General features: G+C 30.0%; 5 protein-coding genes and 1 non-coding gene across 8 annotated transcripts; 4 read left to right on the top strand and 2 right to left on the bottom strand.

Annotated features, from left to right (window-relative positions):
• Positions 1 to 10254: 10254 nt before the first annotated feature.
• On the top strand, positions 10255 to 23675 carry LOC130672762 (aminopeptidase N-like). The gene is made up of 9 exons (XM_057477479.1): positions 10255 to 10698; positions 11967 to 12422; positions 12501 to 12693; positions 17866 to 18110; positions 18183 to 18544; positions 20042 to 20507; positions 21058 to 21372; positions 23162 to 23249; positions 23344 to 23675. Exons 1-9 carry the CDS (start codon positions 10553 to 10555, stop codon positions 23512 to 23514), a joined length of 2442 nt encoding a protein of 813 aa, XP_057333462.1. The 5' UTR covers positions 10255 to 10552; the 3' UTR covers positions 23515 to 23675.
• Positions 23676 to 27333: 3658 nt separating this feature from the next.
• LOC130673308 (uncharacterized) lies at positions 27334 to 29884 on the top strand. The gene is made up of 4 exons (XM_057478283.1): positions 27334 to 27492; positions 27538 to 28401; positions 29589 to 29675; positions 29801 to 29884. The coding sequence occupies exons 1-4, from the start codon at positions 27334 to 27336 to the stop codon at positions 29882 to 29884; spliced, it is 1194 nt and encodes a 397-aa protein (XP_057334266.1).
• Positions 29885 to 30341: 457 nt separating this feature from the next.
• Positions 30342 to 30413, bottom strand: Trnae-uuc (transfer RNA glutamic acid (anticodon UUC)). The gene has a single exon. It is a non-coding gene; the product is annotated as a tRNA-Glu (tRNA).
• A 3404-nt stretch (positions 30414 to 33817) lies between these two features.
• LOC130672759 (receptor-type guanylate cyclase gcy-18-like) lies at positions 33818 to 47909 on the top strand. 3 transcript variants are annotated; one of them, XM_057477475.1, is made up of 9 exons: positions 33818 to 34515; positions 36641 to 36740; positions 36822 to 37047; positions 38818 to 40243; positions 41493 to 41606; positions 42502 to 43757; positions 44736 to 44848; positions 44989 to 45196; positions 45549 to 47909. In XM_057477475.1, exons 2-9 carry the CDS (start codon positions 36653 to 36655, stop codon positions 46132 to 46134), a joined length of 4017 nt encoding a protein of 1338 aa, XP_057333458.1. In that variant the 5' UTR covers positions 33818 to 34515; positions 36641 to 36652; the 3' UTR covers positions 46135 to 47909. The 3 variants fall into 3 exon arrangements, with proteins under 3 accessions (XP_057333458.1, XP_057333456.1, XP_057333459.1); XM_057477473.1 differs by having other exon boundaries at positions 33819 to 34527; XM_057477476.1 differs by lacking the exon at positions 36641 to 36740 and having other exon boundaries at positions 33820 to 34527.
• A 59-nt stretch (positions 47910 to 47968) lies between these two features.
• LOC130672761 (uncharacterized) lies at positions 47969 to 50659 on the bottom strand. The gene has a single exon (XM_057477478.1). It carries the CDS (start codon positions 50252 to 50254, stop codon positions 49190 to 49192), a length of 1065 nt encoding a protein of 354 aa, XP_057333461.1. The 5' UTR covers positions 50255 to 50659; the 3' UTR covers positions 47969 to 49189.
• Positions 50660 to 52040: 1381 nt separating this feature from the next.
• Positions 52041 to 56762, top strand: LOC130672760 (uncharacterized). Its single transcript, XM_057477477.1, has 4 exons — positions 52041 to 53128; positions 55220 to 55291; positions 55384 to 55470; positions 56509 to 56762. The coding sequence occupies exons 1-4, from the start codon at positions 52118 to 52120 to the stop codon at positions 56536 to 56538; spliced, it is 1200 nt and encodes a 399-aa protein (XP_057333460.1). The 5' UTR covers positions 52041 to 52117; the 3' UTR covers positions 56539 to 56762.
• Positions 56763 to 66051: the final 9289 nt, after the last annotated feature.

The raw sequence follows: 66051 nt of genomic DNA, 5'->3' as shown, positions 1-66051 counted from the left end.
TTGCGGGCTCGCCTCAAAATTTTCCCCTGTTTTCGAGCTCACAGAGGTTAATTAGTTCAAAAGATAAAAATTTTACACACACACACACACACATACAAACACTTAAACATCTTTTTGAAACTGGTCAAAATGATCTCCTAGGACCTCAAAACGTCGACATCTAATGAAAATCCGATTTTCGAAAATCAGGATTCGAAAATCAGGATTTCTTGGCTAAAAAAAGTTGAAACTTAAGTAATCGCCCTAAAAAAAAATTTTACTTGTCCCAAGAAATTTTTCCCATCATAAATTTAAAACAAAAAATTTTCTTGAAGCAAGAAAAAATTTTTCAGTATGAGAAAAAATTTATTGTGCCAAGAAATCTTTTTTTTCTATATACTATAAACTGAGGACTGTCTAAAGTACGAATGGAAAAAAATTTTGAAACGAGATAAGTCATAGGAATTTATAAATTTTTCAAATAGTTTATCGTGTCCCAGGAAATTCTCGCTTAACTTTCCCTCGGTTATTATAGCGACTGCTATTACCCGGAGTCACGAGTTGAAGTAAATTGCAAATCAACGAGTACACGGTGGCGTGAATCGATTAAACATGTGCTTGTGTGACACCTCACACGTTGCAGGCGGACAACCGTTGAATTGTTCTACACGCAGGTTGAAAAACCAACAATATAAATGCATTTCACTTGAACAAAAAAAGTAATCATATGTTTGTACAAATGAATATGTTAAAACAATAAAAATAATAATAATGTTTTCTTTTTAATTTTAATTCAGCATATTTAATTATCTACTGTCATAAATGTATGCGTTAATAAATTCAAAGTGCAGTGTACTTAAATAATCCATTTGTATGAGTTCATATATATTCGGATGTGGATCTATGCAAATAATAGTAAGTGGGCGGGTTGAATAAAAACCCTTGCGCCACGCTGATCATACATGTATGAGTGAATGAATTCTCGCCTCACCAATCACCATTTTAATTTTTTATTAGTGGTGTAGGTATACCGGAAGTCTTCCGATTTAAAAAATATAAATAATATTTATATTAAAAATTATTATCAACTGACAAATTTGATGTAATTTTTATATAATCGATTTTTTCGTGTGTGCAATTGTATGTGTATGTGTGTAATGTTCAGTGTGTGTAATTTTTTAACATAAATTTGAATAGAATTTTCATAAATTTCCAAAAGATTTTGAAAAAAATATGATGATTTCAAACAATTTAGAAAATAAATACGAATTTCCCGAAAAAATCATTCAGATCTGTGTTGGCCTAAAGTAGGTCGACGGCGATCTGATTTAAAAAAAAAGTAGATCTACATCACCTAGCAGGTCTACGAAAATCAAAAGAGATCTCATAGCTGCCAGAGCTTTTTTCAAGAAATTTATGAAGATTTACACACTGAGAGAAAAAAGTGTATATTTCCAAGTAAAATTTCTTGATTTAAGTATTATTTTACTTAAATAGTGCCAAGTAAATATTTTCTTAATTTTAGTAAATATTTTCTTAATTTTAGTAAAAATGCATTGTCTGTAGAAATTTATGAGTAGATTCAAACAATTGTTATAAAGATAAGAAATATTATACTTCGATGTAGTAAATTTTTTCTTGTTTTCAGTATTATGAGTTAAGTAAACATGATTACTTGAATTTAATTTTTTTTTCTCTCAGTGCAGGAATGGACGGAAATCGTCGAGGATCGACGAGCTCCGTAGCATTAATAAGAAATATTGATGTTTGTAATTTGTCAATCTGCGTAGATCTCCATAAGTACAAGTAGATCTCCATTGATATCATTTTGAAATCTCGAAAAATCTAGGGAGATCAGTAGAGATTCTGAGATCACCATAAATCTAAAATCATCGGAGGTTCGAGATCATTGGAGATCTATAGTGATCGCCATCGAAATAAAGTCATTGAAGATCTGATGGAATCATCGAAGACCTTCAAAGATCTATGCCAAATACTGGATCTTCGTAGATCTATTGTATATCTAAATTGATCTCCATCGATATTATTGTGAAATCTTAAAAGATCTTTTGAGATCATCATAGGTCTAAAATTATTGACGATCTACCGGAATCATCAGAGATCTGAGATCTATTCTAAATTTCAGATCTATGTAGATCCCCATAGATCTAATTTATTTTTTTTCGGGATAAATTTTTTTTATCAAAATTTCGAACTGTTCGTATCATTTTGGTATGCAACTCACTCCATATTTTTTCTAGAGACTGTAAATAAACATTTACAGAAAATAATATTTTTTTTTTTGTCGTTTCTCATTTTGCCCCACTCTCTATAAATAGCCGAGGTTATGTGACTTTGTCTATTAACTAACTTTAAATCCTACATGCGGCCGCACCTGTTACCGTCTGAGCAGAGGGCAGACAGTGAGTTGCAAAATTACAATTGTATCACTATGACTCGTCATGTTTTCACTCTGATACTAATCCCAGACAAATTTAATTAGTTATCGTTTCAACAATCTCAAAAAAAAAAATCTAAAGTGTGTGCTTATTACACATGAAAAAAAAAAAGTTGTTCTGATGGAAATCCGTTAAGTAAATTAGTAGTGACTTACATTAGAGCAGAAGTAAAATAATAGAGTAACTTGAGTGAGTAAATAATTTAAAAGTTTAAAAGCTACTATAGTGCGTACGACGTTAGTTGCGCCTTTAGGCGCGCATTAGTCAAACAATTAAGAGTTGGTAATGGAACGTCACATAAATAATATCAACTGCAACAGTATTCATATGTATTGTATATACTAAAAGGTTGTGTTACGTCCACTTGTGGTTACTACTACGTGGGTCATATAATAAAATTATCCCGTCAGTCGTTCACAATTTCGTATATTGTGCAGGTTCAAGTACAGAGTCCTCACTATTATTTTATTATTATTAATATATATTTTTCATAATTATTTTATACATTTGTGATGTCAACGTGGGCGATGTAATTTTCTTCAAGTCTGACAGACTTTGCTGCCTAATTGAAACAACTACTTTTACCTCATATAATTATCACTCTATATACCTCTATTATTATTTTTTAATTTACTTGTAAATTTATTTTAAATTGTTGTAGTTCATTTTTTTAGTATATTGTATCACTAGTAGCTAAAGGTGTCTGAATAATTCGAACTTAGAAATGATTTATTTCAAATCTTATAATTTGAATAGTTCGTGAGTTTTTGCAGGACTCGAAAAACATAAATTTTTTTTAAACTAGTCAAAAAAAGTTATTGAAATCAATCACGAGTCTTAGAAAAATTTTGATATTAGAAGTTCAAACCGAAATTTCAATCGGATAATCCAAAAATTTAGCAATAATTCGAAAATCGAAGAATTACGGAAATATACAAATAATGAAAATTCTTTAAATTATTTGAAAATTCGAATACTATTCGCATATCCCTATCCATTGTTTAAAAAATTCCGTTTGCTAAACTCCATTATTACGCGGGAAAAATTATATTTAGATCTGCGTTGATATAGTAGGGCTACGAAGATCTGATTTTTAAAGAAATTTGATCACTACCTCTCGCAGATCTACGGAGATCAAGAAAATCTCATTATAGCCAGAGCTTTTTTTCAAGACATCTCGAAAAATTTGTGGAAATTGTCGAAGATCTCTGCGAGCTCTGTAGCCCTAAGAAGAAAAGTTGAACCCTATAACTTATCAATCTGCGTACATCGTTATAGATCTCTATAGATATTATTGTGAAATCTTTAAAGATCTGGTGAGATCATCGAAGATCCCAAATCATCGAGGATTCGAGCCTTCGAGATCTATAGAGATCACCGTAGATCTAAAATCATTGACAATTTGCCGAAATCATCAGAGATCTTGTGCCCGGGTCGAAAAATTTGATCTGATTTTAGTGTGATTGGACTATTTGATCTGTTTTTGATCTTTTATAAAAATTTCAAGCTGTTTTTGATCTGTTGTTTTAAAAAACAATTGCGTTACGAACATAGACCAATAACTACAATAAAAAAGTCTGTTTTTAGTCTAAACCCGATTTAAAATAGACGAAATATCATACGAAAATAAGTCTGATATTGGCCTGGATAAGGATTAGTACAGGCAAAAACAGATTAAGTTCTTATATAAAATGAATATGACTTATAAACTTAAATTAACGAAAACATATTTGAATTCATCACTTATCAAACAGATCTAATTTGTTGACCCGGGTGAGATATTTCCCAAATTTTAAATCTTAAAAAATCTAAATCACATATTTTTTCCCAGGTTACAAAAAATTCACCTCCCTGCGTTGTAGTTATAAGTGAAAAAACCATAACACATTAGCAGTTTGCTAATAATTATAATGCGCTCTCTCAATAGATCATAAAGAAACGAATTGAAGAAAAAAAAAACATTTATGTCACACACATTAGATATGTACTTTAATCTTACGAAGGATAATTAGCCGTTAAAATGACTGCGTGCATGCGTGACAATACACTATAGATCACACATTTAGACTTACTGGTACTCTATTCTACCTCAAAGTGGTTAGACCGCATTGGAAACAGATACAGACTGGTTAACATTTCGATAAACGCTGTTTACTTTATGAGTAAATATAACAATCAATACTCACTACCGAGACACTTTGTTACTTGTCCAATGATATTAACAATACCATTGATTTATCATTATTTTTTAATATAATTATTCCTGTCTAAAACCAAAACCACTCGAATTTTTTTTTTATTAATTTTTCCAACGGATTTTATTATTTTATCTTGCAGTCTATTGTGAAATAAACTCAAACTATATGTCTGTCTGTAAAAATATTTTTTACACTAGTTATTATTATTGTCGTTGTTGTTGTTGTTGTTGGCCAACAATAAGTAGATTGGCGTGAAAAGTTAATGCAGTAGCGACAGCGAAGCTGAATATAGTATGAGGGCAGCATCAGTTGTTGACGAAGAATGAAAAATAATATACATATATATGTATATATATGTATGTGGAAGAAGGAAGCTTATACATTAGCTAAGCTAAGCTGGATTCTGCGTGTTCCATACGCCAACTATGAATGAATGTGGCGCCAAGAGAATGGAGTACGTCTGATCCTTATGCCCACGCACATCTTGAGCAACTGTAGAAAATACGCACTCTCAGTATATAGATATACATGTATATATTTTTTTAATTTTTCAAAGATAAAAATTTTTTATAATGTCTGAGATAATATGAGTAATGTCTGGACTGCAGCGGTAAGTGAGAGGTAACAATAATTGAGTAATTGTAATTAATGTGACGAAGGTATGTCAACAGGTGGCATTAGGATCATGACAAAGGTCACACAATCAACAGGTCAATGATAATCTTTGTGTCCGGGTGCTAAAGGTTATCTGTGTCGTGTATCAAATGACCGAGAAGCATAACGTGCATAGCGGAATAAGTCACCGAGTTGTTATGGATTTAATTATTACTGTTAACTTCCCGCTGTGAAAATTTAAAATTTTCAAAAAAACTCTAGTCAAAAATGAAACTTGATTTTGATTTGGATTACCGTCGAAATTTAGAGGCGTTTTTCACAAGACAAATTTGACTTTTTGTACGGGGATATGAAATACGTTGAGTTTTCGCTTTGACTTAGACTTAACTAGCTTACTTAGTCACGATTTAAGACGAAAAAGTCGGAATCGAGTTGAAATTGACTTGGTTTAGGTTTTTTCGGCTTAAATTATAAGGCGAAAAAGTCAAAACTAAGGTGATATACGCGAAAAACAAATTTCGCACTAAAAAATACTACTTGCTTTTGACTTAGATGAGCAATTCTGAAGTAAGGTGAATTAATAACTTCTTTTCGACTTGGTGTGGGAAATCAATAGTAAGGTGAATCTCGAAAAAGTCAAGATCATGTTGGAAAATCGTCGGCAAATTGATAACGAAAAGAAAATAAAGTGAAGCGAGTGAATTAAAATTTATTTTTGACCCGGGAAAGGAAGTTATTGATTTCGGTCCGATTTTTGAAAATCGAGTTTTCAAAATATCTCGACGTTTTGAGGTCCTAGGAAACTCTTCTGGCAATTTTCAGGTACACGTCCGTCTGCGTATGTGTGTGCAAAGTAAGTGCAAATCGGTCGATTCGATCCAAATGTATCGTCGGATAAAAGATACTTTTTATTTAGCGAAATGTATAATTTTTCGGTCCAACCGTTCTTTGAGCTCGAAGAGCTCAAAAGTTTATGAATAGTAACGTTTTCAAGTTCTCTGAGCTCGAAAACAGAGGGAAGTTTTGGAGCTGGCCCACAGGGTCGACCGTTTTTCAGATTTTTTTACTTGATGTTAAGAAAAATCATCGATAGTCAAAAGAAAAATCTTATGGTCTTCATATTTTTTATGAACGTGGATCCTGAACTGTGAAGGAACACATCTATTTTCTCTTATTAGCCCTAGAAAAAATTATTGTGAATTTTTTAAAGCCAAATTGGCGCCAATCCACCGAAAATTTTCTTATGTCCTACGTTTTGAATTTGAAAAGGAATAACTTCAAAAAATTACGCCTGTAGGGGGAGATAGTAGGTCCCAAAGTATGAAGAACTACAAGTACTTTGTCTCAGAAAAAAATATTGTGAAAGTTTAAAAACCGAAATTGCCCGAAAGTGGGATAGATTCGTCGAAAAATGACGAATACAGCTTTACTTATGCAACTATCAACAATTAAATTTCTCTTTGTCTACAGTAAACTTTTATGGTCTTTATAACAGCCAAATATTGTCATAAAATAATGCATTAACAATAGTCATTATTTTTATCAATGCCTTTTTTTGTTTCTAAATTATAATTACTAGATAAAATCACATTGACTCGATAGCTCCTACGATAAATAATTTATTCTGTGGTATAATAGTAATAATAGTTGAGTAGAGCATTGCACTTCCATTGTGTTTAAAGTATACTGCGAAAAAAGAATTAAAAAAAAATATGAAAATAAAGTGTAAAGTTGATTCTGGTATCCCCTTGAGCGCGATGATTCACACTTAGAAGACGGCTAGAAGGTGTCACTGTTTTGTATATATTATATATCTATATAATACAAGATGCATAAAACCATGTCTCATTATAATCGCCTACCGACCTATAATACATGTGCAGTCTTTGATTACAGTGTATGTAAATTAGTATCAAGTCTCCTCCTATTACACTTTCAATGTAACTCTTAAGATATAACGCCGAAGACAAATGAAGAAATTTTTTTTTATTTTTAAATAATGGCCTCAAGTAATCGACTGAGACCGTTTATTTAGAAAAATAATTTTTTTAACACTATTTTGATGGAAAAACAATGATAAAAAAAAATAAATAATGATAAGCTTATTGAGATTGAACAAGTAAATTTCTCAACTCAAAATGGTCAATTTGGCGCCATCTTTTCAAAATCAAAGCAACTGTTTAATATTACCTTCTATCAATAAAGAAGATCACTTGATATTAAAGCCGCATATACCCGACATCCATTTCGCCCACAACTTGACATGAAAAAACTCGCAGCTGAAATTTGATCCCGACATTTCTGCAACTCGTTGGTGTGCATAACAGTTGATGACAAATTGACGCCAAATTAAATGCAATAGTTGGACGAGTAAAAAGTTACCACCAATTCGACGCTAAGTTTGTCTGTTAAGTTGCCTTCATATTGCGGCTGCAGATTGTTGCCAACTTTCTGAAAAAGTTGAATCTAACTTGTTGCCTATAGTTAGATCAACTTGACAGCACATTAAATGAAACTGTTTCTTCGTAACCAAGCTGTGGACAAACTGATTTTCTGGGTATATATGATGATTTACCATAAAATAATCAAGCTTATCGACTCACGCATCGTGATCGACTGAGATAGCAAAGCTGACGGTAAGTTGACGTCAATCTACTGCCGCTAAATTAGTGCTCTGTTACCCCGATAGCCACGCTGACGGTAAGCTGGTGATAACCTACTGCTGCAACTTGTCGCCAAGTTGAACGCAAAAATTGACATTTTCATGTTCGCGGAAAATTGCCTTCCATTTTCTCAGGAAGTTAGCGAGAGATTGTGGCAGTATATTGTCGCAGACTTTCTAGGAAAGTTGGTAACAACTTGCAGCCAACAGTAACAAAAGTTGGAGTTGTCGATTAATTGTCGTCAATTTGATGGCAGCTAGTTGACACCAACTTTCTGACCAGAAAGTCTTGCTATCAGGGAATTTAGTGTGCGCATGACCCAACGCCAACTTATTAATAAATATTTATCTCAGCAAATTTAAATGCAAGCAACTTTTTGGGTCTACTCGACTTCAGATTGCGGCAGTAGATTGACGCCAACTTGTAGTTTAAGTAGTATTCATATTAACTACATACAGAAAAAAAAGGAACGACCTCATGCCACCTTTTGCAAGGGTACGACCTTATATCTATATCACAATATCAAATGTAAAAATAAAATTGTTTGACGTATGAGATAAGCAAACACTATAATTTATCATTACGTATGATTTAATTACACGATATATCAAATATTTACATGACAAATTGACGTACGAATTATCTAAATAGTGAATAGCTAATTAGAAAGTAAGGATTGATAAAAATGTAGAAATATTATTGAAGACAATATTGTTGACACAACTGTATGCTAAGATATAATTTGATATTTTCTGGATACCGTTCAAAATTAGATTCATAATTTTATATGAGGGCAGGAATGTTGAATTTTTCCCACGAAGATATTTTAATAATGGTTTGAGGATGTGTAAATTCTATTAATGTCCTAAGCTGACAAGCATTTCAGACCACTATTAATTTTGTTATATTCGTTAACTGATTATTCGTCAAATCATTTGATGAGAAAATACCCATTGGAAAATTACCATACAAAAATACCCACTTTAAAATACCGCGTAATAATATACTTTAAATTAAATTTTTCTTCAACTTTCCAGTACCCGGTTAAAAAAAATTGACAGACATCATCATGCTTAATCGTGCATGATCAAACACGACCAAGCATGAATCAGGCAAAGTCATATCTGACCATGCAAAAGTATATTCGATCATACGTGATCATGCATGATTTATGTAAAGCCATACTTGATTCATACAAAGCTATGCCTGATCCTGCAAATAAGACATATTCAATCATACATGATCATGCACAATGAGGAAAAAATTATCACGCATGATTCATGTAACTTCATGCATGATTTATTTAAAGACATGATTGATCATGCAAAGACATATTCAATCATCTATGACCATGTATGACGAGAAATGAAAGGTCATGCACGAGACTATATGAGGCAGGGGAAGAAACCATGCCCCCTCTTAGACAAGTCTTATGTCAACCATTAAATAGAATTAATGCTATGGGTGAATTCATCCAAGCCGGCATAAGGAAAACCGAATGCTTAGGATTCTATGGGTCTGATCTCACAGTGGCTGGGTTCGGATCCACACGCTGAAGAATCTGATCCTTGGTCTGATCATTGATCCTAGTGAATGTTAATAATGAGCTCATACTCAACGTTTCACTATAATTATATTATAGTAGAAGATAGGGATGTATAAAGCGCGTGTATACTCAAAAGGGTGAGGAATCAGCCCCTGCAATAGTGGGTGAACATTGAAAGTAGCCGATTCACTGGTTAGCTCCGTTACATTAATTAATTAATAATATCGACGTTCCGAAATCCGAATAATAATTTCTGATAATTATTAAGTCGATACTATGCTTATAACAGTAATACTTTTTTTCACATTAATAAAATCTTTTTTTGATTATAACAATGATGTCTATGTAGATTATTTTTATTAATAGGTTTTTTTTTATCGCAGGTATTTTTGTCATCAGGGCTGTTATTACGCAGCTATCTCAAATACCTATTTATAATTGCTAAATTTAGAAGCTAGTTGATAATTCTCATGAAATTATACATCGTTTACTTTAAACAGGTGTAGATTAAAATGTTAATTTTTTAATAGTCATCTTAGGAGCTATTGAAGTTAGTTTTTAATTCATTTTTTGTTTTTTTTTAATCGTAAAATGACGATAAAAATGTGTGCGTACCAAAGTGGGAGGACAATAGCCTAATATATATAAGATTCTCATAAAAACGTTTCAAAAATAAACTCGTTTCCGTTGATATTGTAACTATAATAATTTAGTTTATAAATTATAAATAATATAATATATTTATTTTACATTGTTTTTGTTTAAAAAATCATGATTTTAAATCATTACACAGTGTATAATTATTTATTATTATTATTATTGTTATATTTTTTTGTAACAGTAAATTCAGAATTAAATAATCGTCTTCCAAATAATACTATTCCGCGATTGTATAAAATTGAGTTTAATCCAAATTTGTTTGGCGAAAAATTTTCATTTATTGGGAGGAGTTCAATTCATTTTGAAGTTATTCAACATACAAATTTATTAATTTTACATAAATCAAAAAATTTATTTATTCATCATGAATTTACTGAAGTAGCTGACGAAGTTGGAAAGACTTATAAAGTAGCTAATCAATCATGGAATCCGATGCAAGAACTTATCACGATTAAATTTAGTGACACACTAGAAATTGGAAATTATACTCTCAAATTGCGGTGGAATGGTTATGGTAATGATATCAAATTCAGCGGAATGTATCGAGCTGTCGATCAAGATGGTAAAAATAACTCCAAGTAAGTATATCGTTTGTAGATCTTAAATAAAATTCAACTTCAAGCAAACAAACATGATTTACCATGTATTTAAATATTTTAAATTAAAAAAAAAAAAAAATGTTTTTTTCGTAATTCTCAATTATCTCCGGGTCTACTAGATCAAATGATCTGAAATCTTCAGGACAGTTGACGGCCAACAACCTCTTTCGATTGCCGCAAGAACGATTTGAATCGGTTAATTAGTTCAAAAGTTATGAAAGGTTTACACGCACACACACACACACACACACACACACACACACACACACACACACACACACACACACACACACACATACATACATACATACAGCCACTCGGACATCATTCTGAAAATAGTCAGAACAGCTTCCTAGGACCTCAAAACGTCGACATCTGATGAAAACTCGATTTTCGAAAATCGGGATGAAAACAATAACTTCCTGAATTTTTCGAAAATTATCGATGTTCTTAGCGGGAAGTTAAAAAATCTGAAAAACGGTTGACTCTGCGAGCCCACTCCAAAGATTTCCTCAGAAAGCTCAACGTTATTATTTATGAATTTTTGAGCACTTCAAAATAAAAAAATGGTTGTTTTGTAGTTTAACCAAAAAAAATAAATTTAAAATTTTATTTTAAAAAAAATACATTTAGTTAAAAAAAAAATATTTTTGTCGTACGATAACTTTTAAATGAATTAACTGATTTGAACTTAACAAGACATAGAGCTGCATACATTTTGAGGCAAATCAAGCAAGTAGTTTATGAGTTATACGAAAAAAACCTCAAAAGAAAAAGTTATTTTTATTTTCCGTGTAACTTGTAAACAACTGGGCCGATCTACTCCAAAATTTATAAATATCTAAATCTCGATGAGCCCATTCGATTTCCGACAAGCACGTTCAAATCGGTTAATTCGTTCCAAAAATTGCGTACGACAGAAATTAATTTGGATACACACACGCACGTACGGACGGACAAAACATCGAAATCTGATGAAAACTCGATTTTCGAAAATCGGACTAAAACCAATAACTTCCCTTTCTTTGAAAATTTATTATTTTCATAGCGGGAAGTTAAAAATTTGTTTTTTTACTAAATGGTGGTGTCTTATTTTATCTCATTCTACCCTACTTGAATTTATAGATTGAGTCAAAAAATTTACACAACATTTTGATTACACTCAAACATTCCCAAATATCTATTCCATAATTCTCTTTAAATACGATGCGGAATTTGTAAATTATATTATTATAAAAATTTTTAAGGTATCTCGTGGTAACAAATTTACGGCCGACATTTGCTAGAACTGTATTTCCATGCTGGGATGAGCCTGGATTTAAAGCTAATTATGAAATTTCAATAATTCATCATAAGAATTATACCGCACTCTCTAATATGCCGAAAAAAACTAGTAAACTTCTGAACAATGACAGAGTAATAACTTATTTTGATAAATCGATGCCAATTTCATCGTATCAAGTTTCCATTGTAGTTGCTGACTACAATTTTATTTCAAATAAATATGGAAATGTTACTTTTTACGCTCCTAAAGGAGATTTGAATTTAGTTGAATATGCTCTAAGTTCAACGGAATTAATGCTGCCAATCCTCGAACGTTACACTGGTATTCCATACGTCCTACCAAAATTGGACTCGGTCGCCGTTCCACAGTTTTTGAAACCATCCATGGCAGTAGAAAGTTGGGGACTCATAACTTACAAGTAAGTTTGTTAATGATATAGTTATTAGAAAAATATATAAATTTAATCTTCATATTATTTTACTAATTTTTTTCTAAGATCGCAAAAAGTTAAATCGATAAGTAATAATTCAACTATGATAACTTATCCTACTAAAATAACTATTTTTAAAAATGTTGCTAATGAAGTAGTTCAGCAATGGTTTGGAAGTTTAGTGACTCCATTTTGGTGGAATGATTTATGGGTATGCAAGGGCATTTCATTGTATTTGCAGTACAAGTTTATCAATCAGGTAAAAAAAAAATCAACATAAATTAGAAGATAACAAAAATCTGATGGGTGTCTCAAAATTTTCAATTGCTACGCGGGAAGTTTAACCTTTTCCCGGTTGACCTTGAGTCCCTGCTCTTAATTTGAATCGTACGTCTTCGTCTTAAAGTGAGATAGCGCTAGTCTGTTTAGAAGAGAAGGGGCAGAAAAAACAGTAAAAGGGGCGCATGCATGCACTACTACGATTAAACCATTACTCACACAGCCTTACAACGAACTTTGATTGGCGCTACCCCCGTAGAGGTCACACCGATACACTAAGAGAACAATTTATTTGAGCCAAATGAGATTTGATTCAGGCAAATAAATCCCATATTTGAATGGACCCAATCGGTATCTATTTGAGACAAAGATATGCTTCATTTGAATGAAATAATGATTTGTTTATAGCAGGGATCGGCGTTATCGATATTTTCGGTAATTTAATTACCACTAATTACTCTATGTTTGAAAATTTGATAATTTTCAAGTCAATATTACTCATTATTAAGATACTCAATAATTAGGCGCTAAGAAATTTGTAATTATCAAAAATTTGAAAATTTATATTCGATTACTATCCAATATTTTGATAACTTATGATACAGATGAAATAATTTCTGAATATCCTAGCAATTTATATTTTGCTCCTGCATATTATTGATTTTTCATTTAGTTAGGAAATTATTCATTTCAATTATCAATTATTTGTATAACTACATAATTAATTGATTTAATTACTGATTGTTCAAAAAATTAGTTAATTATTTTTTTCAATTATTGATTATTCGAATAATTAGTTAATTATTTTTTTCAATTATTAATTATTCGAATAATTAGAAAAATTATTTTTATAATTATCGAAGACCCTAGTATTTATTCGTAAAATTACATTGTAAAAATTCTTATTCAATGATTCTCAATCAATTTGACTATCCTGGAATGACATAGGGGAGAGAGGGGCAAAATGGGGTACCCCAAAAATTTCGTAAAAATGTATTTTTGTTTTAAAATCGTTTTAAAAATGTTTACAGACAAATTTCAATATCGTTCGACAGTCCTCGAAGCGAAAAAATATTTTTGTTTCAGATAATGCGACTGCATTCATAGTATGTTACGCATCTAGGGAGGAAAGTGGGATATTTCAACCCGCGCGGTATTGTCACCCGAGCTGAAGGCGAGACAATACCGCTCGGGTGATAATACTGCGCGGGTTGAGATGTCCTATTTTCCTCACTAGGTGCGTATACAATTTGTTATCATACTAGGACCGAAAGTTTGACAATAATTAAGATAAAATTGAAAAAAGCATGGCTATGACGAATAAACAGACTATTAAACTTCATTTGTTTTGTATTCACAATGAAATCTGCAGTAAAAAAATAAATAATTTGAAGAAAAAATTTAAATTAAAAAAAAATGATAAATACTCAAACAAAATGCATATTTTTTTTTATTTAAAGAGTCTTGTAAATAACATGTGAAATTTAAATTAAAAAAAAAACGATTGATAAGTTTTTATTTTGACTGAAATTCTTTTTTTTTAAAGATAAATTACTATAAGTATGACAATTAAGGGAAAATACGACTGAGATGGCTGAAAAAAAGATGATTTCCGGAAGCTGATTTTTTTAACAGGGAAAATGAAGGAATTTGGGGGTCGTTTTTTTTATTTTATTGTAGGGGAGACCGAAGTGAATTGTGACAGAGATTTTTTGGAACCTATTAACTGATAGCGAGCTCGCAATAGCGCATATTTGTTAGTTCAAGTCTCGAGCTAGCAAACGCGTACTATTACAAATTCGCTAACAATTAATAGGTTCCAAAAAATCGACGATGTCACAACTCACGTCGGTCTCCCCTATCCATGTGTGATAAAATATAAATATTGATACCTTATCTCCTATAAATTTTCTAATATATTAAAAGAATATTCATTACATTTTTTGCTTGAGATAATACTTCAGATGAGATCGAAGATCAGAGAAATCGGTCGAATAGTTTAGAAACAGTGGCCATTTTAAATTTTTAAAATCGAAAAATGAAGTAAGTTTGGTGGTTTAAGGACTGAATAACTTTTAAATGAGAGGTGATAGTAAAATTTTGGAAGATTCATGTTAGAGCTCATGAAATTTTCTTTAATTTGACTGATAAGTCATTGGAATTTTCAATATAATTACAGAAATTGTTAGCTTAGTCACTTCCTTTCAACCGATAAGTTTTCCTTTTACGAAAAATTAATACATACTTAGGATGAAGTTGAGCAAATTCATACAATATAGTTACCTAGAATAATTGAAAGAAAGAATGAAATCTACCTTCCATTTCAGCGGAGACTGATTGGTATTTTTTTTTGTTTCAACCTGATTTAAAAAATCTTAAAAATCAAAACTTTTAAAATCCTGTTCGTACAACGATAACTACATCCATACAGATTAAAAGAAGCAATTAAAATTTGTAATTTCAGATGATCTGTTGTTAAGTAATCGATGCAATCATGGAGGAAAAAATTTTCCACGAGATAGTTTATAACTTTTTCATATATAAATATTTTTCAATAAAAATTGACGGTAATAACCTTCAATAATAATAGTACCTAGGAAAAAATAAATTAGATCTTAGTAGATCTAAATTTTGGCGCTAACTAAAGTACGCTACATATCTATATATTTATTATTAAGCACGATGTAAGTAGATCTACAAAGATCCAAAAATTTTTCTTGGTTATAGGAGTTCGTAATATACGTAGATCAACGTTCATCTAAGTTGATCTAAGGAGATCTACGTATACCTCCACGCGCCATTTTTTTCATCAACGTAGATCTACGCGTATCTATGGAGATCTAATTTATTTTTTCCCGGGTAGTAATGAACACTTAATAAAGTAAAAAAAAAAAACCCAATCCCCAAATTCCTTCATTTTCCCTTTCAAAAATATTCGAAAAGAGGTTGACCCTGCAGGCCACCCTGACAACTTCCCGCTCTGCGAGCTTAACACGTTGAAATCGAAGATTTTTGAGCTCTTCGAGCTCAATAATTTTTTTGTGAACTTTCGCAACAACAATATCTTACAAACAAATTGACCAATTCTAATTTTCGAAAAGTCATTAGACGTAATTTTTTGAGTACTAAAAATGTTGTAAAGAACCAAAATCGAAAAGTCTTAAAATTTCAAAGTTATGATAAAAAAACTTTTTCTTTAAATATTTAAAAACCCATAACTTTTGAACGCGTTGTTCGATTTCGACGTTCAAGACGGCAATCAACGCGGGTTTTTGAGCACTTAAAATGTTGTAAGAAAAACAAAGTCGATAAGTCTCAAAATTTCAAAGTTATCTTGAAAAAACGTTTTTTTTTGAAATTTTTGAAATGCCATAACTTTAAAACGCGTGGTTTGATTTCAATGTTCAAGACGGCAATCGATGCAGTTTTTTGAAGCCTAAAAATGTTCTGATGAGAGCAAAATCGATTAGACGTAAAGTCTCTAAGTTATTCTATGAAACGCTTGTTTTTTAATTTTTTCGATTTTTTTGTTTTCGATATCTCACGAACGAATCAACCGATTTTGATTTGCAAAACGGCATTCGACGTCGTTTTTTGAGCTTAAGAGCTGATTAGGTTTCCTTATTGAGAGGTTTGCATGTTTAGGTTTCCACTATATTTAAATGGTGTATTACCGTACGAAGGACGGTGTGGCTCAATAAGTTATAGATCAAATTGAACGGAATATAGTATAGGGCCGGATAGCTCAACTGGTAGAGCACTCGGCGCGATACCGAATTGGTCTGGGTTCGATTCCCAGTTCGGGCTATCTATATTTTTCTCAATTTATCTATAAATTGTCTTATTGAGAGGTTTGCATGTTTAGGTTTCCACTATATTTAAATGGTTTCCACTAAATTTAAACAACGAAGTTGAGGCCTGAATAGTTTATCTTCATTAAAAAATTTTAAATAGAACCCTTGAATTGGAGTAATTCCATTATTAATTAGTAATTAGTAATTTTAATATATATATTACTAATTAGTTTAATAATTGATAATTTAAATATATAAATTTCTAATTATTCAAATAATTGATAATTTAAACATATAAATTACTAATTATTCGAATAATTGATAATTGACACAGTTAAATTAATAATTATTCTAATAATTAGTAATTACAATAATTTAATTACTAATTATGGCAATAATTAGGATTTAGAAAAATACAATTACTAATTTTCTAACAATGAATAATTCATAGAATCCCAGTATTAAATATCCAAATAATTCTCAATATTGACGCTGAAATTACTGATTACTAAAGTATCAAAAAAAATAATGAACAATATTATTAATTTTTTAAATAACGAGTAATTAAAAATCTAAAATTTTTATTTTGCCGATCACTGGTTTATAGTTAACAAATCTGTATTTGGATGGTAGCACTGTAGCGCCACCAGCCGTAGTGGAACTTTTTACAACCAAGATTCGTTCACAATAGCGATTATCGTTTTTTTTTAATTTTATTAGTCAGGCTAGAATGTACCACTTTCATCCCGCAAATTGGGGACAGAATACGAACTTTAAATAATAATTATACTTCAAATAATTTTTATTATCGTAGTAAAGTGATTATCAAATAGTAGAGGGTATGGGAAACTAGTAGAGGGGTTAGCATACAACAGAGTGATGAAGAAACAACACCAGATTAAATATGGCTCCCGGCTTTTATTAATCCCAAATTATTTTCAGAATTAAATATTTCACATAAAAAATTTCTCCCCCGAGAAATTATGTCTGGAGAAACTTTTACACCAATAAATATTTGTGGTGAGAAATTACGCCTTGAGAAATTATCGCTGAAAAATTTTGTCGCAAAAAATTATTGCATGAGAAAAAAGAGACGGTCACCTTTTTACACTATAAACAAATATATATTTGAATGAAATAAATAATTTTGTTCAGTCAAATAAATCTATTTAGTTGACTCAAATAAATTGTTCTCTCAGTGTACATTTCGAAACAGACTGTCGGGAAAGGGTTAAAAAAAATCATCCCAAAAATAAAATTTATTTTTTAGTAACTCAGTCAAATTTATTTTGTTTGAAATTTTAACGAAAAAAAATTATGATTATTTTGATTTATTTATTTTATTTATATAATTACAGCTGTATCCAGAATTAGAAGCTATTGACTTTGAAACAATTGACACTTATCAATTTTTATTTTTAACCGAAGCTTTAGTTGGTAATGTTATAATGCCAATGGGATCTATACCTGACAACACTTTGTCAATAAAGCAGAAATTTAATATGTTTTACAATATGAAAAGTTTTGTAATTATTCAAATGTTAGAACATATCGTTACCCAAGAAGTTTTTCAAGCTGGCCTACAACAGTTTCTTAAAAATAAGTTAGTTCGAATTTTGACTATTTAATTATGTATTAAAATAATTGATGGTTTAATTAAATAAATTATTTACAGTCAATTTCGTGGCGTTACTTCGAACGATTTGTGGAGTAGCCTTCAAGAAGCTTACAACAAAAAATTTATCAACAATTCTCTAAATATTAAAAATGTTATGGAACCGTGGATAAATCAGCGTGGTTTTCCTATTCTTAATGTAACAAGAGATTATGATACAGGATTAGTGACAATTACTCAGTCTAATGTATTGGCAAATCGCAAAGACACTACTTGGAGTGTTCCAATTAGTTATGCAACGCAATCAAATCCTAATTTTTCATCAACAGTACCGGTCACTTGGATCAAACAAAATGAAAGATCTATAACATTATCTGGAGTAGATCCTGATGACTGGATAATTCTTAATGTTCAACAAAGAGGTAAAATTTACTAATAATTCGAATTTATATTCATTATTCACGCAGAAATAGTTTATACACACCCAGGGCAGTAAAGTAAGAAACCAGATCACATGTCCGGCTTCGCCTCAGCTAACGATTACATGTGATCTGAGACATTTCTTACTTTACTTCCCTAGGTGTGTAATATACTATTTTTGTCCCAAGAAATATTTTGCGTTATGAATTGAAGACAAAAATTTTCTAAAGACTAGAAAAATTTCTCGAAGCAAGAAATTTTTTTTATTCAACGCAGGCCTGATTTGTGCGCTTTATGACGTCTGTGTTGCGAACCCTAAACGGCTGTTTATCGACCGGTGCAAAGAGGTTGAGTAAAGTCAAAGTAGATGTCCTCGACTTCCACTGGCGTTGTGAAACGTGAGAGTTGAAATGTCATTTCACCACGCGTCTCAAGATTTTTAACTGAGCTCCATCTATTAAGCATCATAAGAACTCGTTGAACAACTTAAAGTTTTTAGTCAAAATGTAAGTTGAACGGCTAGTACCTTAAATATGGCTACTTCAATTCATCATATGTAGAGTGCTGTATCACATGGTTGTCGCTGTGCCATTTTTTTAGAGTCGATGGTTTGTTGTAATTTCGGGGGTGCATCGTGTCGCTAAACAGCCACAGACTTCGCATCACAAATTGTCATAAATCACGTAAATCAGGCAATTGTTGAATAAAATATAGTGCATAGTAGGTTACTCAGATAGTCTTTATCCGGCGAGCGCAATGATTTCAGCACACGTCTCTGGGCCACATACACGGGCTTCCGGCGACAAAAAATCCTTTTATTCTGATTACTCCATATGTAGAGTTACTTTCTTTTTAATTCAAGCGACGGAATTAACTTTGAAGGTTTTCATCGTATATAGTTACCAATTCAAACTATACTTGTTTTTATGTATACTCTCTAAAAACGAATTAGTGAAAATCATTATTTGGCAGTGAATAGTCACTTATTGCTAGAGCAAAGTATACCACTATTTGAATTAGTGATATAATTTTCACTAGCAAATAGTGAATAGTCACTAATTTCGCTATATCATATTTAAGAGAGTAAATCTCATTTATTTAATTTCGTGTCAGATTTAAATTGTCGTATTAATTTATAAAAAACCAAGAGCACGTTCGTTGAAATAAATACTCCTTCGTTATTCAATTACTATCTAAAATACGCAAATAAATATCCACAAAAGCTATTTAAATTTTAGAATTCTTCTATCGTAACGGCATCTTTTAATAAAGTTGATCAATTAATGCCACAGTCATTATGTTCGTATAAATTTACTTACTTCCACTCGTATCTTTAGCTAAAAATATACCTACTTGTCGGCATTATCTTTTATGAATTCAAAGATATAAATATATTTATATTCATATTTGTGATAATTTTTTCCATAAATACATATATAATACTATTATTATATTTCCGGTTAAATTTATAATAATTATAAATAATTTTTTTTAAACAGGATACTACAAAGTTAATTATGACGTAAAAAATTTAAAACGCATTATCAATTACCTGCACTCAGATAATTACCACAAAATACATCCTATTAATCGTGCAAGAATACTTGATGATATTTATGAATCATTTACACGTAATTACGATTACTATAAACTGGCAGTTGATCTTATTGGATATCTCAGTCATGAAAAAAATTACGTTGCTTGGTTTTCTGGTGTCGATCTTATTGACCGAATAATAAAAGTTACGAGTCTGAGTGGCAATAATTTGTTCAGAAATTACATAAATATCATAACTAAAAATATAATAAATGATATCGGAATGACAGAAAATGAAAATGATTCAAAATTAGTTATACGATTGAGACGTTCTCTATTATCGATTATCTGTCAATTTGATACTGAAAAATGCAAACCTACTGCTCATTATTTATATGAATCATTAATTAATAAAACATCTCAAATAACGTAAGTAATTTTTTTTTAGCAAAAATTATTTAGGGGAGACCGGGGCACAACTGCCCCCGATGCCGATAATTATTTTTGTGGCTTTTGAGCCCCGGGTGCAAATTGTGTTGATCTTTCTCGAATAAATTCATTGTAATTTTGCTATAAATTAAGCGAAAAAAATTTATTTTAAGGGCACGATGGACCCCCCCTAAAAAATAAAAAAAATTAAATTTTTCCCGTTTTTTTTGGAGTGTTCATCGTGCCTCGTATTGCTTTGAAATTTGGTAAATATCCTGGATTAAAAACTCCGATTGATTCAGTTTGAAAAATTTTAATCGGAAATTTTTCAATTGACTTTCAATAAGTTTTAATCGGAAAGTTCCGAATGAATTCGATTGAAAAATAATCGGAAATCGGAAAGTTAATCGGAAGAAAAACATATTTTCCATTTAAATTTGACTAAAACATTTCAATCGGAAAATAACCGAAAGTGAATTTTTGAAGAGTTGCGTTGTGTCACGGCCCTCTACATAAATTTATAATAATTGATATATTTATTTTCTTATAGAAATCTGAAATCCATATATCCATGGGTTTTGTGTAATGTATTTCAAGATTTTAATTCTACTGAATGGGATAATATGTTTTCTCATGAATTTATCGAATTTACAAAGAGCTCAAATTATAATTTTGAGTATTTACACTGCACGAAGTCTGATAAAATCATTGAAAAATATTTCAATAAAATTATTAGTAATATGACATATGAAAATATTAATAATCTAGTTATGATTTTTGATAATATTATTCATGATTCTCAATACAACCACACAAACTTTATATTGGATTACTTTATCACAAATTTTGACGCTCTTGAGAATAAGTAAATATATTTATTTATAAAATTTTACTTTATTTACCATTTGTTTTTTTTTGCAATAGGAAGAGGTGAGCAAAATGGCGCTATCCCCGAAAATAAATTTTTTTTTTATTTTTTATACTTTTGGGAATTTATAAAAAAACTAAATTATCAATTAATTTTAATAAATGTTCAATTATTCAAAACTAATTGCCGCCTTACATTATGGCAAAATAATAATTAAAGGTAGAGAGACCGGGTATGGTTGTCACAGTAGTCATCGCCCTGCTTAAAAAATCCAATATCTTCTTATGTATGTATGCCTAATACTATAACACTTCTCATAGAACTCATTCATTCTTATTGGCAGGGAGCCTAGTATATGGTGGGGACAACTGAAACGATCGCAGCGCTCGCTGTGGATACAATTTCGTTAAATCATGCTCTCTTTGAATATAAACACATGAAAATTAAGTTTAAAAATAGTTCATAATAGTTATTGTGTCGTTAATGTTTGCCTTTGCTCATCATTTGAGGTTAAAACAATATTTTATAATTTATTGATTCAAATCCGGTTTGGATAATGATTTTTATCATTGGCTAAAAATTATTTTTTAACCCTTCGTTACTCGCGCTATACGGTGATTCCCTGTACAACACTACTTAAGCTAATAGAGTTGGCGTGAATATGAGTGAGACACTAGAGAAAGCGCTTATAACGGAAGGTTAAAGAAACATTATGTTTTTTTAGTTACGATTTACAAGCAAATTATCATGAATTAAAATAAAATTATTTTCTTCAATTTTGTTAAAAAACTCAATTGACTATTCTACTATTTTTTAAACCATTATCATTGTAGTTGTAATATATTATTTGTTTTGATTTTATCGGTTAACCTTATTCTATTCTAAAATAATAGTGTTTATTATTTATTAAAATTTTTTATACTTAATTTTTTTATCGAAATATATTCAATTTAATTTTCTCTATCAAAAATACAGTTACACTTTTTTATTTATATCATTATAAATTTTTATATTTTGATTTTATAACGAATTTTTATTTTTTACACTGATTTTATATATCTTTTATAATTCTCGAGCATGATTTTTTGTAGCCGTTTTCGTCGCGCTCCCTGCCAATAATATCTATGAGAATTTATGAGAATCTACTGGGTTCTATGAGATTTTCTAAACAGGGCAACAACACAAAAACTATTGTTTACCCTGATAGCACGAGTTGCTCGTCAAAAAGTTGCTATTCATCAGTTTGTGACCAACTTGACGACAAGTTGTCGACAACTCTAGCTTTTGCAACGTTTAGCTACAGGTTACCGCCAATTTTCTGAGAAAGTTGGCGCCAGTGAAGAGCCGCAATTCGAAGGCAGGTTTCTGAGAAAATTGAAGGCAACTTTCCGTCAACTTATGGATTGCCAACTTTTGCCAACTTGGCGTCTAGTTGCGCTATTAGTTTGACGCTAGTCGATTCAGTTGTCCTTACCCTATACTCTGCACCCTGTCGATAACATCGGGTAAGGACAGCGTAGCTCGTAGTAAGGGTCAAAATTGAGGGGAAGTTCCGAGATAATGGAATCCAAGTTTTTGAAGTTCGACTGTATTTCGTTCGTTGTCTTCTGTTATGATCACTGTGACAACTATACTCGACCTCCCCTACTTTATGATGATTAAAAATAATTTTGCTAAAATCAAATTGTTAATAAATTTTTTGATTGACCGATTTTGTTCGCCCGTTTTATTTTGCCGACCTCCCTGCTGTAATTTGATAATTATAATAAAAAAAATTATGTTATAGATTTTTGACAATTGGTAATAAAAATGTTATTCCACATATAATCAAACAGTTCACTGAATATCTAGAAGATCAGGAGCTATGGGAAAAAGTAAATACACATGAAAAAGAAAATAAATATAATTTATTGCACATATTAAAATAATTTATTGCATATATTTAACAAAACGCTTAATTTGTTACAGTTTATACGATTCATCCAATCTCGAGCTCTCGAATTAAATAATAATTATGAAATTTTCAAAAATAACGTCATGGAAGCGATTTCTTCGTACGTGGATAAGAAAGATTATGAGTCCGATTACTTCGAATTTATCTATGACAACAGATTGGAAACGTTAGAAATGGAGTACTGATAATTATCTATTATTTAATTTATCATTAAATTTTTTTTATCGATCATGTGGGCAAACTACAATCAATTTTACACCAAAACTGTTTTCATTATGTCAAAATAAATCAAATTATTAATAAACATAAAAATTTGTAAATCAAAAATAAAACTATAAATTTTTTCTCTAAGGTATCTATTTCAGTGTATGTATTTTTATTCAAAACAAATCCTGTGCTAAAGATAAAACTAAAAATTTTTAAATATTTGTGGCTTTTTCAAATTATGTACTATTTTAGCGCCACATGTCAGTTCCCAAGTAGCAATTTTCCATCAAATTTCTTGCAATAAAATTAAAGAACGACAATTAAAAGTCACGTCCAAACATTGAAATCATCTTCCCGTCAAGTTGAGACAGTAGATTGACGTCAATTTGTCTATAAGGGTGTGAACTATTATCACACATTGGTACGAATTGTAGGAATCTTTATTGCTTTTTCATAAATTGTTTTTCACCAGTCGATAAACGGTTATTTTTCTAGGTGCTCTGATAGTAAGACTTTCTGGTAAAAAAGTTGTCAATTAGTTGTGATCAAGTTGACGCCAATTTCAGCCGTTGTAACTTTTGACTACAAGTTGTTACTAATTCTCCCAAAACTTTCTGGGAAAATTCAAGGCAACTTTCCGTCAACTAATGGAATGTCAGCTATTGCCATTACTCTAGTAAAAATGAAACGAGGCACTGGCTAGCGTCGCTAGAAATCAATGCTAACGGTAGATGGCAAACGAGGCGGCCCTCGTTTATTTTTACTAGAGCAGTTTTCTCAAAATGTTGTCGACTAGTTGCTGTCAACTTATAGAGATACCAATTTTGGGGTTCGATTTTTGCGACAAATTGCAGCAGTTGGTCGTCACTAGCTCGCCGTTAACTTGGCTATCAGTGTATAGCCATTCGCTTGCAACTTGACGTAAATTTTCAGCTGAAACTTGACGCTAACATTCCTGCAACTCGTTGGCGTTTGCAACAGTTGATAACAACTTGTCGCTAGTTGAATGCAATAAATTAGGCGAGTAAAAAGTTGCCGCGAATCGTCGCCAACTTTTTAGGAAAGTTGAAGCCAACTTGTAGTCAAATATCACCCTCAACTTAACGGCACATTGACCAAAATGTTCTCCATAACTAGTTGTGAAGAAACTGTGATGGTTATCTGTAGGTAGATTTTAATGTTCGGCGCGAGCATATTTTAAATAAAATATAAACAATAATAGAATTCATTCCGGGTCGAAAAATTTGATCTGACTTTAGTCTAACTAGACTGGATTTGGACTAATTGCTTTGTGTTTGAACTAATTTATCTGTTTTTGATCTTTTATTAAAATTTTAAGCTCTTTTTTGATCTGTTGTTTTAAAAAACAATTGCGTATTGCGGGCAAAAAAAACTAGATTAATTCTTGAACTTAAAAAAATTTTAATTCTGAAAATTTGCAAGGACAATACCAGATTATATCATGGACTTGTAATATTTTTAATTGTGGACAATATTTATAAAAAATATTCAAAGCCCCAGAATTGATTATGTTTTGTTTACCGTTTATTGAATGTCTTTCGTTTAAAAATGTCGGCAGTTAATGATAATTTTACGACTTTATTTTTTTAGTTGCCTCGACTGAATATTTATAATAGTGAATAAAAGTAATAAAATTACTCTTATAATGTCAAGAAATTTTTTTTTTAATACTGGATAAATTCGAAGATATTTTGGAATTAGAAACCATCAAAATTCTTGTGACATCTCATTACGAAAGCGCATTATTAGCATATTTCAAATATTAAGAAGATTTGAATAAATTTATAAATCGAGATTATCATTGTTATTATATATATGTGTAAAAAGTCCTGTTTTTGATCTAAAGGCGAGTAACAGTACACGGAGAGAAATTTATGGTAACCGTTCCTAGTACGTTTATGAAATATCATCCCATACTGTTATGGTAATGATTGCTTGAAATTATGGTAACAGTTCCCATACCGCATGTGAAAGAATTATGGTTATGATTACCATAATATTATGGTAATCGTTCCCATAATACTATGGTAAACGTTACTATAATATATGGTAATGGTTACTATATATATGGTATTGGTTACCATATCTATGGTAATGGTTACCATGTAGAAGGAAAAACTTAGTCTTAAATATAAAGAAGTGTAGTGTGATGGTGTTCCACAGGGATGTGGATGCTAAATTTGTCGCCAATTATCACATAAACAATATTCAACTGGAAAGATTGACGGAAAATAAAGATCTAGGAATCATGATTGATGATAAGTTGAATTTCAATAAACATATTGATTTTGTGATAAGGAAAACTAAAAAACCCTGGGATGTATCACCAGGATTGGTAAGGACTTCGAACAGATCACAACACTAGTACAGCTTTACAACACATTGGTAAGGCCTACACTAGAATATGGGTCAGTTATTTAGTCACCACAATATGCGGTTCATGTTCAGAGACTGGAGGCGGTTCAACTTAGTTTTATTAGACGCATAAAATATCTGTGGAAACGGAAAGGCATCATTCTCACGACGAAAGAGACGAGGTGTAGATTGAAAATTATGACTCTTGAAAACCGTAGAAAATTGATAGATTTGTGCTTCTTCCACAACATTATCAATAATAGAATAAATAGTCCAGAGATTCTCAACGAAATAAAATTACTAGTACCCACAAAAATTTTAAGAGAGAATAGATTGTTAGATCTACCTCAAGACAAGAGGAAATTTATAATGAGTGGCCCTAGGAACAGAATATTTGCTACAGTAAATGAATATGGCAATGATCTAAACTTTTTCGATAGTAGTTACACTACTTTTAAAAAAGCTGTATCAAAAATGTTGAGTGATTTCTAAATATGTAATTTCGTATTATTATTAAACACATGGAGTTAATTATAGTCGAGCAATTATTTTTACACTTATATATTATTATTATGCTAAACTATTGCAAATTGCAGATAGCGTTAAATAAATAAATAAATATATATGTTAATGGTTACCATATATATGGTAATGGTTGCCATAATGTTATAGTAATGGTTCCTATAATATTATGGTGATGGTTATCATATATTATGGTAATGGTTACCATATATTATGGTTATTGTTAGCATATATTATGGTAACCGTTACCATATATTATGGTCACTGTTACCATATATTATGGTAATGGTTACTATGATATTATGAGAACCATTCCCATAATATATTGTAATTGTTACCATAAATTTCTCTCCGTGTAGACTAAAAATTATAGTAAAAAAAAAGAGTCTGTTTCAGTTCCAAAAACAAATTAACGCAGACTAGTAATTATAATAAAAAAGTATATTTTTAATCTAAAAGCGATACAAAACAGACTAAATATAATACGAAAACAAGTCTGTCATTGGCCTGGATAAGAAATAGTACGGACAAAAACCGATTAAATTCCCATATAAAATAAATACGATTTAAAAACAAATTAAATAAAAAATATTTTAATTTATCATTTATTTTGAAACAGATCTAATTTTCCGACCCGGGATGTCAGTTCAATAAATTCTAATTATAATTATTGTTCAACGTAACATTAATACTAATTCATTACTTGTTTATCATCCACTCTATCAACAAACAAATGACTTTATTTTCATCATCATTTAACTATAATAACTTGAAATGCAATCGATAATACAAATAAAAATTTATGAGCATATAATGATAATATCTCATCAGAAATAAGAGTGTTAAACTTCCAACAACTTCAGTTACTTTTTATTATAATCAGCCGTTCCCATTCAATGATGAATAATTTAACAAATAATAAGAATCAAAATTCAAATTGGAAAATATTCAACGCAACTGATTATTCATCATTAATGTATCCAACATTTATGTTGTGTAAAATAAATGGTTTTTTTCCATACAAAATAACTTCAACAATTGGACCCTCATCAACGAAAACAATAAAAAATTCAAAATTTTTTTATATCTACTCAACAATTATTTTTACTGTCTACGTAATTTTGCTTGCAATAGTAATATATCATACGGATATATCTGGATTAATAAAATATAATAATGTACCGTCGTCCTTACAAGGGCACTGCTATTTATGTTTAGGATTTTGTATCGCATTTGTTTCATTTATTCAAAATAATTCACGCAAAGTATTACTCTGTAAACTAAATGATGTTACATCGGAAATTCCGAAATTGAAATTAAAACGATTATCTATAATAATTCATACTATTGAATTCATTGGTATTATATTTTTGTTGGTACAATTACTAAATACAATTACCAATTTTTCACAAAATATTTATATGTTTCTTTTTCGTCTTACGGCAATGTACTCAACAACTATTACTTACTGCATTGATAAACTTTATATAAATAATACGTGTATTGTTGGTACTTGTTTTACGACAATCAATGAAAAACTATATAAATTTAAAAACGATTTAGAAGTAAATGAAAGACATTTATTGAGACGTAATTATCATGATAAATGGAATCCATTATTACTTATGAACATCCAATATATTATGAAACAACACAGTGATATTAGTAAGTTAATTGTTGACATTAATGAAAAATTTGGGTTACAAATTGTTGCAAGTGTAACATTGTCATTTATTGAAACAACGTTTTCGTTATATTTTTGGATATTAAAATCTGTTGGTGTCACTGGTCTTGATATCGATAGACAAATATGGGTTTCATATTTCATTACATCTCTAAGTTATTACACAATTAAATTGGGATTGATGGTTATTATGTGCGAAGAATGTAAAAAACAATCATATAAAACTGGAGTTATTGTTCATGAAATATTGAATGTTACTAAAGACAGAGAAATTACTGATGAGGTAATGTCTTAATTTCTAATTACAGTAGGACCTCGTTATAAGACTAGCTCGGGGCTGTAGGGAAAAAAATTCATAGAATTGAGGTACCCACTATTGTGATTAACAGCATTTTATTTATGTATTCGATTCAACTCTACTCTATTATACAGTGAATCTATTTTATATATAATCATAAATAAACATAATTTCGTCGTTCTTTTCTGGTAATTAATTATGTGATACAGTAGACTCGCGATTTTCTTCCGGTCCTCGGGGATGTTTGGAAGAAAATCGAGAGAAGGTTAAAAGACGCGGTAATTGGTAGTGGGGATACGTCTGTGTAAATGATTCGTGTATTTGTGCAAGAATAAAGGATCTTCAAGTAACATAGTGTAATATTCTAATATCTAATATTTATCATCATCTAACTCATCATATCTAATATCTAATATTTATCATTTACCTCATCATATAAATATGTGAAATATAGTTATAACTATTTTAATTTGTATCCATTGTAGAATTAGTAACATTATTTGAATTATCGTTACAAATCTTAATCGACAAGCTCCTTATATTATTGCTTTCTTCCAAAGTAACATCAAAACTGTTACTAACCATTTTTTCACTACAAGTTTCTGAAAAACTTTCCTTTAAAATGTTAATAGCTATTTCATTTGATCTTTAGGTTTAATCAATAATGCGATAATAGCAAGAGCACAAGAAATACTTTTTAATTTGTTTTTAAATATATCTGTAAATTACTGGAATACGGAATAATGAAAAATAAAAAAATTGTACGTTGTAAAATAGGTTACATTTTTAGTTGCAAAGATTAGTCTGTTAAGATCATAGATTGTCAATTATTAATATTTTTTTGAATTTTTGAGTACATAGCTTACTATAAGCTAACACTTACGTACTGTCGTATTTTAAGTATTCTTTATGAAAATAAATTATTTAATCTACAATCTTTATGTATATGTACATTTCATCTCGATTTTAGTCGTCCTGGTCGTTAGTCTTATAGCGAGGTTTCGGCGCAAAACTTTTATTGAGTTGTTGGTGAGGAAAGCGTTCCGAGTGAGTCTTAACAAATTGAGGGGCAGAGTCTTATAACGCGTAGTCTTATAATGAGGTCCTACTGTATTGAAGATTTTGAATATTCAATTATTTGTTACTGATATATATATATATTAATTGTATAGTTACAGATATTTTCGCTTCAACTTCTACATCATGACAATACATTTACTGCGAAAGGGCTAAAAATAGATGCAACTCTTCTTACATCAGTTAGTAATTTTTTTTTACCGTCTATTTTTATACATAACACGAGGGTTTAAATATACATTAGGTTATTGCTCTAGTTTATCATAACAAATTTTAATTACATTTTCGCAATTTTTTTTTATTTTAGATTGTCGGGGGAATAACAACGTATTTTCTTATTCTTATACAATTTTTAATGGCATCTAAATCATGCGCTGAAATGCTTGGATAAACATTTTGAATCGATTATTATATACTAGTATATTATAAACTAAGAATATAATATTCAAAAGTTTGTTAAGTTAATAGGGTAGAGCGACCTATAGTTTCACGTATATAAAGTCTTTTTTTCCTTTTGGCTATCGCCCCTTTTTTGGCCACGTGTCGGTACACGGCATCTTAGGTGCGGCTTGTAGACTATAATCTATTTATCAATACTAGAAAACCATATTTTTTCTTTATCAAGGTACTATTATCGCTCTGTTTGTAATTAACTTAACGTGGTAATTACCATAATATCCCAATTTAAAAAACGAATTTTTTAAATGTACTGTTTATTATTAATATTTACTTTATTGAGAAATAAGCTCACAGTTGTTTCTTTATGGCTTGAATTTTGAAATTTTCAGTTAATTAGTTCGAATATTTATTTATTCCAAATCAGAAGTAGTTTGGAATAAAAAAAAAATTTCCGGTACCGGGAATCGAACCCGGATCGCCTGGGTGAAAGCCAGGAATCATAACCATTTGACCATACCGGATGATAGGAAAATTTCTATTTGAGTGAAATGAATTTTCACATTTCCATTCAACATAAATAGAATTTAAGACCATCGAAGTGGGTGTATTGCTAGTTTTAAGTAAAAATAAATTTACCGACACCGAGAATCCCGGGAAAAAAAGATTTTATATGATCATATATAAACATATATGTTCATATACAATTTATATATGATCATATAAGAAATATATAAAAATTATATATGATTACATAAAAGCTTATATGATCTTATAAAGTTCATATAAGAATTAATATACTCTCGTGAGGACTTTATAAAAATTGATATGACTTTATATAAAGTTATATATAACTTTATAAAAGTACTAGATAAAGTTTTATATGCTTATATATAATTATATATGATCATATAAAAGTTCATATGATCTTATGAAAATCTTATAAGAATTCATATAGTTTTATAAGGATTTTATAAAAATTGATGTGATTTTATATAAACACGAGAAAAAGTTCTTATAGAATCATATATAAACATATGTGTTTATATATGATTATGTGAAAGCTTACATAATCTTATAAAATTCTTATAAGGATTCATATGATTTTATAAGAATTTTATAACAATTGATGTGATTTTATATAAAGTTATATATAACTTTATAACAATACCAGGTAAAGTTTCATATGCTTATATATAATCATATATGATTATATAGAAGCTCATAACGATCTTATAAAATTCTTATAAGAATTTATATAATTTTATAAGGATTTTATAATAGTTGATATGATTTTTTATAAAGTTATATATGAGTTTATAACCTTACCAGATAAAATTTTATACATTATATGCAGTCATATATGATTATATAAGAACTCATATGATCTTATAATAATTCGTGTAATCTTTTAAAATTGTTATAAAATTCGATGTAACTTCATATAAAGTTATATATAACATTGTGAAATTACAAGAGCACGTTTTATATGATTATACATAATCATGTATGATCATATGAAATCTTATATGACCTTATAAAATTCTTCTACGAATTCAGATAATTAATGAAAATTTATGTGATTTTATATGAATTTATAAATAAATTTGTATAAGTGCAAAAGAGTTTAATACGGTTATATAAAATCATATATGATTATATAAAAGTTTATATAGTTTTATGATTCTTATATATAAATTTCTATGGTCTTATAAGCAGGTTATTTTAAAGAAATTTATAATTTTATATAAAACACTAATCTGATAAAATTTGATCATATTTGGTGCATTATTGATGTAGGATGTATCAATTTGATCATTTGATTTAAGTAATGCTATAGATTGTCAAATAATTATAAGGGTAAAGCAGACTAGAGAACCAGACGGCAATCAAGAGATCATCAAAGTTGAGCAGCATTGAGGCAGAACATTAATTGGATGGGTGACCTCTTGGCAAAATAGCAGTTAACCGATAGATGTTTTTTTTTTTTTTTTTTTTGTTCATGCATGATTATATTTAATTATATATCATCAAATCCTGCCAATTTTGAGATCTAATCATATAAAATTTATTGTATATATGATTAGGTAAAATCATTTTTTACCGGGTATATATCCAACTTTATATGATTATATAAGATTTTATAAAGTCATATAAGTTTTTATAGGACCAATTTCATTATAAAACTTTATATGATTTTATATGAGTCACTTTTATATGATTTATATATGATCATATAAGAACTTTTTTTCCCGGGATCGGATTTTTTTTCCCGAAAAAACGGTTCAGTGAAACAATTCGAAAATTTACAGGGTTATTGGGGATACATTTAGTTAAAGAAAAACCAGGTAACATTAATCTTTCCATCGATATTTACGAAGTAGCGGTTGATTAATTGAAAGACCACAAAAAGTCATTATTTGTTCTTATTTCTAATGGATTTTAAAGATAAGATAAAATTTTTTTCATAAAAAATGATGAAAGATTCTTGTAGGGAACTTATTAAAGTTTTTAAAGTAGCCTTTTAATTCACTGTGTGATCGTTAGTAGCTAAGATATCTAGGGTCAACGCCAAAATGATCCTTTTTTGTTCGAAAGTTGATATCTTAGCGACAAACTGTCGTACAAAGCTCAAAAATTAGCAAAATACAGCTGAATGAATTTGTTAACTGACCTACTCATTTGTTAAGCTGAACAAAGAATTTCCTCGGCCCGTGGACCCTATGATAGAAAAAGGAAAATTTCGAAAATTTTTGTCTCGCTGGATTTTCTCATGATCGCGCGATAGCCGTAGCTCTAAACAAAATTTTGATCAGCAAATCTTGAAACTACAAATTTGAAGCTTTAAAGTGATTTTTTAAAAATCTCAATCGTTTATTTTTCACGAAGATACAGCCTTACAAAAATCACTAAAAAATGCGGATTCCGGGTTAAATTCACCTAAAATTTTTTACGATGTGAATTTTGCTTGATTAGTAAATACTAGTAGATTAGTAAATAATACATTAAGCTTCGTTATTTATTTTCCAAACAGAGTTTTTGGTTGAGAAAAGTAATTAAGATAAAAAATAACCAAATACTAAACTAAAAAATAAAAAACATTTAAATACTAAGAAGTAGATTTTGCTTTTTTGACGCCATTCTAGTAAGAGGAGGCAGTGAAAGGTAGTTTATACATAACCACCAATCTAAGTGTTTCTGAACGAATTGAAACTGTACTTATATTATTTTCATAGTTAACAGTGACATGCTTTGAAATAAATAACAATAATATATCTTAAAGAAATAATAAATCACTCGAAAATAACTGTCCAGCTATAAAAGATATTAAACTTTTAACCTCGATTCAATAGCTAGACTAAAAGTTAATTAACATTTAAATAATAGTAATAATATTCAACTAAAAAATAGTTTAATTGAGTCAAATTATTTTATTTTATCGCAGTTTATTATTTTATATTTTTTTGTTTTTTATGGTAGCTGAGCATTTCATACTTGAAATCGGGATGTTTGACTCATTTCCTGACCCACTTTTGTATGTATACTGACTAGAAGCGACTAATATAACGAATAAACATGTTATTTTATGACTAATCAAATAATTTCAAATATGGCCGCTTAAAAATAACAAATTTCGGCATTCTGACCTATTGAAGTCATAGTTGATAAAATTTTTTTCAAATTTATCACGTGAAATTATCTTGTAAAATTTTACACTGTTTTTAGCTGTCAAAATTACTTACTAATATTATTGTCATTAAAAAAAAATAAATTATGATAATAAAATAGTTTTCACTCAGCAGTCGACAAAGTTAACAAAAAAAATTTTCATGTTAGCTATGGAAAAAGTATATAGAAGTAATAATGATAATACAAAAAAATCAAAGAAAGATAAAACAGCTTTTAAACACTGACGTCAGTTTAATCTCGGCAACAGGCATACTCTGACGTTCTTTCCACTTATAACGTCACACTTTACGCTGCAATATTACGCTTATTATATATATATATACTATACATATATATGTTTTTGTATATAAGTGATTAGATTATTATTATTCTGCACTATACTACACAATGCAGACAGATGTACCAATCGTGATTGTATATTATATATATGTTGGATAACTATCACTACTTAGACTTGTACTATTATCCATACAACTTCATATACAATCACATTTATGTTTGTGTGTATGTTTACCCGTACCACATGGCCAATTTATAGTAGTGGGACGTTATTTTAACTTTCATGTTTTTTTTTATACTCATGACACTCAGTAACCTGAATTACGTCCGCTCTTATACTCTGTTCGTTACTTGTGCCCGTATATTCAAATTTCACTACGGCTATGTTATTGTATAATAAGTTATTTACGTCATATAATTTATTGTTTACTAATAAACTGTTTTATTATTCAAACAAAAAAGTTTGTTTTATTTATTAATTTAAAAAAAATGTGTTTATTAATATTTTATTTTAGTGAATTAATAAAATGAAAGAGTTTAAAAATAATTATTTTGAAACGTCAACTTTTTTTTTTTTTTTTATACATGCATTGTACATTTATGCAAAATGATGAATTATGAATAACAAACTATGGATTACGATAATGAATTTAACAAGTAGGTCATGAGGTAAGTTTATTGATAATCATAATTTAGAAATAGTTAATACGTTTCATTTTTTTTTTTTTTGTTAAATTATTAATTTTTTTTAATTGTTTAATTAGAGCTAAGTAAATTTAAATACTTTTCCCATGATAGTTGTTTTTTTTTTTTAATTTTATTTTAGTAACGTAATGCGCTATTCTATTAATTTCAATAACTGGTACATATTTACTGAGAATAAATAATGCAAGTGCCATTTAAATTAATGGATAAGATTCACCTTGACAATAAGTATTGACCTTGCTGATAATTGATAAACTTTATTTGTAGAAGAACGTCAATTTTATATCAGATATACACAAATATGTTTAGAAAGAAAATAAATAATACTAATAACGAAAAAATTTGAATCGAATTTTTGTAATTTATCTGTAGTCGGTACACGAGTTTATAAAAATTCGTAACTTAATATTTTGTTATTTAGTCGGAATATCTTTGAGTAATAACTCAAATAAAAATATATATTACTAATAGTGTAGAATTGACAATGCTATAGTAGATTTACAATAGTATAGGCGTATATCCAAGAACTAATAATATCATTGCCAAGAGATGTTGACGCAGTTTATTATTCACTACTATAGTACATAACGATCAAGTTCATTTTAATTCTCTATGAATATTGTTTTTTTCATTTCATTATCTATATCTTCTTGTTTTTCTCGGGTGAAAAAAAAGTATTTCATAAACAAGAATATAATCCATCATATATTTGAAGAGATATTATTATTTGTTATCTTAGATTTAATATTTGTGAGATAAAGTGTGACACGAACAACATGACTGAATGCCGAAAAAATTTTTTAGCTATTGCAATATTATTAATTTTAGAGGTACAAAATATCAGGGCTAAAACGGACACTAGGAAATTAAAGAAAAAAATTTTATCTCGACCCGGAAGAATAAATTTTATTATTTTAAATTGATAAATCGTAGATTTATTTAATAGAAGTGAAATAGAATTCTTTATCGTAGAAAAAAACTGGTAAAAAAAATTGACAAATAAACTTCTGTTTTGATATTATCTTGTGTCGGATAGAACATTTTTTAAATTAAAATTAATAAAAAAAATGATGACGGGTTGGTTAAAAATAGATAAAACGATTTGTATTCGTTGCTTAACCCGTATAGAAAGGCGTTGTGTACGAAAAAATTTATAGTTACAGTGGAATCTCTCTAACTCTTACACTTCCTTTAAATCCCCTCCATTTTCGTACTAAAAAATAAAAGAAGTATTCGTCTACTGCCGTATTATTCTGTTCCTTAGATTGCCGGAATTCAAAGCCCCTCGTTTTCAAAGTTAGAGCTTATGCTGTATATTTGTATGTATACATACATATATATGACCATTAGCATAATTGACTACGTTAGAACATTTCAGTGGGAAGGAATAAAATGGGCCCCTAAAGCAAAAAATATTAATTAGCGTTTCTTTCACTAATTCAACTTTCGTTTAGTCCCGAAATAAGTATTCGATATCAATACGATCAGCCATACAAAAAAATTTCAAAATCTGGGGTAAAATGGACCTATAGAAAAAACTCAAAACGATTAATTGTTGCTAATTCATTCTACTTTGTTTTTTCAGTCGCGAAAAAAGTATTTCATATAACTCAGTCTTTAATAAAAAAAAAAAAAAAAATATATATATATATATATATATATGTAGGACAAAATGAGGCTCTCTGAAACTATTTTTAAACTCTAACAGGTTTTATTTATATTTTTACTTCGCTTTAGTCGCCAGCCGAAATGACCGTACCTGAAAAAAAAAACTTTTTAAAATTCTTCTCAAGAATAAATTTTTTTTTTTTCTCCCACGTAAAGAATAATCCTAGCATAGAATTTAGTGTTAAAAGCCATTTTATTCGTCTAAAAAAAAAAAAAAAAGTTTCTACCGTGACTAAAAATTTGTTCTATATACTTGAAATAAGAAAAAAAAAAATTAAGCGTATTTCAGTTTACACAAATCCATTATTTCCTTATTGTCCGCATTTACTACTCCTCTCTTACATATACAATTGAATATATGAGCCTACAGGATAAATAATTAACTCAATAAATAATATTTTTAAAATAGATACCTATCAAAATGAAAATTTATGTAATTATCATTTTACTATTGATTGTGATAATACAATGTGCCAATACATCAAACCAATGTCTTACAACGATAAAAGGTAGACTATTAATAAATAAATAAATAGGTAATTATTTGCGTAAACAATAGAATCTTATATTATTTTATTTATTGATAATAGAAGTAAATCCAAAACGTGTTATCCATTTGGATGGTCAATCACTTGAAATTTCATTTGAGTTGACTCGGCGTCCTACTCAGCGACTAGTAACAAGAATAATGAAAATATTTCTTGTTGAAATACTCGGTTATCCCGGCGTCACGTTAATTGAGAAGGACGACTGGTTTGATGCAACTACCGTAATTTCAAGAATGTCTGAAACATTAACATACACCGACCAAAGAATGTGAGTCAATAGAAAACTAAATTTTTTTACACTATTCACTGTACGGAAAGAACAAGATGGTATTGGCTACTATCCCGGATTATACTCAGTTACACCCGAGGTAAAAAAAAATTTCAGAGAATATAACCGCTTACATCTGGTCTCGAGACCGATACTGAAATAGTATGTAAAATATTCCAAGACAGTATTGTAATGAGTCCCAGAAGTATGGCGTTATTTACTATACTGTATAGTACTGGAGCTATTGTATTGCTCACACGTATGCATAGCAGGTACGGTGAAACAGCATGGCCCTGAGACCCATACTACAATGCCGAGGGCACAATGCTACTAGTTTTTCCCGCCATAATTTCTGGCGTGTCAATCAATGTATACTATCGTATTACCACCAAAACTATATAGATGTCGTTAGACTAGGTTTATCGGCTAGAAGCAATGTGGATACGGCAATGCAATATGGACCTGATGGCCATACTGACATTGCAGCGTCCGCGACAACTATTGCTAATGTTTCTATTTCCACAACAGGCGGTGATCACTTCTGCCCCCCACCATGCCCAATTTTGTCAGAGTTGTTGGAGTTTAAATAGTGAATTTGACAAAACGAATTTTCCCAAAATTGATTCCGCTAATTTGATAACCTTGTGGATATCAACAATTAGTATAAATAACTATAAAAACTCTATAAATTGTAAGACAGCGCTTTTAAGTTGGTATGGAAAAACTGAGTCCGCTGACAAAATTGAGTCCCATACAAAAGCACTAAGTGATCACCGCCTGTTCCACAATGGTTGAATCATCTATGCATACAATTTTATAACCTATAAAAATCTTCGATACCATGCAGTATGGCGTTCACGCCCATACTGGCATAGTGATATCCGCAAAATATTTCTTACCGTGTAAAGCGCTAGATTATACTGGTTGTAATCCCTTATAACAATCTTGTTCAAGGCTTGAGCAAGCCTGGTCTCAAGTTCAGTAGACGTTAGTGTCTTTTCCTTCGGATGTGTCTTGCCGCGGATACTTGTGGCGAGATTTCTATAGCAAGTTCAGTGCAAGCCTTACTCAAGAAGTTCGTGCCAAACTGTAACTTGTAACTCAATTGTGAAGGAAGACTGTAGTTGAAAATAGTTGCGCATGGCTTGCTCAAGATCTGCTCAAAGCTTAAAATCGACCTTGAGCCTTGAGCAGATCTTAGCAAGCCATGCGTAAGTTACTGGTGCAAGAAATGTCCCAGAAAATTTTCCACTGTATCGCATCTAAGGTATCTTCAATATTCTTGTATACAATGCCTTGAGCAAGTTATGCACACGGCTTGATGACGATTTCTTGCTACACGATTTTGCGCAAGACCCATACGTAGAAAAAGACACTAGTGACTAGGGGTTTTGCTCAAGGCACTGGCACCAGAATCTTGCTCAAGCTTGTGTTAGGAATCTTAGATAATAGTGACCACATACATTTGGATTATACTCAGTTCTATCTCAGATTTAACTCAGTTACATTTAGGCCATTTTTTTGCTAGCACATGCGCGTCTGGCATACTAAACGCGCATGCGCTAGGAGAAAATGGCTGAGATGTAACTGAGTTAAATCTGAGATAGAACTGAGTGTAATCCGGAATAGTAATCAGTAACATCTTGTTCTTTCCGTGTACTTATGTGAAGAATCAATTAGAATTATCAATAAGCGGTAATTTTCAAACTTTTAATTGGGCCAGTCGCACAATACAATGATATATACTAAAATTATTTGGGTTATTGACAGTGTTCCAGAAACAATGGTGAATATGGAAGTATGGATACCGCCACAAGAAGACATAATGCAAATACTTAGTCGTTACGATGTTAAAGAATGTGGTTCCATAACAACACCTGGTCGATTTAGTTGGTACATTCCCGTAGAACTTAGTGATCCAGATGATAATTGGCGAACATTTGCTTACCCCGAAACAGCATCACGTTTTGATCTTAATGATGATATTTTAACAGTTATTAAAAACTTAACTCAAGCACCTAACGGTCGTTATTATTGTCAAGAAGCATTTTGTAACAAAGGAATGTACATTCCACCTCATTGTAAAAATCACTCAAATCAAAATAATAAATCAAATTGTGCTCTTTTATTGGCGTCAGAATCAGACATAACTTACTTTATCAAAGATCATATAGATATTTTGAAGCTTTATGTTAAAGTCATATGGATTGGTCCACATTTAAGAAATTTCACTAAATTCCTTACAAAAGAGTATCTTGCAACAAGTAATCCTAAGCCTCAATCATTTTCAATTTTACACTGGACGCCAAGTGATGTTATTCCTAATGAACGTGACTTTATAGCAATTGAATTTCCCGGTTGTGGAAGTAGAGGTTTAAATATTGGTTGCGTTTACGAGTCAAATCGTTTAGTAAAACTTGCTTGGTCTAAGTTAGAGACGATCGGAAAATTTGCATGGGAAGCTATCAATCGTGCGCAATTAAGCTCCAAAATGTATGAAGATCTGATAAGTCGTTACAATAATTTGATAGATTTTGATACCAGTGAAGATGATATTGCATGTGGATGGATAAAAGATAATTTAAATTATACACTACACTATTGGATGCCTAATGATGATGACAAAAATGTTTTGTATATTGGTGGTATTTTCCCTATGACTGGGACACCCTACACTGCTAAGTCAATAGCAGTCGCCGCACTTATGGCAAGACAAGCTATAAATAAAAACAATACTATATTGCGGGATTATGACATTACGCTGCTTGCAAGTGATGGTCAGTGTAAATCAGATATGGTTATGAAATCATTTATTGATTACATTGTTCATAATTACTATAAAAAATTGATTGGCGTATTGGGGCCTGCGTGTTCAGAAACAATTGAACCACTTATTGGTATTTCAAGGCATTATAAAACAATGATCATAAGTTATAGTGCTGAAGGATCAACATTCAATGATCGCAGTAGATATCCATATTTTTTTCGTACTATCGGTGAAAATAAACAGTATCGTCATGTTTATTTACAACTATTTCAACACTTTGGATGGAAACGAATAGCAGCATTAACGGAAGATGGACAAAAGTATACCGAATATATTTCGTATATGCAAGAAATTTTACGAGATAATGGAATTAATTTTATTGCTAATGTTAAATTTCCACGTGAGCGAGAAGGTCATGAAATGACTGAGGTAAATATTGGTTATGATTGACATTTTAGTTAGTAATGAGCAAAAATAATTTAGATCTACGTTGATCTACAGTAAGTCTACGGAGATCTGATTTTTCTAAAAATTAGATCTTCGTTACTTCTAGCAGATCGACGCAGATCAGAAAGATCTTATAGTTGCCAGGGAATTTTTTTAAAGAGATTTACAAAGATTTGGGAACTTCGCGGAAGTCGTCGAAGATCTCCGGTGAGCTCTGTAACCCTAATAAGAAAAATCGATGTTTATAACTTTTCGATCTTCGTAGATCTCCATAAATCTAAATAGATCCCCATTGATATTATTGTTAAATCTAGAAGATCTGATAACATCAACGTAGGTCTAAAATCATCGAAAATTCGAAGTCATTGGAAATCTTTGAAAATCGCCGTAGATCGGAAGTCATTGACGATCTGCCGGAGTCATTAGAGATCTTGTGTGATTTATTAAAAGTTTAGATCTAGTTAGATCTAAATGATGTTTTTCCGGTGCCGCGACTATTAAACCCAAGACAGTTCAACTGCGACAGTTCAACCGAGGACACTTCAACTGAACGACAGTTCAACCTAGCGACATTTCAACTGACAAAAAATCCCTGATAAGGGGGCACCTAATTAAGGGGGACCAGGTTATTTTCAGTTGAAATGTCGCTAGGTTGAACTGTCCTCGGTTGAAGTGGATATAAGATTTAATATTTTATTTTAAAAAATCGACATACATCTGAGTAATTTTTTGAATTTCATTACAAAAACCTTGAAATTCCGACAAAAATACGCATTCCCTCCTTTGATCTTTAGAACAAGAGGCAAAAAAAATGTATGACATGTTATTGTTTATATTTTGAATGAAGTCATTCAGGGTCATGTGGGCATTCAAACAGTGATTAAAAAAATTACATAAAAAATTACGAATATTAGGTCATTTGCAAACTTTGACCATTCAAAATAAATAAAAATTACAATTTAGCTAAAAATAAATATAAAAAAAATATTAATAATTTATAATTATAATAAATTACACGAGGTTAAATAAAGTTATTTCATCAAAATTTGAAATAAAAAAAAATATGCGATTAATAATAAATTCTGCTTGGATCGAGTTTCAATGTACATCTGAAAGTTCTTTTTATTGCGTATTGTATATTTATTTATAAATAAAAAATATCAAGCTTTGTTAATTAATCAGTGGCAATAACATTCATTATGATTAAATAAATAAGTATTATTTTTTCCAGTATCTTGAAGACTTGAAAAAAATACGAGCTAAAATAATAATTGCTGATGTTTATGATACTATAGCACGTCAAGTGATGTGTGAAGCTTATAAATTAAAAATGACAGCGTATGATGTAAGTAATTTAATCAACCATTAAATTAAATATATACATGTATAGAAAATCGCCGCAAAGTCGGCTCTTTGAACAAACATTTACTTAATATTAGAGATATATTGCTGCCTAGACTCTTATCTGTTAAAAAAAAAATATCATAGATATAACTTAAGATTTTAAAGAAAAGATGACGTTTTTTTCATTTTTTTTCACCTTTCATTTATTCAGTAACCTCTAAAGTCTCTGTCTGATTAATTTCAAACCGATTTACATTTAAATTTAAATGTCTGCATAAATTTTTTAAAATACAGTCGTAGTCTCTTAAAGTTGCTCTCTTCGTCCAGGGCCATTCGATATAAAGTTGTTCTTTCTCCTTATTCCTACTCTACGTACTTACTAGGATAATTATTCCCCTATGCGCGTTTTGGTACGCCATAGATATTTAAACAGTAAGCCAGAATCTATTATTTCGATTCGTCTTTTGAAAATCGCAGCGAGGAAAAATACAAGCAACTTTAAAGAACACAGTCTAATAACTTTAGGGGACTAGTAGCTTTACGGAGTACAACTTCAGGGGACTAGCAACTTTACGGAGTGCAACTTTACGGCGTGCAATTTTAGGGGACTAGTAACTTTACGAAGTGCAACTTTAGGGGACTAGCAACTTCACGAAATACAACTTTACGGGACTATCAACTTTATGGCGTGCAATTTTAGGGGACTAGTAACTTTACGGAGTGCAACTAGGGGACTAGCAACTTTACGGAGTGCAACTTTACGGCGTGCAATTTTAGGGGACTATTATCTTTACGGAGTGCAACTTTAGGGGTCTAGCAATTTCATGAAATGCAACTTTAGGGGACTAGCAACTTTAGGAGATTTTGACTGTAATTGTTTTTTTTTTTTTTTACAGGGATACGTATGGTTTTTACCACTATGGCTTCAAATGAATTGGTTTGATACGGATGAATACAATAAATATGGTGAAAATGTATCATGCTCTACATCAGAAATGATTGAAGCAATAAATGGTCACCTTAGTGTTTCTTATGTGTATTTTGCAAAAGACAATTCATTGATGCAAGAAGGCATAAAAGTCCGCGAATGGCGTGATAAGTATGAAGAGTTATGTAGTAATAAAAAATTATACCCATCACCGTACGCTGGGTATGTTTATGATGCAGTGTGGACTTACGCTTACGCAATCGATAAATTAATAAAAGAAAATCAAAGTTACATTTTTGATTTACACTCAAACCAAACGGTCAATAGATTGACAGATATTATTGCGTCAACGGATTTTCAAGGTGTTTCGGGCAATATTAAATTTTACGGCGGACCATCAAGACTATCAATGATTACAATTGCCCAACGGATAAATAATGAAAGTAAAACAGTCGGTAATTTTTATCCAAATATTTCGGAAACAAAAGGTGAAATAATTGGTGGGAAATTGGAACTCAATGAATCGGCAATTGTATGGTTGAATTTAAAACTACCAGATGATGGTTCAGAACCACCAGCAAGATGTATTTTAGCTGGTTTAGCTGAACTATTAAACGTTAGTTGTGAAGTTGCAATTGTCATTGCTAATGTAATTGGATTGAGTTTATTGGGTGGATTTTTGATAACAGGTTTTATAATTGTTAAAAAGAAATACGATGAAAAAGTACGTTTACAAGAAAAAGTTCTTGAATCATTTGGATTAGATCCACGACAAGCAACTTTAGATCTTGATAAATGGGAAATACCACGCGAACGAGTTGTTATTAATCGTAAATTGGGGGAAGGTGCCTTTGGTACAGTTTATGGAGGAGAAACATTTTTTCCGGAGAAGGGTTGGTTGGCTGTTGCCGTTAAAACACTTAAATTGGGTAGTACTACGGAACAAAAATTAGACTTTTTAAGTGAAGTTGAAGTTATGAAACGTTTTGAACATAAAAATATCATTAAATTACTTGGTGTTTGTATTAAAACAACACCAGTGCTGACTGTTATGGAGTTTATGCTCTATGGGGATTTAAAAACTTATTTATTGGCAAGAAGGCATTTGGTTAATGATCATAATTATGAAGATACCGATGAAATTTCAAACAAAAAACTTACAGCAATGGCATTAGATGTCGCATGTGGATTGAGTTATTTGGCGCAACTCAAATACGTCCATAGGTAAACTAATTTTTGTTTATACTAGAATTCCTGTTTCACGCGTGTCACTGTTCATATATTTGTTTTAATTTATATTGCTGTATGAATTGTGTACATTTCTATGCTGTTTTTATAAATTATTATTCTCATTGAATAACTTACTGAAGGTGTTAATAACTGTTCGAAACTACTATATTTAAAATGAAATACTTGAACAATTATTAACACCTTCAGCAGGTTATTCAATGAGAATATAGTAAATGTATATTGTTTTTTGAAGGTACAATAATAGTCTCGATACAATGCATATACGTAATTCTATTCATATTGTTGAATTTAATACATATTGCTTTTAACAAACTTGACATAAAATAAAAATTATATTAATATAATATATATGATTGGATTACTATATATAATTGGATAGAAAAAATGGCCCGATCCAATTGTATACAATTTGTGTAGATATTGTATACAATTCTATACAAATTGTTTACAATTCTATATAATTATATACATTTCTATATATTGCAATTATATAGAATTGTATATAATTCTATAGACTTGTATACAATTTGTATAGAATTGTATACAATTACTATACAGTTGTATACAATTGAATCAGACCATTTTTTGTATATAATTTTATACAATTGTATAAAATCTTTTTTCATCGGGTTGCTATTAACATTTCCGAATGCCAAAAGTAGGTATCCCATCCTTCACTTTCAAGAAAATCTGTCCTATCAGAAATTCGGGACTCGCTGTCTATGCCAACAGAAAAAATATTTTCTTTCACTATTCCTAGAATTAATGTTATACGCACATTTCGCTTCTCATATATTTATTTTAATGTATATTGCTCTGTAAATTGTACATATTTCGATGCTGTCTTCAGCCAACCAGTTTGAAAAAGAGGCTTTATATATATATTTCATGTCTGTTTTATTGCAAGATTCATTTTATCAAAATTAACGATAACTGCAATTAATGTTACAGAGATGTCGCATCCCGTAATTGTCTGGTTAACGCACAAAGGGTTGTTAAGCTTGGTGATTTTGGGATGACAAGACCGATGTATGAAAACGATTACTACAAATTTAGTCGTAAAGGCAAGTAATTTTTCAAATTTACTTAGACGTTAATATTAATCCTCACCATCAATTTCTACAGAATTTTTACAAAAGCCTTTTTGAAAGTCCCTAGACAGCCAACCGTTTTTCTATTTTTATAACAAAATATTATGTTTTAGGAATGTTACCAGTTCGTTGGATGGCACCAGAATCATTAAGTTTTGGTGTCTTTTCGCCAGCTTCTGATGTATGGTCCTACGGCGTATTGCTGTACGAAATAGTAACCTTCGGCAGTTTTCCTTTTCAAGGACTAAGTAATAATCAAGTTTTAAGTTACGTTAAAGAAGGAAAAACACTTGATATACCCAAAGGCGTCAAACCACAATTGTAAGAAAATAATTAATTTATTTATTTCCCTGGTTAAGAATTCCGATTGAAATCCAATTGAGTATAATCGGAATGAATCGGTTCCAATCGGAAAATAATATATTTTTCAAAAATTTCCGATTCACTGGGACTTCAATGGGAAATTTCCAATCAAATTCTATTGAAGGGAATCGGATTTCTCAACCAGGATTGTTTTTTTTTCTCAATAGTTTAACTCTATGATAATATTTTTAAAATGAGGACAGCATTTAAGTCAGCTCTTAAAATAAAGTGGCCTTAATTGATAAAAGAGTTGTACTACAATATATTCTATCATAAAATAGTATAATATATTGCTTTGAAATTGTTACAGAGAAACATTAATTAAATCGTGTTGGGCATTCGATTATACGAAAAGACCGACGGCGCCGGAAATTGTTGATTTTTTGGCAATGAATCCTCGTGTTCTGAGTCCATGTCTCGACGGCCCATTATCGAGTGTTCAAATAGATCACAGTGGCGATATTGACTCACTTACGAAATCAGCTAAAAAGTTTTCAATATCACTTGGGTGGCCTCCGTCACAACGTCAATTATCACCGTCTACGTCAAATCAACTGACAATACCAAATTTACGAAATGCTCAATTAGTCGATAATGATTGTAATTTCGATACTGAAACTCGAGACAATGATAATGATGATGATGATGATGATGATACTGATGATGTTATGAACGTTAATCGTTTAATTGAGATGTCAAATGATTATAATAAATGCTCAATACCTTTGTTGTCAAATAATAATAAGATACATAATATTAACAATAATCAACTGCCGATATTTATTCAAAGTAATGAAAATAGTGAAAACATTCCAAAATATGTTAACATTCAACCGGGTAGTTGTGTAGCTAATGGTAGTATAGAAACTAAAGACCAGAGTGACAGTGATTTGTGACAAAATTTTTCCAATGCTGGACATTTATGTACTGGGCCATAATGGCCATTGGCTCCGCTCTCACTAGTAAGGAATAGTCTAAGGTAGGGCACGTCAGAATCAGTCTCAATGATCGTCAGTGAGTCCGATCGCTAACAAGGGACGGAATTACTGCAATCATATGACACTACGTCGGGTAAAAGAAAAATTATTGGTTGGCTGTAGTGCAATGGGTAAAGAGTTGACTGTATGGTAACTGATGATTAGTGAAGTACCTAATGGGAAAGTTATAGCTCAGGGTGTTAAGATCGAGTGTGATTACCTGGAAAAATAATTTAGATCTATGTAGATCTTATATTTAAAGCAGATCTCAAAAGATCTCTGATGATTTCGGCAGATTGTCAATGACTTTAGATCTGCGGTAAACTTCTAAAATTTCTAATGATTTGGAATTTTTAATGATTTTAGATCTATGTGGATCTTAAAATTAAATCAGATCTCAAAAGATCTCTATTAGTTTCGGCAGATTGTCAATGACTTCAGATCTACGGTAAACTTAAAAGATTTCTAATGATTTCGAATCTTTGACGATTTTAGATCTATGGTGATCTCAAAAAATTTGTACTGATCTTATCAGATTTCCAGGATTTAACATATCAAGGAAGATCTATTTATTTTTATGGAGATCTACAGAGATCGACTAGTTGTAAATATAAATTTTTATTATTAGAGCTACAAATTCGTCGGAGATCTCCAACGATTTCCGTAATTTTCATAGATCTTTTGAAAAAAAAAAGCCCTAGTAACTATAATATCGTCCTGATCTCCACAGATCTAAAATTTGGAATAGATCTCTGATGATTTAGACGAATCGGCAATGATTTTAGATATATAGCGATCTCTAATGATCTCACCAAATCTTTTAAGATTTTACTATGATATCATAGTAGATCTATTAAGATTTATGGAGATCGACAAATTATAAACATCAATTTTTCTTAGTAGAGCTGCAGAACTCACCTGAGATCTCCAACGATTTACGCCAATTTCCATAAATTTTCGTAGATCCTTTGACAACTATGAGATCTACTTTGATCTCCGCAGATCTGCTAGAAGTAACGTAGATCTAACTATTGGAAAAATCAGATTCACGTAGACCTACTGAAGATCTAAACAATTATTCTCCCAGATAATTTGTTAATTTAAATTCTCTGAATCTCAAGTAATATAAATTTATGTATTTGTTTTTTTATTTCCCAAAGTATTTAAAAAAAGAAATTTATTTTCATTAGTAAATATGTAAGAGAAAAGTGTTATAAATGTACAGATATATTTTTTTATTTATTTTATATTCGTCACAAGTTATGTGATTTTTCATGTAAATAAGTGTAAAAAGTATAAATTCATCATATTTTACAAATATATATTGTAAGCCACTGATTATTCATTATTAATAGAACAGTACAAGTATGTTATATATACAATATATAACACATTTAATCATTTAGCAAATATTTAACACAAGATGTCGAACACATGTCAGTTAACACTTTGTATTTTTATAAAAAAAAAAAAAAATCTTAATTAAAATTTTCCGTGTTACCTCCCCGAGGTCACTTCTAAAAAAATTTTTCAAAACTGAATGGTTTGATCCATTGATTTTTAATTGTAATTACAAATTATAAAAAATATATGCGAAAAAGAGGTTTCATTTAATCACTTGATTCATTGATACATTAATGTAAATAAGATTTACGATACGAATATACTTACGGTAAAATTATAAAACTATATAAATAATTTTTAACAAAAAAATTTTCATGTACAAATTATTATTTATTTTATTCGTTTAAGAAAAAAAAAATTACATGACATTCACTCTACTGTTTTTGTAATCTAGTCAATTTTACCACTTATAAATTTATAATATACAGAATTTGAAAAAATAAATTATTTATATTAATTGATATAAAAAAGTTGGATTATTTTTTATTTGTTAATATTAATATGTGTGTGGTATGATATACTTTTTTTTCCTAATTTTCTTTCGTTGAGCAATGAGGGAGTCCCCGCTTTTTTTTTAACTTCCCGCTAAGAAAATTGCAAATTTTCATAAAAAAGGAAATTATTGGTTTCGGTCCGATTTTCGAAAATCGAGTTTTCATCAGATGTCGACGTTTTGAGATCCTAGGAAGCTATTCTGACTATTCCCGGGTGGATGTCCGTGTGTACGTGTGTGTGTGTGTAATCTTTTTTTTGTCCGACGATATCTTTGGAACGAATCAACCGATTTGAAGGTTATTGGTCGCAATCGAAAGAGCTCACCAAAACTTAGAATTGATTAGATTTTGGGGTAGATCGGTCATGTAGTTTACGAGTTATACGAAGAATAAAAATTAAATTTTTTGTTTGTTTTTGGTTTTTTGCGTATAACTTATAAACCACTTGCCCGATTCACCTTAAAATGTAATCAGTTTTAAGTCTTTTTGAGCCCTTTCGATTGTCACCAAGAACGTCCAAATCGGTTCATCCTATCCAAAGATATCGTCGGACAAAAATTATAATTTTTCAGTTAAGCTATGATCTACCGGCCTAACAAATTTTTGAGCTCGAAGAGCTCAAAAATTTACAAGTAACAATGTTTGCGACCTCCCTGAGCTCGAAAACAGCGGGAAGTTTTGGGGTTGGCTTGCAGGGTCAGGCGGTTTTCAGATTTTTTCACATATAAAGTTTTTTCATGCGAGAATGCGAAGAAACAGTGAAATCGCAGGGATTTCCTGACTGTGCGAATATTCTCATAAGTAAAATTTGGTGTGCAACGTTGCCATATCTATAAAAAACATTCTCAGCTGATTTAATCAGTTAAAAAATATGGAGCCTAGCCGTATACATAACAAATAAATTTTATAGAACATATTTATTTTGAAAAAATGTAGATAAACAATTAATAGTCTGATCTAAATTAATTAAATTTCGCAATCGGCGTGGCAACATTACACTAAAATTAACATTGCGGTGATTCCCTCTCTGTGCGACACTAACGAGGTTCGGCAAAGGATAAGCGACGAACGAAAAATTAATATATATAACCAATAAAATATGTATCGGTAGAGCGGTAAATCGGCGGAAGTTGTTGTGACGATGCAATTAGATGCTTTGTAGCTGCGTTGATACTAACAATACTAATTTGACAAATACTAAAATTAGAATCATTTTGTGGATGAGTCGATACATCTTCAGAAATTTTGTATAAAACCTTCATCACTTGCTTCTGTTCTAAAGTTACTTCATTATTATCATTAATCGATTTCTTCGTCAATAAACTCAGATTTGTATCCATTATTTTAACAGATAATGTCAACTTTTCACTTTTTTCCAGAGCGAAAAATTTAATTTCTCTAAATATGCCGCCATTTTTTATAAATTCTTTTATCGCTAATTTGAAATCATCAAAAGGCGATTTTTTATTTTCTTCAAATGAATGTGATGAATACTGCAGGCTATTATTCCAAATTTTAAACGAGTTCTCGTCTTTTACAATTCCTAAGACCGATGAACATTTATTACAGGCAACATCTTTATCGTTAATTGTCAATTCAGATCCAAATATATTTTTATTCAAAACATAGTAGTGCGAACCGTAGAAACAATCGTTAGTTCTAGGGCACAATATATTTTTGTAATCAACGTCACTGTGAGAACAACAGAACCACTCGCTAGGTTCGCATTCCTCACTTGGAAGAGATAAAACTCTTTTGAATTCCGTGTTATCCAATAAAGTATTCTTACAAAAATTACAAAATATATTGAGATTCTCGTTTGCTGGAGGCAGATCGATATTTATTTTTAAAGCTTCTATAGCCTTTGTTTCAATTGAATTTATAACCTCATTTTGATGTGATAAATTAGATTGACTAAGCTGAACTCGAACTATTACCCACTGATCTATTATTTGAAAGGATGAAGAAATTACGTTGATCAGCGGAAAATTTACGAGTAGTTGATGGTCCCCAATTTTTAAGATCATAGAATTGTTATCGACTGTTATTTTGACATTATCCATTGAAATGTTAGGTTGTAACAAAATGTATACATAACCTGACTGAATTTGCGGCCGCAGTTCGATTGTTAATAATTCCATTGTGAATATTTTTATTGTTGTAGCACAATATATTTATCACTTCACAATTAAAATATATGAGATTAGTATTTGCAGAATTAATAAAGTCAATTAAATCAACACTTGTAATCAGTAAAATGGAAAGTATTTATCATTTCACTGAATTTACACAATAAATTAGAGGTTATCTTGAGTTGGATGTTTAAAAATGTCTTATGTATTTTATGAAACAGAATATTAATGTTCTTGGGTTGAATGCACTATTACAATAATGGTTAAAAGAAAAATTATACGGTTAACAAATGTAAAATAACATAATAATTCGCGCGTGTATGTTTGAAATAAATATAGATTACTAACGAGCACGTGTGCAAGTGAGTTCTTAAGGAATATTGGGTGCATTCGTTGAGAATAATCTTACGCTTTGCGCATGCGCATTGAAATTCGCAAGTACGGATTTTTTCGCGCGAATTTTAAAATTCAAATTTGATTAGATTTTGATGAATTTTTAAAACTAGTTGTGGTAGTTAATGATTAAATTATGATATGATAATAAATAAAATCATAATCGAATCACGTGACATTTATAAGATAGATAATTTTTTTTATACGTGCAAAAAAAATTAATTCATAAAAATATTAGTGTGTATTGATATGTCCATGTTAACATTTTAGGACTAAAACATCCTTATATATTTTCTTTTATTTTACGTTGGAAGAGCCTCGAAAAAATTTGGGATGATAATCTTAGAAAATTATCTCAAAAATAGCAGTCACAAAATACATATTTAATACACTGTAAAAAATTTTTGGACCCAGTGTAGTGTAAATGTCTCGGTGTAAAAATTACACCAAAGTCGGTGTTAAATTTAGGCAGTGTGAATTACAAATTTTTACACCGCCAAACGTGTAAATGTATAAGTCATGATAATTTTGCGTTAAGAAAATTAATCATAAAAATATTTAAATGTTTAAAATATTATTTAATCCCTAAATAAAATTAATGTAGTTATTGATTAAGTAGTTAAAAATATTCAATGATCGTTCGTTGCTCATTAATCAAAATTACAACGAGTAACACGGAATGGTGTAAGAAAGGTAGATTACACCGTGTTAAAATAACACGGATGGAAAATTTACACCAAGAGAATTTTACACCGTTATTTCACACTACACAGCTGTGTTAAGTTCTCCGGGTCCATTTTTACACCAAGAGAATTTTACACCGTTATTTCACACTACACAACTGTGTTAAGTTCTCCGGGTCCATTTTTACACCGAGAGAATTTTACACCGTTATTTCACACTACACAGCTGTGTTAAGTTCTCCGGGTCCATTTTTACACCGAAATTTTTTACAGTGTAAGGTAGAGGTACCGTTTTTGGCTACTTTAGGGTGAGTTTCGGCCAATTAAAAAATTTTAATAAAATAATTTGTAAAAGACGTAATGACATAATTAATTTTGAAAATGTGTACAAAGATACTTTTACCACAATATTGCAATGAAAATTTTATTTTATACTTCTTAATTAATTAAAATAAATTATTAAATGTCCAAAAATGGAGCAGTGGCCACAAATAGTACTTCTACCCTATATTTATATTAATTTATTAAGCAATTTTTAAAAAAATTAATAAATAATAATTTTCAACAAAAAAAATATTCAAAAATTTTAAAGCTATGAAAATTACAAATAAGTAAATTGCAAAAAACAATTAACGATCACGCAACTAGCAACACGATAGCTTTTTGTAATCGATATATTCTTCACATTATTTTTCATTTATTGTCAGTCGTCATAAATAGTCCCAAGGTTCCACAGCTTTTTTTCATTTTAAATTATATTTCACCTCTCATAGAAAAAAAAAAAAGTTTCTCGAAAATGGAACAAAATTTCGTCGGCAATCGCAGTGTCAGATTTATTCAGACTTCTTACAACACTTGTTACCGAATTTCGTTAATGATACCATTTATTGTGTTTAAAGCAGCCGGAGTTGCACCTTGGGTGTTTAATTTTTCGCTTTTATTTGACGAACATCAAACAGTTATTAATCCAAATATCAAATTCCGCATGTCGTTTTATGGGTCGTACTATAATATTTTCATTGGTGTTGTTACGTTATTGATAAATTATTATTATTTATGTGTTATGGTCGACGATAAGCCAAGAAATATCGAAAAGATAACATCCGAAACTATTAAATATTTACAATGTGCATCATTTTCATCAGTGATACCCATCCTAATTAATTACGTTTTCCGTCAGGAAGCTATTATAGAGTTCTTGAATTACATGCAAAATACTAAGGGTAGAGCAATGAAAAATTCTATTTACAAGTTGAGAAATAGTTATTTTGCTTATTTTATTTTCATAATTAATTTAATTACGTTCATCGCTTTAGTTTCAATTAATATAATGCTACAAAGATTTTTGATGTTACTAATGCTCGGCATGCCGAGTATTGCCTATAATTGGATGATGATACAGGGCATAATGACACTAGATTTATTAATAAGACGTATTGAAACAGTAAAAGTAACAATTATGAAAATGGGTAACATTAAGGATGGTGATGAATTCAGCAAAGATCGTGTTTCTAAAATAACATTTGGCCGTGGATCAGTTAACCGTGAAGTTAATAATGTGAAACGAGCTTATATTGAGATATCTGTAATGTGTGAGAACATACTTATGTTTTATTTACTTCCTGTTTTTTTCACCCTATCTTATATGGGTTTCATGGGCACATTTATGGTATATGAAATGAGGAATTCAGTGTTGGGAGTAAAACGACTTGAGACTCTGGAAATGGTACTTTATGGAACCTGGCTAATATGGATGGGATGTGGAATTACTCTATTGGGTATTAATTTACTCAGAGCAAAAGCAGCGGTAATTTATTTTATTCAAATAATAATTAAGTCATTTATTTTGTGAATTCACTTAAGAGGTGTGCGACTATACTGTAAAAAACTGCACTGTAAAAAATCACCGGGGTTAGTCCAAGCGGTGTAGGTGTTAAAATTGGCGGTGTTAAATTTCAACACCGAAAGCGGTGTGAAAATAACGTCGCCGCCGGTGTAAATATTCTTTACCGGTGTTAAAATATTTTACTTTTGGAATGTGTGTATTAGGGTGATCCAAAAAATAACAAATTTTTTTTTTTTCTTCCAAACAGGTTCAAAAGTTTTATTTAGATAAAAAAAGGCGCCTGTGAAAATTAGAGCTCTTAATATTAACATTAAGAGGTTCCTCATCGCACTTTTCTATTTTCCATAAGAATAACATGGGAAAAATTTTTTTTACGTCTTCTGATTTTTATAAGTAGCTAACGATGCGTCATAGGAATAATTGGCAGGCATATTTTTGTAGGGAATTGAATGCTCTACAAAAAAAGATTCTTATCATTTTTTGAGGAATCTATTTGTTTAAAAGTTATTTGAGGTTGAAGACGAATTCATATTAAATTTTGAGATTTTCTACTTTTCCGGCGAAACTATCAGACTTATTACAAAATACCATTGGACCTTTTTTGTAGACAATTTTATTCCCTAAAAGTTATTTTGAATAAAGTTTTTTCGAATTCCGCATTGTTTTCTAGTTATTTTTATTTTAATGTGATGCTCATAAAAAAATAGTCTTCTGATCGATTTTAAGAGCTTGACATTAAAATAAAAATAACTAGAAAGCAATGCGGAATTCGAAAAAACTTTATTCAAAATAACTTTTAGGGAATAAAATTGTCTACAAAAAAGGTCTGATGATATTTTGTAATAAGTCTGATAGTTTCACCGGAAAAGTAGAAAATCTCAAGATTTAATATGAATTCGACTTCAACCTCAAATAACTTTTAAACAAATAGATTCCTCAAAAAATGATAAGAATCTTTTTTTGTAGAGCATTCAATTCCCTACAAAAATATGCCTGCCAATTATTCCTATGACGCATCGTTAGCTACTTATAAAAATCAGAAGACGTAAAAAAAATTTTTCCCATGTTATTCTTATGGAAAATAGAAAAGTGCGATGAGGAACCTCTTAATGTTAATATTAAGAGCTCTAATTTTCACAGGCGTCTTTTTTTATCTAAATGAAACTTTTGAACCTGTTTGGAAGAAAAAAAAAAAAGTTTGTTATTTTTTGGATCACCCTAGTGTGTATATCTATGTGCGTATTATGTGCGTTCGTGAGTTTGAGTGTATGTGTGTTTACGCGTGTCGAGTGCGTGTGTGTGTGTCAAGATATTTTTTGCGTTTTATAAGCTTCTCAAAGCTATACTGTAAAAAGAGCGGTGTTAAAAATGGACTCATTTAAACTTTGCCCGGTGTTAAAATGAAATTACACCGGTGTAGGAGGCGTGATTCGGCGGTGTTTAACCGATGTAAAAGCGGAGTAATATCTACACCGGCAGCGGCGTTATTTAGACACCGGTACAGAATATTTACACCGGTAGCGGTGTTATTTTCACACCGCTTTTGGTGTTGAAATTGAACACCACCGATTTTAACACCTACGCCGCTTGGACTTACCCCGGTGATTTTTTACAGTGTAATTTAATTTTAACACCGGGCGGAGTTAAAATGAATCCATTTTTAACACCGCTCTTTTTACAGTGTGGGAGTGAAGTCGGAGTGATTGTGGATTTTAAATCCAAATTCGCTCCGTTACTCGGAGTTCTAGAGTCTTAAAACAGAATCACTTTGCATACCGATGAATAAGTTTTCTTTTCAGCAGAGTGATTTCGAAGTAATCTGGATTTTATTTTAATTCTCGTACACTCCGAGAAGATTAAATAAATAAGCAGTCATTCGCTTCACATTTACTCCCGATTTAATCCGCGCTCGCTCCGTGAATTTTCAAAAGTGTAGTTGGAGCGTTAGCTAATTTAAATTTGACCACTTATTTTAGTTGGACACAATTATTTGCAGACCCTAGATTTTTATATTTTATTTTATTTAACTGAAAATTTTTTAATTATTTTCAGCAAGTAAAGACGAAGCATTATCTTGCTATGCTTTTGAAATTTGATGGAATAGAAGATAATTTGGATAATGAGGTAAATATAACTTAATAATGAACTCTTCTTATGGTTAGATGCTCGAAAAAAATTTATTAATATTATTTTTTTTATTTTTTACTCATCTGCAGCCAACGGCACCTTCTCAAGCCCGGTTGGATCAAGAAGTAGAGGCCAACAATGATATTGTATCATTGGATGATTCTGCTCCGCAATATGTGAGTCTAATCATTATTTATATTTCTAGTAAAAAAATCAATAAGAGTTATATCCGGAGAAAAATTTATAGTAACAATTACAAAATATTATAAGAATGGTTACCATAATGTATGGTAACCGGTTTTTTTTAAATATCGAATATAGGAATGGCACCTATATACATTATGGTAACCATTCCCATCTATATACTTTTAATTCTTGTATGATATGAGAATAGATCCTATGAAATTATGGTAATAGTTTCTATATCATTATGGTGATAGTTCCTATGTCATTATGGTAATCGATCCCATACTATTGTGGTAACTGTTACCATACATAATGGTTATAATGATTACCATAATATTATAGTAACCGTTAACATATAATATGATAATCATTACCATAATATGTGGTAACGGTTACCATAATACGGCTGCCCAATTTTAAAATACAGTAACTGACAAAAATCAAATTTTTTAAATATGAACTGAATCATGTTCACAAGACTTCAGAGGAACTAAAAATACTAAAAAATCGAATTTTAAAAATTTGTCCCTTTCTGTGTTTTGAAATTGGGCAGCCGAATAGTATGATTATCACACTCTAAAACCAAATGTGTAGTCAAAATTAACACCTTTCCCAAATATCATTGAAACGCCATAAACAATCTATAGATATTTAATACACCGTGAAACGTGTTTTAAATGACTACAAAAAACTATGGTTTCGCTTATGGCCTTAAACATAGAACACATTTAATATGTGTTAAAATAATACACTTGTAACACACTTGGTTTTAGAGTGCATATATACAGTTACCATACGATATAGGAAATGTGACCATGATTATAGGAGTTGATCCCATAATTATGGAAACTTCTACTGAAAACTATAAGCGTATAGCCCATAATTCCTTGTAATTTTTACCATAGAGTTACGGGTTGATATTTTATAAACGTACTAAAAACGCTTACCATAATTTTCTCTCCGTTTGGTATGGCTATATTATTAAAGTATAAATCACACCTAATTTTATTGTTTCTTTAAAATTTCAGATCGGTAAAGCTTCTCTAAATCGCTTTTGAATAACGAGTCGGACTTTTGAGCTTGTTTGTGATTTTTTCACCGTTGGGAAAATTTACTTCAAATATTGTACTTCTCCATATAATTTTCGTGACAATAAATATTAAAATAAGTTTTTCGTATTTCAGAAATTTTATCGAGTTAAATAATGAATGTGTTATTTTTTTACTATATTGTTAATATTTATTAAATACGCACCATACTGCTTGGATTTTGTATTTCATATTAATATATTATGAATAAAAAGTACTATTTTGAGAACAATATTTAATGTCTAATATAAGCTAAGCAACTTTATTATCTTTACATAAAAAATCAATTGATTCATAAGATTGTTTTTATTATAAAAAATTAATTAATGGTTTAAAATACGTTAGATAATGGTCCTCATAACTTTGTTTAAATTTTTCAGACACATGCGTCAGGAAAGTCTCAGGGAATTTCGTTCTCTCTAAAAATGAATTAGTGAAATTTACTGCGAATTAGTAAATATGCACTGGGAACTAGCTGAAAGTGTACCACTGGTTGCATTAGTGGTATGCTTATTGCTAGAGAATTAGTGAATATCGACTGATTCGCAGTAAATTTCACTAATTTATTTTTAGAGTTAGCAGTTGACATGTAAATTTTTTTTCAGTTTCTGTATACTGATTGTCATTCCACAATATTGTCAGGGCTCTTTCAGTCTGAAATAATAGAAATCATTATAAAAAAAAAATTATTCATTGCGCACCGATAGCATCGAAAAACGATAGCGAAAAAAATAGGAACTTCTAAATTTTGGAACATTTAGGGCTGCACTTGAGCCGAGACAAGACAAGATTGGAACGATCTTGTCTCGATCTTGACACTTTCCGTCTCGTCTTGATCTCGAACTCGAAATGTAAGTCTCGTATTGATCTCGAAAATCAGTCAATTGGTTATATCGTTTGGTCTTGTCTTGTCAAAATCTTATCTTGGTCTTGAATTACTCTGAATATCTCTTGAATTAATATAAAATAGTTTACACAATTATATTTCATTGGTTTGTATTTTATAATTGGTATAATTTTTAAAAATTTCTTAAATTTGTTATTAAATTCTACGTTCTTTTTTAAAATAAACGAGGTTCCATAGTATTTTTAAAATACTATTTTAATTCCATGTATTAAAATTAATAATATTAAATTATAGCAGCAGGTTAATGAGCAGCTAGGGGCCTTACTCAAGATACAATGTTCCGAACATTGAAATTTATTAGAATTTTTTAAGTTTAGGAAGAACCTAACAAGCCCATAAATTCCTTTTATATATTTTTTTTCTATTAATTTTGTTACTTCTCTTTAGCTAATGGAATTCACATGTAAAATGAATTTTTTAATTATCATATGCAGTCACTTAACTAAATGCATTTTCAATCGATAAAAATATACTGAAAAGAACGCAGCTATCGCTAATGAATTTTATATTCTGCTATTACATGTAAAAATATAATTTTTTAAATATATATGTCAATCAAAAAATACGATAATGATTCCAAACCCTGCCAAATCTTACATTAAACCTTTAGTGATTCGCCTTGAAACCCTATTCCATATTCAGGCACGTCGTTTTAAACTAGAGTAAGCGCGTACCACCCGCAGCAGAGGCGTATTATAAGAAAAAATTTTTTTCTCTCAATATTAAACTTAGCCATGTAAACAATTCTAACTACGTCATTGTTACTGTACACAAAGTAGGGTTAAAATGAGTGAAAAGGGACACACACAAGGACATTTCGAGACTCCCAAACACGGCAGGGTTAAGCTTTGAAACTAAAGAAGTTTAAAAAAATGTAGCAAAACTGCTAATTAGCATAAACAAATTTTTTTCATATAAAGCAATCACTATACAAACATATTATCCCAGTCATCAAACGTATCTCATTAATACTTAGTACTATTATCGATCGTCACCCAAGTAATTAAACTAATGGAACTGATGGTCAATGAAAAATAAATGACATCGCACTAATCAATTTAATTTCTATCTTCACAATATTTATTTATCACAACAATGACATTTTGCATTATTGCGCATAGATCTCTTTGTACAATATAGCTTAAAATGAAACATAATAATCGTAATGAAAAAAATAAAAATGATTTATCCAGTGTATTTTATCGTGTTTTAGTACTAATTCAATTATCGTTTTTTAAATTTATTGGTTTATCTCCGTGGTCAATAAATTTCAAAGAAATAATTAAAAAAAAATATGGCACTTTTAAAAATAATTCGATTTTGATTATTCCGTTTTATCATTCAGCATACAATATATTCTTAATTATTTTATGGTGCAGTTACAATTTATATACGATATTAATTATAAGAAATCATATAAATAAAGCAAACGTTTCATTATTGACAAAAGCTGTTGGATTTAATCTAACGGTTTTTGGAATCATATCACCAATTTTTGCGTGGCTTGTTTATGTGTTGAGGAAAAAAATAATAATTAATTTTGAAAATAAATTGAAAAAAGTGGATAAATTGTTAGAAAAATATTCTACTTATTTATTGGATGATAACAATAATAATATTAATATATGTATATTATTATTCATAAATTTTGTGATGTGTTGTTGTTTCTTTATCGCTATGGTAGCTCATGTATCATTGACAGCTCTACCATTAAGATGTGTTCCTTCTTTAATAAACAGTTGGATATTAATGCAGTATTCGATGATGTTGGACGCATTAAATCGAAGATTTAAAAATATTAATTTGACTATTTTAAAATTGGGCAAGATTGACACTGACATAAAATTTCAAATTTTGTTTGTTTTGAAAATTCCGTTACGTGGATCAATTATACGTGACATTGAAAATCTTAATCACACTCATGCTGAATTATGTAAAATGTGTGAAAAAATAACAAATTTTTATGGATTACCTATTTTATTAACAATTATTTTCTTTGGTGCATCAAGTATATTTATTTTATATTTTATAGTTATATTTATGTCAAATCCACTCGATAAAGAACAAATTTATGCATATATATCGGAACTATCATGGTTTGCGATAGTAATTTTTGGATTTGTTGTAATGACGTCTTACTCTAACAGAGTAATTGAAGAGGTAATATATGGGGTAGGAGTACCATTTGTGGCCACTATTCCATTTTTGGATATTTAATACTTTATTTTTATTAATGCAAAAATATAAAACGAAATTTACAATGTAACAGTGTGATAAATAGTATATTACACACCTAGGGCCGAGGCGAAACCGAGGTCAACAAACATGTGATTTGAGGTTTTCTTATTTTACTGCCCTAGGTGTGTAATATACTATTTGTTGTATAAACTACGAAATTAAGATTGTCGAGCTATACTTTGTCTTGAGTAAAGTATGTGATTCCCGACCAACTATAGTTTAGTCACTTTTTCACGCACACGTGTGGATAAGTAACTTAGGATAACTAAGCTCTCTCTCTGTGTCTCTTCATTCTCATACGCCCGTGTACAAATGTTACAGTTCATGAGAATTTCTTTTACTTTTACAATCGCTCGGTAGGTGGCATCAAAATTGAATAGACGTTAGCAGATGATTCATATAAACACCTTGTTCCTTATTTTATTAAATTAAATTTTTAATAATGAAAATTTTAAGATATTTTTTCTTTCAAATCTAACTTCCGCGGTTGATATTACAAAAAATTCAGTTCGATACGTTATGTTCAAAGGTAGGAATTCCGTAAAGCTAGGAGTATCCTAACTCGTTTGAAATTGTGATACATTCTCAACAGATCTCGGACGTAATATACGGTCTCGTTGCGCTCGCCGGTACAAAAAAGTCGTCGGTCTGTTGAGAATGCGCCACAATAGCAGACTCGTGACGTCACTCCTCGCCTGTCGGAACCCCTATCTTTGCACATGAATATCGAAAATAACTATTTTAGAATATATTTAGTAATGGGAGAAAAATCCTAAACTTTTCACTGGGACGGACGTTACACGCATGGGAATTTTGCAAAATTGTAATGAAAATATTATTTTAGATTTTTTAATTAGTTTAAGTCAAACAAATGATCGAAAAGAAATTCGAATATGTATTTTCGCATACACTTTTGCACAATAGTTTATTTCATTGATACAATAAATTTAATGTATTGTTTACTTTATTATTATGAATTAAATTTTTTCTCAGAGTAAAAAAACAGGAAAAGTTGTCCATTTACTTTTAGATCGATGTACAATGGACCAGAAATTACAAAATGAAGTAACTAATATTTACTTTGTTGGTAACGTTTCAATTCAAATTGATGTTATTTTAATAAATTATACCTTTTTATTATATAGTTGATTGAATTTTCTTATCAACTCTTGCATCGAAAGGTTGAATTTATCGCTTGTGGAATCATATCACTCAATGGTTCGCTTCTACAAGCTGTAAGTATAAATTATTTTATCTTTTCTTTGCCACCAGTGCAAGTATGAGATATTTCCTCACTCTTACTTCTTCCCCACCACTAGATTATTGTATCGTATGCGCAGTATCGAAAATGTCAGTGGTGGGGTAAGAATTCGTTCCAGTAGCAGTTTTGCTTAAGTCCGGTGCAAGTGTCTCAAACAAATTTTAAATATAATCTATGATTTCTTTTTCAGATTTCTGGTACTATTGTAACGTACCTCATTATACTTTTACAATTTCGTCGTAATTATCGTACAACTTTGGAAAACAGCTAATAGGAGCCTTCTTCCTTAATTTATATCGGAAAAATCAATTTTTGTTCACAAAATCTTACTAAATCTACGTAATATACTTTTCTCGAAATTTAGTCATTATAGTGAATAAATTAAGCGCTGAATTATTTATTAAGCACTTCAGGTATCGAACTGATAGACATCTACTTGTTTAATGAATTCTATTTGACATAATTTATTTTCCTGCTTAAAAAATCCGATAGATTCTTATAGCTGTACCCTGGCGGTTTTGAATCACCCTGGAAACAGCCTGGAAACACCCTGGGAGTGACACGGTGGAATCACGGTGGGTTTGTGCCATTTTATCACCGTGTATACACCGTGAAATCAGGGTGGTTACACGGTGTACCCACCCCGATTCCACGGTGATTACGCGGTGTACGTGGAATCGCGGTGGGTACACCGTGTAACCACCCTGATTCCACGGTGATAAAATGAAAAAAAGCCCACCGTGATTCCACCGTGTTTACAGGGTGATTCAAAACCGCCAGGGTATGTATAAGGCCCTATACTTAACTATTAGAATGTATGCGAATCTATTGGATTCTATGAGATTTTCTAAACAGGGCTCCATAGATATTAAATATGGAAATAAAAAGAAAGCAATCTTATTGTAATTGAAATGAAAAAAAAATGTATGAACAGCATTCGATTTTAATCAAACTATTATTAGTAATAAAATGTAAATTGTTAGAGAATAACGGTATAACCTCACAATTCAAAATTTTTTAAATAAATGAGTAACAATATCAATTAAGGGCATTCTTTGACAGAGTTTCCTACTTTTTAAAATATTCAATGATCTTAAACTGTCATATTAATATTAAAATTTTATTAATTGATTTTTAAAAAAATTGGATTAATCGAAAAAAGGACAACGCAGTTACAATTTCGCCGAGATATAGATTAAAAAAAAAAATTACTCACAGTTGAAATCAATAAGGAGTTAAACGAAATTTATTAAATAAATTTTAACATAAAAAATTTGACATTCCAAATTATAATATTGATATGAAGATTTTACTGAAAAACTTATTGGATTTCCAACTTTTGCCACCAACTTTCTCAGAAAGTGTCGATCAACAATCAACTTTGGAAGTACCAACTTTTGCGCCCAACTTGGCGTATAGTTGCGGCTGTTAGTTAGCCGCCAGTTTCTCGCCAACTTGACCTGTGCGAATTTAGCGCCTCATCTAATGATTTGCAATATCCAAATGACCTTAATCGATAGGTCTACGTTAGGTCTGTATAGGTCCACCAAAATTTTCGTTAGGTCCCCTATAGTTTTTTTATAAATAATTTTTTAAATTTTGCAATAAAAAAAATTTTATTTTAGCACCTCATTCAGAACGAAACCAATAAACTTGATCATTTTTGCATTTTTTATCGTTAGGTCCGGATTGGTCTCTAGTTTTTGCATTGATATTATTCATTATATTTGTTTTATTAACAATTATAAATAATTTATTATCCGCGCATGCGCTCAACACTATTCATAGCTTGGCGCGAAATTTCTAGTTTACCTGTCTTGTTTACATTGTATTAATAAAAAAACAATAAATATACATCAACTATTCTCATAAAGCTTAATTAATTATAATCTACAATTACTCCCAATGAGAATCTTACTTGTTGCTCACATGTATATGAGTAAACATATGTCAGTATATATAAGCCACACAACAATGAAGTGCATAGACTTTGGAGTGTATAAACATCTGTACATTCCTTGACTCTATAATATAACCTATATGCGTTTATGGTGTAAGAAAGTTTGTGTGTACGCTATTTTTTATTAATTTACTCAACTCTTTGTTTAAATATTGTCTAATATCAAGTAAGTACAGGAATATTTCTAAAATAGGTAATACATAACCTATAATTATTGAAAATATACCTGACTTATGTAGATGTATTGTGCTCACAATGGTGGAGTGTCTCACATGCAAGATTATTTCAAGTTTTGCCACAGGATCAAAAACTTGCTCAAGTTTTAGACCCAGCTGGAGTTCATATGTGGCCGATGGTCAACATCATAATCCTAACAGTATTCGTGAAGTTGCTAAAACTGTGATAAAATGATGACAACAACTTGTTCACTGTGCTGAAGAACGACATAAACCTGTATCTGCCAGCATTTATTTGTATAAGACACTTTAACAAGTAAGATCTGTGCTGGACAGTTTGGAGCATGAGTATTGTCATGATGAAGAATGGTGTTTTGCTGGAGAAAAACGTAATCAAGTACCAATGTCTATTGATAAACATCAACTACAAAATGAAGTTTTTTTTTAAAGCTTGGACTCTGGTACGGCGAATCACAGAAAAATTTTTAAAGTATACAAATAGAAGCTTACAAGTTTATAGCTATGAAACCATCAGTAGTGGATCTGAAAATAAGATTAAAAATATTTTTGAAGAATTATTATGTAAAGAAAATAAAGCATTAGAACATTGGACGCACCGTAAAAAACGGTTTAATGATTATCACCAATACGTTATCTCTAAACATAGTGCTAAACAAGCTTTAGAATGGATACGTGGAACTGGTGAATTGCACTTTGCTATTTATACTAATGTTGGAAAAATTCATCTTGAAAATGAAAAGCTTCTTCAACAACATAACCAATTCAAAGGTAGAGTAAATGTAAATGTTTTTATTTTAGATTTTGTAGTTTTTTTTTTTACTATCATTAATAATATAACTATTTAAGTATAGTTTATTCAGTAACTATTAAGAAAATAATAATAATAAAAATCCGTTGAAGTATTTATCAGTATTTTATGTTTATATTATTGATACTTGATACATGAATGTAGAATAATATTTAATATTCATATTTACGTGTTTATAGGAAAGAAGAGGAAGAGTAAAATTATTGGTACAACTGGCCGACAATTTAATAAAAAAAAGGACACGCTCACGCAACAGCCATAAAACAATCTGTTGCTGATTTATCAGTGTTATAAACATTTCAGTATGCGCATGGGTTGTTTCAAAACACAAGATAAAGATGACCTAAGAATTAAATTTGATGATGGTCTAAGAGATTTATCAATAGATCGCAATTCAGACCCATCACTAGAAAAAAAAAAAAAACTGGTATGTTTTTATAATTTATTTGTATGAAATAGTGAAAAAATATTATTCACTTGAATACTAATATTGTGGATATTATTCTATTTTAGATTCATTATGGCTGAATTATTACAAAGTGAATAAACTTATGTCAAAAATTTAGAGACGCATATTCGGTGTTTCTTAAAAGAAACGTGAAATGAATGTCGCAATGCCCCATCAGAATTATTGTGAATCAATTATATTTTGTAATATGGAAGAAAATCATCACTTTCATAGCAATATATATATGTACACAAACAGGAAAAATATGAAACAATGCCAGAAGATGTTGGTCATTTCTTTGTCACTTGGGCAGCTAAAGTTGGTACGTACGTTGCTTATTGTAATATTAAACCAGAACGCAATCAATTGTTAGTGGCTCATGAAGAAATTGGGTTTAAAGATTTACAAAGAAAACATCGTGTTAAACATCTAATAGCTGTATATCTTATTAAACCTGTACAGCGAATTACTAAGTATAGATTACTGCTTAAAGATTTGCTAAGTGTTTCCTCTAGTCCCTTAGAGAACAATGTTAATGGTTCTATATATTGCAGGTAATAGTTGAATTTTTCTCTAAAGAGAATTAATTTGATAAGTTTCTTTTAATTATATTCAAAAATATACTTAAAGATACATGAATTCGTTATAATTTAAAAAAGGGCATAATTCTACTCCAGTATATTAACACAGGTTTATATTTATGCATAGATTGATTCAAACAAAAATTTTTTAATTCAAACGCTTTATAAAAATTATTTTTTTAAGCAATTTTGAAATTTTTGAAATCAAAAATTTTGTATATTTTTTGCCACAAATTAAAGTATTAACTAAAATTTTATATATAAAAAATTCATATATGTATTAAAATTAACAATATACAGTGGATAGTCGTATTTAAAAAGATTAAATTTTTTGTAAATTGTTTCAAAAATATTGATTACCATCTTTTAATTTCTATCTTAAATAGAAATAGAAAAAAACACCAATCAATAATCTATCAATAGTAATATTATTAAAATCAATACTTGAACGCGTTTATAATAAAAAATAACAATATTTGTAATATACTTAGTATATGAAAATATAATAAGTAGATTTTAAGAAATATTTAGAAGGATATCATAAGAATGATCATAAATCAATTATATTATAAATGAAATAGCATTTCAATTTTTATCATTTTTAATTTATTCTAAAATAAATAAAGTTCTCCTTACAATAAATAAAACAACTTAATCGAAATTTTTTTTTATTTTTAAAATTTCGAACCAAATAAAAAAATCTATCAATAGAATGTAAAGTATAACGGAAATCTAGATTTTGTTATTTTAAATATAAGTTGTACAAGTAATCTGTGATCTTCATTATTGATCATTCGATTAATTATGAATTCATACTTGAAAAATATTAAAATTAAAAAAATTAAATTGAATATTTAATATTTAAAAAATAGCAAAAATTAACAACATTAATTAATTTATTATTATTATTATTACCTTTGTGAGTGAATTAAATGGTGTAACAGAAAGAAATCGAGAAAAACTAATGGTAATTTAGTCTATTTAATTTTAAAAAAAATTATTATTATTATTAATATTTTACTAATATTTAAAACAAATTTCTGATTTTTATTTAAGGCTGCTCTCAGACAGTGCTCTCCCCCT

Source organism: Microplitis mediator, chromosome 8, assembly GCF_029852145.1.
Source record: "Microplitis mediator isolate UGA2020A chromosome 8, iyMicMedi2.1, whole genome shotgun sequence".
Lineage (NCBI taxonomy): Eukaryota > Metazoa > Arthropoda > Insecta > Hymenoptera > Braconidae > Microplitis > Microplitis mediator.
This window is presented reverse-complemented; position numbering and strand designations above follow the sequence as displayed.

What these genes read in the sequence shown, in the direction of transcription:
- LOC130672762 (XM_057477479.1), top strand. Translation starts at nt 10,553, where the DNA reads ATGCAAGAACTTATCACGATTAAATTTAGTGACACACTAGAAATTGGA. An exon ending in AATAAAACATCTCAAATAAC is followed by an intron (nt 20,508 to 21,057) that starts GTAAGTAATTTT and finishes ATTTTCTTATAG; the next exon opens with AAATCTGAAATCCATATATC. An exon ending in TTTGACGCTCTTGAGAATAA is followed by an intron (nt 21,373 to 23,161) that starts GTAAATATATTT and finishes ATTATGTTATAG; the next exon opens with ATTTTTGACAATTGGTAATA.
- LOC130673308 (XM_057478283.1), top strand. Translation starts at nt 27,334, where the DNA reads ATGAATAATTTAACAAATAATAAGAATCAAAATTCAAATTGGAAAATA. An exon ending in ACAGAGAAATTACTGATGAG is followed by an intron (nt 28,402 to 29,588) that starts GTAATGTCTTAA and finishes TTAATTGTATAG; the next exon opens with TTACAGATATTTTCGCTTCA. An exon ending in ATGCAACTCTTCTTACATCA is followed by an intron (nt 29,676 to 29,800) that starts GTTAGTAATTTT and finishes TTTTTATTTTAG; the next exon opens with ATTGTCGGGGGAATAACAAC.
- LOC130672759 (XM_057477475.1), top strand. Translation starts at nt 36,653, where the DNA reads ATGAAAATTTATGTAATTATCATTTTACTATTGATTGTGATAATACAA. An exon ending in ATGTCTTACAACGATAAAAG is followed by an intron (nt 36,741 to 36,821) that starts GTAGACTATTAA and finishes TATTGATAATAG; the next exon opens with AAGTAAATCCAAAACGTGTT. An exon ending in CAACTCAAATACGTCCATAG is followed by an intron (nt 43,758 to 44,735) that starts GTAAACTAATTT and finishes TTAATGTTACAG; the next exon opens with AGATGTCGCATCCCGTAATT.
- LOC130672761 (XM_057477478.1), bottom strand. Translation starts at nt 50,254, where the DNA reads ATGGAATTATTAACAATCGAACTGCGGCCGCAAATTCAGTCAGGTTAT.
- LOC130672760 (XM_057477477.1), top strand. Translation starts at nt 52,118, where the DNA reads ATGGAACAAAATTTCGTCGGCAATCGCAGTGTCAGATTTATTCAGACT. An exon ending in TACTCAGAGCAAAAGCAGCG is followed by an intron (nt 53,129 to 55,219) that starts GTAATTTATTTT and finishes AATTATTTTCAG; the next exon opens with CAAGTAAAGACGAAGCATTA. An exon ending in ATGATTCTGCTCCGCAATAT is followed by an intron (nt 55,471 to 56,508) that starts GTGAGTCTAATC and finishes TTAAAATTTCAG; the next exon opens with ATCGGTAAAGCTTCTCTAAA.